At 40.5% G+C, this 63,565-nt stretch overlaps 3 protein-coding genes across 3 annotated transcripts in view; 2 read left to right on the forward strand and 1 right to left on the reverse strand.

Annotated features, from left to right (window-relative positions):
• cacna1da (calcium channel, voltage-dependent, L type, alpha 1D subunit, a) overlaps positions 1 to 12,669 on the forward strand; it is a gene marked incomplete at both ends in the record, with an annotated part of 66,152 nt that extends 53,483 nt beyond the window's left edge. Inside the window, 18 exons of the mRNA XM_083938888.1 lie at positions 2,045 to 2,077; positions 3,059 to 3,187; positions 3,284 to 3,349; positions 3,446 to 3,537; positions 3,636 to 3,795; positions 4,480 to 4,607; positions 4,716 to 4,812; positions 4,926 to 5,028; positions 5,582 to 5,683; positions 7,239 to 7,372; positions 8,304 to 8,420; positions 8,855 to 9,240; positions 10,020 to 10,046; positions 10,638 to 10,766; positions 10,859 to 10,998; positions 11,491 to 11,597; positions 11,874 to 12,191; positions 12,364 to 12,669. Of these exons, the coding sequence (XP_083795014.1) occupies positions 2,045 to 2,077; positions 3,059 to 3,187; positions 3,284 to 3,349; positions 3,446 to 3,537; positions 3,636 to 3,795; positions 4,480 to 4,607; positions 4,716 to 4,812; positions 4,926 to 5,028; positions 5,582 to 5,683; positions 7,239 to 7,372; positions 8,304 to 8,420; positions 8,855 to 9,240; positions 10,020 to 10,046; positions 10,638 to 10,766; positions 10,859 to 10,998; positions 11,491 to 11,597; positions 11,874 to 12,191; positions 12,364 to 12,669 (2,574 nt within the window). The remainder of the gene's footprint in view (positions 1 to 2,044; positions 2,078 to 3,058; positions 3,188 to 3,283; positions 3,350 to 3,445; positions 3,538 to 3,635; positions 3,796 to 4,479; positions 4,608 to 4,715; positions 4,813 to 4,925; positions 5,029 to 5,581; positions 5,684 to 7,238; positions 7,373 to 8,303; positions 8,421 to 8,854; positions 9,241 to 10,019; positions 10,047 to 10,637; positions 10,767 to 10,858; positions 10,999 to 11,490; positions 11,598 to 11,873; positions 12,192 to 12,363) is intronic.
• A 3,169-nt stretch (positions 12,670 to 15,838) lies between these two features.
• LOC310965817 (parapinopsin-like) lies at positions 15,839 to 18,531 on the reverse strand (the record flags this gene model as incomplete). The annotated part of the gene is made up of 4 exons (XM_083939570.1): positions 15,839 to 15,955; positions 16,610 to 16,852; positions 17,654 to 17,982; positions 18,204 to 18,531. The coding sequence occupies 4 exons, from the start codon at positions 18,529 to 18,531 to the stop codon at positions 15,839 to 15,841; spliced, it is 1,017 nt and encodes a 338-aa protein (XP_083795696.1).
• An 8,795-nt stretch (positions 18,532 to 27,326) lies between these two features.
• Positions 27,327 to 60,693, forward strand: LOC310965278 (voltage-dependent calcium channel subunit alpha-2/delta-3-like; the record flags this gene model as incomplete). The annotated part of the gene is made up of 39 exons (XM_083938783.1): positions 27,327 to 27,442; positions 29,392 to 29,473; positions 30,826 to 31,050; positions 32,461 to 32,577; positions 34,127 to 34,186; positions 38,152 to 38,314; positions 39,035 to 39,166; positions 40,648 to 40,708; positions 40,819 to 40,969; positions 41,173 to 41,247; positions 41,361 to 41,450; positions 44,493 to 44,606; positions 45,591 to 45,669; positions 47,581 to 47,714; positions 48,048 to 48,065; positions 50,534 to 50,605; positions 52,625 to 52,705; positions 52,809 to 52,883; positions 53,743 to 53,826; positions 55,124 to 55,195; positions 55,310 to 55,371; positions 55,470 to 55,537; positions 55,671 to 55,716; positions 55,832 to 55,929; positions 56,072 to 56,165; positions 56,365 to 56,460; positions 56,583 to 56,704; positions 57,352 to 57,429; positions 57,520 to 57,581; positions 57,667 to 57,711; positions 57,800 to 57,862; positions 58,630 to 58,700; positions 58,823 to 58,898; positions 59,182 to 59,222; positions 59,673 to 59,728; positions 59,856 to 59,973; positions 60,098 to 60,208; positions 60,422 to 60,506; positions 60,601 to 60,693. 39 exons carry the CDS (start codon positions 27,327 to 27,329, stop codon positions 60,691 to 60,693), a joined length of 3,486 nt encoding a protein of 1,161 aa, XP_083794909.1.
• Between the last annotated feature and the right edge of the window lie 2,872 nt (positions 60,694 to 63,565).

Genomic DNA, 63,565 nt, shown 5'->3' on the forward strand with positions numbered 1-63,565 from the left:
GAGGGATTTGAATGACGCCATATCTGTCTGGAGTATCTCTTTGTTTTCAGTGCTGAGCCTCCTGATATAACTCTTTACTGTGTTGAGTTAATCTCATTCTTTTGCAAAAAAAAAATTACATTATCATTATACAGGTTCATACTACCCGCCACCACTATGATTGATTTTACTTTGCACCTGGATTTTTATTGTGTACAAATGCTCGCTGGATACTGCTGATGTCCTGTAATTGATTGGAAAACGACATGAATTGCAAACAGTAACTGTGTATGGATGGGTGGGCGGATGTGTAGATCACATTATTTTATTATGCTCAATCTTTTTTTGGTCAGCAACCATTTCCATCTTAGCCACTGAAAAATACATATACATAAAATCATTACAACTCAGAGGACTGTTTTACATGTATTCCAGTCCTTTTCATATGTATTACCTACAGTAGAGGTGGTTGAGAAGCAGGAAGGAATCCCGACACAGAAGCAAAATAATCTATAGGGGCCACAAAGAAAAACCTCCTCCTAAAAAGTCTGCATTTTTTATATTTTCACCACTTAACCTTGGCGTCAAACAGTCCTGTCTAAGTTTACACGACAGAAATCGAAGCCGCTCTATCCTCCCATCAAAGCCACCAGAATCCATTGACAAGAAAAATAATTTCACCTCACAGAACACAGGAGTTGCTGGTCTATTGCTGTCTCAATCAGTTTGTTTGTGTTATTGTGTGACTCTGGTGTTTTAAAGGGTTATGAACTAACAAAACTGACAGACTAACTAACCAATCAAGGCAGTGGTAGACCAGCAACTCCTGTGTTCTCCAAGGGTAAAATTACTGTTATTGTCAATGGAGTCTGGTGGCTTTGACTAGTGCATAGATAAAGGCTCCAGTTCCCCGAAACTAAACTTAAACAGGGCTGTTTGACGGCAAGCTAAAATGGTGAAAATATTCTAAATATAGCGTACACTTGAAAACATAATCCGTAAGATTTTCATCTAGTTAATTGTCTTTTAAGTTACTATCTTATCAAAGAGTGAGTTAAACCAACGGTGACTTATTATATGACCCACTAATGAAAAAACTTCTACTTGGAAATCTTGGACTTCCAACTTCTGAGTCAGGCTTGTAGTAGTGCAGAAGTGTAATAGGAACCTGTGTGTGTGGATTTAAGGGGTAACATAATAGAGGACGGACTGGAAGTAGAGAGGTGAGTGTGCGTCAATAAAGTTTACAAAAGAGCAAAACTGCTTACTGTCAAAAAGGCCGCTAGAAATTGAAATGACCTTAAACTTTTAAAATATGTTTAGCTGCTGCTCCCATCCACAGCAGTACATTGCTTAGATTTTGTGCCCAGAATCCTGCCTGCTTCCTCAGACCACCTCTACTGTATAAAATACAATGACTATGGATATATACCTCATGCAACCCCACTTAAAAATCCCAAATATTGTCCAGTTAAGTCATATGTTGATGTGCCTGAATCAGACACCTAAACGCCGACAGGAACAACTAATAATTAGCTATAACTCGAGGCTCTGTGAGAATAGTGCTTTTATCATGACATGAATTCATAACGTTTGTCACGTTAGTCAGTTAACTTCTCATTAACATTGTCTAAAGCCAACCATAAAATCCATTCAATCCCATCAGTAAGGGCCATTACACCGGGGAAGTGATAAAGTTGTGTACCAGTCTTACATGTTACTAAGTAATTAAGTAATATTCATGTTGTTCGTCAGTCTGACATGCAAGTCTTATATAGGAATGTTAAACCTGTTGTGTTGCAGTCCTTTAAAGTGTTAAGAGAATGTGTCATATTAAATGTGCATAGACAGAGATACATGAATGTCCGTCTTTGTCATAGTGAAAAAGACAGTTCTGTTGTGTCAATGAGAAGAGTAGTGACTTTGTTCTGTCTGCGTCTTGATTGACGTGTGCTCGCATTGTGTTTTAAAGACTTTTCCAATGTTATGTTTACTTGTTTGGCCCAATGTGTGTGAGACCTGCGGGCTCTGTACACATCATTAATACAGGTCTTTGATTTTAAAGCCAACGGAGACTCCTCAGGTGGATGAGCAGGGGGTAAGATGCTCCGCCCCCCTTCCCCATTCCCACCCCCCTTCAGGGCCATGCCATGTTTAGATCTGCATTTCTTTGTTTGGTATTTTTTTCTGTTATCCTTCTATGATCTATAGCCCATTGTTTGATTTCATTTATTTTCTCATGGTATGTTACCATTCTCTTTATTGTTTCCATTTTGTTCTCGCATTTGTTTTGTTTGTTAATTTGCCTGTATCTTTTAGCTACTAGCTTTTCTATTTCCTAAATGTTTGGAGTTATTTCTAAGGAGAGTGTGTCACTCAAACGTGACGCTGCGTGTCCTGTTTAGTGGGAGCGGTTTTGTTGCCGCTCTTCACGTTTGTGCTGTTGACACTGCTACATGGGCCACCATTCTTGCGTGTGGTATCGACCCATGGATGACCCCTGGGATCAGGTCACCAAGGTCTGACCTGCGAACCTCCTGACCGACCCATTAGGGTCGGCCCTACTGTGACTCTGCATGCAGTGACACTGGACTGAGGGGGCCATGCTTGTGCAGATGTGTCCTGTCAAGTATGGCAAGGTTTTCTCCAGCATGCTTGCCTCCTTGCTTCCTTCCTCCCCTGTAGGTCTGTACAGTGACAGGGCTCCTGACAGTGCTTTGGACGCAGACTGACAGAAACATATCAGCTGCAGCTGCACTGCTTTAGAGACTCTACTTTATTATGATTTAACCAGATACTGTCTAAAACTTGCAGTCTTGCGCATGCTGTATAGAACAACTGCACTTTAAACATGTCTATCTCCACCACATCAGATGGATGGAATCAATGGAAAGCAAGGTCTGCTGTAAACATGCAGTTTTGCCCGTAAAGATGCAGTGCTGCTTTCTCAGCCCATATGTATCTGACTCTGGGGTCTCAGTTCAGACCTCATCATCCCGTAAAGCGCAGCCAGGTGCTCTGTGTCTGCTATTTGCACTGTTGTTCTTATGTCCTCTGACTCCAAACTGTTTCTCTACAGAACACGGAGGACAGCGCTCGCATCTCCATCACCTTCTTTCGTCTGTTTCGAGTCATGCGACTGGTCAAGCTCCTCAGCAGAGGGGAAGGCATTCGCACCCTGCTTTGGACTTTCATCAAATCCTTCCAGGTGGGGCGCATTACGATCATATCATCGGTGGCTGAAGGAAATGTTTGTCACTCATATTAATCTATTTCTATTTTTCCCCCTCTCTTTTGCCTGAAGGCTCTGCCATATGTTGCTCTTCTGATAGCCATGCTGTTCTTCATCTACGCTGTCATTGGCATGCAGGTTGGTAACTTAATGTGACAGAAAACATTTCTCCTCTGTGTTACCCAACTTGGTAAGCTTGCAGTTGAATTCACATGCCAAATAATTCTGTTTCAGGTGTTCGGAAAGGTTGCCATGGTGGACGGCACACACATCAACAGAAACAACAACTTCCAGACCTTCCCCCAGGCTGTGCTCCTTCTCTTCAGGTGTGTAGGGTTTTCTGGGGGTCAGGGGGGTTCTTAGTTCTCTGGGTTGCTTAATTGAGTTATTGATCTGTGTCCATTATGGCTGTCTGTTCCACAAGGTGTGCCACTGGTGAGGCGTGGCAAGAGATCATGTTGGCCTGTATGCCAGGGAAACTGTGTGACCCAGAGTCCGACTACAACCCCGGGGAGGAGATGACATGTGGCAGTGGATTTGCAATAATTTACTTCATCACCTTCTACATGCTCTGCGCCTTCTTGGTATACACGAACATTAAACAGTGTTTGGCTTAGAATAGAATAGTCTTAATTGTCATTGTACGTGTACAAATAAATGAAATGCAGTTATTTCAGTTCAAAACATAATTAAAAGTGCAAAAGCAAAATAAATAAAGAGGAGCCTCTCAAAGTCACTTTAAAAATATATAAAAGAGGTAAAAACAAAAAACCCACGCATAACACACAAACAAGTACAAGTTATTTTACTACTGTAATTCCTACAGTTTAAGTATTATAATATGTAAAACCTTACTCTACACATTTGCTCATGTACAGGCCGATGCGACTCTACAAAAATTCCATAAATAACCCGATTCCCACTGATTAGAGAAAGTTTTAATATAAAACTGGCCATAACTCACAAATAATCTGTGCAATCTTTATAAAATCCTGTTAAGAGACAGAATCATAGTAGTTCCTTTCCAAAAAAAGTCATCAGTAATGGCTCAACAATGTACGTCAGTAGATTTAATTTTGTGGAATAGCATCTAACATTCACAATTCACAGCCCTTTCTAAACAGACTGATAGCCAGTATTCACGCTTTTATTTTGAAGTTTAGATTTATTTATTTTTTGTCTGAGTTGATATGATTTGTAGAAACATGTTAAAAATGCCCCACAATGCTAAGCAAATGTATGTAAAACATTTTTTTGTGCCCCTCTAGATTATCAATTTGTTTGTTGCTGTCATCATGGACAACTTTGACTATCTAACACGTGATTGGTCCATTCTTGGTCCACACCACCTCGATGAATTCAAGAGAATTTGGTCAGAATACGACCCAGAGGCTAAGTATGTGCTTTATACATCAGAAAGTGTTTCACGTACATCTTTTGGTGAAGTCATTGGTTTCTGTCAGTAAGTACACTGATGTCTTATATCTATTTCTTTCTCATACAGGGGAAGAATTAAACATCTTGATGTTGTGACACTTCTTCGTCGTATCCAGCCTCCTCTTGGCTTCGGCAAACTGTGCCCTCACAGAGTCGCTTGCAAGGTCTCTTCTCCTCCCTATTTCGTCATTTCATTAACAAAATGTGCACAGAAACACTGATCATTAAGCTGACCTGTTCTACCATTTTAAGGCCTTTATGTGTTCTGTTCTTTCAGAGGCTGGTAGCCATGAACATGCCTCTGAACAGTGACGGGACCGTCATGTTTAATGCCACTTTGTTTGCACTGGTGCGCACTGCCCTGAAGATCAAAACAGAAGGTATGAGCCAGATATGAATCCCTTTACACTGGTCTGAGAAAAAGACAACTGCAGTGCTAAGAGAATGTGAATCTTGACTCCATAGTTTTTGACGCGGGTCTGCTGCGATGAAACTACTTTGCGTAGAAGATTAACTAGCCAACTAAAAGCGCAACATTGGATACATTGTCCCATGCATTCTTACTGTGTGTACCATGTTTCATGCAAGCTATATAACCGTGACAGCACGTTGAAAAATATTACTCATTACCACGGTTGGAATCGAAATAAAAAAGGAACATTGGCTACCAGCTACGGCATTAAATCGAAATTGAATGTTGCTGCTGCAAGGAATTGTGGGACGGTATTCCTTTCCTTTCGTAAAGTATGTTCCAGTGTATTCTAAACTAAAGGAGATAAGAAAGGAAACATTGAAGCACCTTTCATTAGCATTTAGAGAATACGATCTCTCTCATGTCTGCCACTTGGATACTTACAAATTATTTCACTCAGTTAAGAATCTTCCTGAGCACAGCCTAGGTTTCTCAGAGATGTTTGTTTCCCTGTGGTGCAGGTAATCTGGAGCAGGCCAATGAAGAGCTGCGAGCTGTCATCAAGAAAATCTGGAAGAGAACCAGCATGAAGCTGCTTGATCAAGTGGTGCCCCCTGCTGGTGGTTAGTGGAATCTGCGTCTGTTTGTCAATGAAATCCCACACACACACTCCGCCAGGTCCTTCTGTTATACTTTGATGCACAAACCAAGCTAAAGAAGCTCACACAAACATATCATATGCTGCCTACATGCTGTTTGCGTAAACTTACAGGAATCTCCAAACCGCTCTTTCATAGAGTCCTCAAATAAAAACTTTCTCACATGCATTAATTGTCACTGACAAGTAAAGCTGTGTTGTGGCATTTCTGCTCTGCTCATATTCTCCTGTTTGCCCCCTCAGCAGGGTGTTTCTTATCCATGTTTGTGTGTTTGAGCCACATTCCTGCCCCCAGATGCTGATGGAGGCCACTGTCTGCTGGTCTTCGGGCTTGCATGGCCTTATAGATTCCTGTGCGAGTGCATGTTCTGTCCTCCTCACTGATATCTCTCTTTCTTTTCTTGTTTATCTGTGTCTCTCTCTCCTTTCTCAATTTCTCTGACTCATTTAGTTGTTTTATTCTCTGTCCTTTTTCTCACCGCTTGAGCTTCCACAGCTTGATCTTCTCACACTTTTATATCTCTGTATGCAAAAAACTCTGAAGCACTTCAGAATATTCTGAAGCAGTTCTGTTTTAGGGTGGTGGCATGGAACTAGTGTTGCCTCTCTCCGATCTCTGTCCCCAGCGTGCTTGTTAAAAGTGATTCAGACCCCTGCTTCAGAATGATTCTCACACACTCTTCAAATAAATAAAATGGGACAAATGGACAAAATTACATGCAACAATATGCCCATACGCAGTTTTAAGTACAGTATTCATTAATTAGCGCAACAAAAAGGCATACATGAGCGCAAACAGATGAATTTATGAAATATACGGACATGTATGATGCATACTGTAGAGCCGCTTGCTTGCATGTGCTAAAGTAGTAAATTAAATAGCATTCTCTGACAGTTAAAAAAAAATATGAAAAAAATGTAAAGGGTAAATGAATGGCAGTTGTTTCAGATAAATGGTATTTAATTATTCAAAAGTCTCTATTTTGCAGCATGTATTTAACTGCTAAGTGACAATTAATTAGTATTTATTTTTATTATTATTATGATTATGCTGATTCAGTCTTCTTCATCTGTAACACATTAAGGAAGAAGCAACAAAGAATAGTTATAACCCACATCTTTAGTGGGTCATATTAATACAACTGAATCCATCTAATTTAAAATTAACCATGCATATAATGATCTCTTTTTTAAATAAAATATATCACCGAAAGCTGTTCAGATACACAAACACAGGCTTTGTGGGAAATATTTGCATTTCTGTTCTTTTTTGAACACAGAGAAGGATGTCATGTGCTGCACATTGAGGTACAGTATATACACCATTAAGATGGATGTATTTAATTGGGATATAAATCATTTTTAGTTAATTGGGAGTTGTGTGCACCCCAAAGGTGATGGACCCACAATTTTTTGAGGAGAATGGACGAGAGAGGAGAATAGTCTCTCCCTCTTCTCTCTCCCGGGTGCTGTGTGTGACCTGCTGACACAGGAAGCATTTGTGTGGTCTGTTCACTCAGATGATGAGGTAACCGTGGGGAAGTTCTATGCCACCTTCCTGATACAGGACTACTTTAGGAAATTCAAGAAACGTAAAGAGGAAGGCCTGGTGGGCGCTCACCCGACGCAGAACAACACGGCCATTGCTTTACAGGTGAGCTTCAAATCATTTGTGTATTACTTATGAGAGAGAGGAGAGAGATTGTTTGAAATTATGTGGATTTATGAGCATTGCAATTCTGTCGTGTCAAGTCTGTAAAATGTGTCTTTGTGCATTTCATTTGAATATCATCAAGTGTGCTAATGTTATGGTTTATGATCCAGCAGGACTTCATGATCTTGGTGTACAGTATGAATCTGTTACTGTGTTTCCAATGTGTGAATTTGTTATTTGCGTCTTTAAAATTCATAGAAGTTGATGTTAAGCGTGTGTCATCGTCTCCATCCATCATATCACGTGTTTTCCGTGCATCACAAGTCACTCCATCCACTCATGGAATTCACATTCAAAGCTTGTCTGCATTTCTGTTACCTTTTATAGTGTGATATATGGCTATAATACTACTCCCATATATCGTTGCCAGATGTTTGTGTGTATTGTGCTAATTTGGTTAAGTGCACCTACAAAGTAAAGGAAAAGGTAGAAAAGTAATTATTCACTCACTCCAGCATATGTGAGCCAAAGCACAGCTGGATGCTACACAAGACATTTAAACAGAGTAATCCTCACCGCAGGTTGCATTCAGGAGAGCACATTTGTCTGTCTGTGTGTTCTCATCTCTCACAGTCTGTCAGTACTGTAAATGTCAGGTGTTGCATATTCCAGCACAGGTGTGTGTGTGTGTGTGTGTGTGTGTGTGTGTGTGTGTGTGTGTGTGTGTGTGTGTGTGTGTGTGTGTGTGTGTGTGTGTGTGTGTGTGTGTGTGTGTGTGTGTGTGTGTGTGTGTGTGTGTGTGTGTGTGTGTGTATGTGTGTGTGTGTGTGTGTGTGTGCTCAGTATGTGTGATGTCAGATTTCTTACTGTGAGTTGCAAGATGAAGGTCCCCCCGCTGTAGCGTTTAGCCCTCTTATTGTCATGGTTACAGGCTGGCCTTCGCACGCTGCATGATATTGGGCCCGAAATTCGCCGAGCGATATCATGTGATCTGCAAGATGACGAGCTAGTAGACTTTATTCCAGAGGAAGACGAGGAAATTTATAGGGTAAACTGATTTAATTTTACATGACAGGAGAAATGTTTGTGGCAACATTTGGATATTTTGCTTGTTAAGTTGCTTATTGGTGTTTTCCATGGTAATGTACAAATAAAACAACGCTATTTAGAAATATAAATCAGCTAAATATGTATTAGATGTATTGTCTATAGATTACAGTGCTACAATATTTAGCTTTTTCTTTATTTGGTTTATTTAGGCCTCTTGTTTTTCCTCCATTTCAATTCCAACAATCTATAAACAGTGCATTCATTTTGCTCACGCCATGTGCCATGAAACCAGCTTCTGAAATTCTTTTTGCTCATACAACTTCTGAAAAGAAAAATCAGCCCTGAGACTTAACATCAATAGCATATTTTTGTTCTGCTGCTTTTGTAAGAAGTAGAAGCTCTGTTGGTTTTACTTTGAGCGTTCCTTCACAGCGTAACGGTGGACTCTTCGGTAACCACCTCATGAACGGTGGTCATCGACGATCCAACGGCCACCAGACCAACGCCACGCAGCGACCCCTGCAGGTACAGCCTCCGCCTCACTACGCCCACATGGAGCAGCCGGTGGGACGTCTCTCTCGAGCCAATGCCATGTCCCACCCCAACCACCATCACCACCACCGCCACCACCACCGCCACCACAACTCCTACGGCAAGTCTCCCAAATCAACCAACATCAACCTCAACAACGCCAACGTGTCCAGTCTTCCCAACGGCGGACACCATCGTTACTACGAACATGCACCTCCCAATGGCTACCCAGGTCTTCACAGCTCTTACTATGACTACGACAAGCCCCGGACACCCCAGGGTCAAAGGTATCCGCACACTGATCATCAGCCTTTGATCTGCTGCAGAATGAATTCACACAATAGATGTAGAGTCAGATCAGTCAGCTGCGTCTGTCTCTGGTCACATTTTGTTTGGTGGTGTGTCCTTATTCCTGAACTTGCCAAATGTCGAAATTCTAAAGATTTAAAAAAAAGTTTTTGAAATCTAGTTCCACTGTTCACCTAAGACGCTTTCATGTAGCTATCTGACTGAAGGAATTTTAAAAGCGCTCGCTGCAAACGAGAAGGACTTTATTTGTTGCATAAGTATTTTTTTTTCCCACAGGCTTCTTATCAATCCCTCCCTTTTCACAAACCTTTATTGTACTGTAAACCCTTCATTCCATAATGGATCACAACCTACTCTCAGACTGACAGTTAATTCCAGAAGTGATCAATAGTGTACTTATCTCCTGATTTCCCATGCTCTGTTTAGTCAGCCTCTCCAGTATTGGGCCTGTTTTTTCTTTAGTACCCAATACGTTTGGGGGACAATTTCATTGCTGCCCATTTACGAAAGAGAAATGATTTTTAGTTTCTTTCTTATCTAAAGAATAGCAAATGGAATTGTCAACCAAAACTGGAGTCTACATCCGCCATCACGCTCTCTCCTCCTCATACATATATATAAGGATGCTGTATATGTTTCATATACTGTATGATATATATGGCATGCTTTCTCTGCCCTTTTCGCTGTGTTCTCTCCTCCCTTTCTCCTTCCTAACCAAAATGCTTTCTCTCAACCATCCCTCTGCTGTCTCGGACAGAAGGCGCTACTATGAGACCTATGTTAGGTATGTTGCTTTTCTAGGTTTGGCTCCAGCAGTATGTCTCGACAGCAAAAGAAGGACTAGGTTTTTTTTGTTTATTTGTTTCATTTTGACTTGGTTTTGGATCGGAGAATGGTTGCATCCTTGCTAACCCAGTGTGATGTGCTATATGCTGGCTGGTCATGTGTCTGGTTGTCATCTGCCTCTGTTATGACGCCGTTGTGTCCATGCTTTAAATAACATCAATAATGTTGGTCATCATAGAGCAGCCCTGGTGTATGCATGTGTTAAAAGTGACATGCTTGCTTTGAAGAAGGACCCAGATGCAGAAAACCAGGAGGTGTATGAGAATGCTGCTGTTTTGTTTTAAAAAAGAGAAGAAATCCGTATTTTAATTGGTCTAACAAAGGACCTTAAAGTGGATGGGATGATTAGATGACAGAACTTCTGCCTATTGTCCTGGTTTGGCTGTGGTTATTATATTTGGGGTGGTCAGTTGCATTGCTGCCTCCTGGAGGCTTGCGTCTGCATGGCAGTGCATGGCCATATTCCAGTTACTTCCATGAACAGCAGCAGTACGCACACTCTGACCCTTGTGCACTGACCTCTCATCAGGTCCCACGGAGTTGATGGACACCACCCCACCATCCGCAGGGAGGAGGAGTTTGATGAAGACAGATTCTCTGGGGAGTATTACAGCGGGGAGGAGTTTTATGAAGACGACAGCATGCTGTCAGGGGACAGGTATTAACTCTCTCTGACAAATGTAGCGTGCATGTACCCTGCTCAGAATAGGACACTGCTGTTCAACATGCTCTTTATTCTTTGTTTTTTAGGTATCAGAACAGCGACACAGAGTATGAGACTCCCAAAGGTTACCATCACCCTGACAGTTACTATGACGATGACGAGCAGCCTCTCTACCACGACTCACGGAGGTCACCAAAGAGACGGTTGCTTCCTGCCACACCTCAAGGTATCTTAACCTATTGTAGCCTGCTTACTTTATACATGTCTACATACGTTTTTCTCAATTAATACATTCTATACATTTTAAATAAACTAAAACACAAACCTATCTTGCCGCAGAATGAAGTATAAACCTCATGTATACAGATGATGATTAAAAATATTCAAATGTAAAATGTGAATTTAGCTTTGCTGGTATCTGTGTGTCATCCTCAGTATAACTTCTGCGATGTTGTCAAGATGGCTGATGGTGCATTAATTTCCCATACGAAGACAATTAGGCTGTAGGCTAGCTATAAAACTGTAGACCGTTACATATGCAGCTCTGGATAAGTCATAAAACAGCTTTCTGTCACTCTGCTTCATGCACTCATACCAATACATTTAACACTCACTGTATGATTTACCCACTCACCCAGTTTCATATTCCTTGAGTGTTTGCATGCTGTCAAAGCTTCCTGCATGAGGTCACTCACTGGTCCACTCCTGACTTGTTCAGGTCACAGGAGGCCATCCTTCAACTTTGAGTGTCTGCGCAGACAAAGTAGCCAGGACGAGCTTCCACATCAGCGTACTGCTCTACCACTGCACCTTATGCAGCACCAGGTAACACAGGCACATGTCTCACATGCACTGTTTGCAATACTCACTCACATTGTTTTGAATGCTGCGTGATCTTATGGATGTTTGGAATAAATTATTTTCATCAGTCTCTAAATTAAATTATCTAAAAAAAAAATTACTAGAACAAGGTACATTTTGCACGCATGCTGCTGGAGCAGCAGTGGTAGTACAACTTGATTGTGCTATTCCTGCCTGTTTTGTGGCTGAATATGAAGTATGAAGATGGCTGAGTATCAAATGCCTCTCCTGAACCATCAGGTTATGGCTGTAGCAGGCCTGGACTCCAGCAGAGCCCACCGCCTCTCTCCGACCCGCTCCACTCGCTCCTGGGCCACTCCCCCTGCCACACCAGCCAGCAAAGACCAGTCACCATACTATACCCCTCTCATCCGTGTGGACCACCCACACAGGGAGAGTGCTGCTAGCAGCCAAGTGTCTGTGCGCAAGAGCTCCTGGTACACAGATGACCCAGAGTTCTCCCAGAGGATGTACTCACCTGTCCACCTGCAGGTGCCACCTGAGTACCACAACCAGTACCACCAGAAGAGAGGCAGCGCCACCAGCCTTGTGGAAGCGGTGAGTTTTAGGCTTGGAAGGGATGTAGGAAGAGGAGAGGTCTGCACGACAAAATAATTTGATCTCACATGCACATGTATAGATTTATGTTTTTTTGAATGTTTTTTTCAAGTAAAACGAGATTACAAAAAGTACACAGTAACATATTTCTCTCTCTCATTCTGTCGAGCAGGTTTTGATATCAGAAGGGCTTGGGAGATACGCTAAGGATCCCAAGTTTGTCGCCGCCACAAAGCACGAGATAGCAGATGCATGTGAGATGACAATAGATGAGATGGAAAGCGCAGCCAGCCACCTGCTGAACGGAGGGATGGCCCCGAGCATCAACGGGGTCAACGTGTTCCCCATTCTGACTCCAAGGGACTATGAACTACAGGACACTGCAGCCAGCTACAGTGACGAGGAGCCTGAGACAGAACCGAGAGCTCCTTATGAGGAGGACCTGGCAGACGAGATGATCTGCATCACAACCTTATAGCAGTGGCTGGAGAAATCTGCAGCTTAGGACATTGTTGGACTACAATCAGTGAAAATTTAAAAAAGGAAAATGCATCTGTTGGCTCTGACCAAAAGAAGTGCCTTTTACATTGAAGAGATAAGGCATATAGAAGAGAGACACATTAGTCCCTTTCATTTAATTGTTCTCCACCTGCCGGCAAAGGAGACAGAGCCAGATACCATCCCTGCTGAGCAGAGGGACTGACTGCACCCTCTTGTCAAAGGCCTTGAACTGGAAGTGACGTACAAGTTCAGCCTGCAGCCAATTAGAGATGAGGACGTTGAGGCAAGTGAAAGACCAGTTGGCAAAGGTGTGAGATACTCTAGGGTGGGTTCTCTAAGGGTGATGACAATCAGATGTACGATGTCATTACCTCGGTCACTTTATTAAGGTTTGGCATATCATGCAAGTTTTCAATGCAAGCATAGAAAGGCATATCTCCTCCCGTAGTTGTTAGTATGACTTGATCCCTTTTGTTATTAGAGCGGACGGTTTAATGATCGCTACAGCTGAGTCAAAAAGTGAAGTGCACCAGTAGAGTCATACCAGAGTATACAGGAACTAACTGTCCTTCTTATAGCATCATTCAACATGAGATATGTACTTTTGAAGCATTTGTGATAAATGCACTAGCAGGCAGGTTATTTTAAAATTTTAGAATATCCTGATTAATATTTCATAGTTGATATGCTGTAAATTGTATTATATACAAAAGAAACTTTGTAAAGAGATATTCTATATTTTGTAATTATGTATCATTTAGAAGATCAGCAATATGGACCCTTGTGACTCCTGTTATGCTATAAAAGCAGACATGCATTATTTTATTAGGTACAAGATTCTAATATTTAGTTGCCTTTTTTTGTTTTGTTGCTAATATGCACCTGTTATTTTGCCTATGAAGACAGCATTTTTAAGAAGTTCTGCTTGTGTGACAATACTGCTGCACAAGATATGCAAATGGCTTTGATTTCTTAGCATAGGAGTAAACCTGTTACTACTACATTAAACCAACACCAGTTTCATAAGGTTAAGCCCCCTTTAAAGGAGCATTTTAGGATCCAGCGCTGAAATTTTATACAAATGTGATGAACACGTTTGTTTGCATATTTTGTGCAGGGCATGCACAGTAATTTAAAATGCATAGTGCATTAACAACGCTGCTTTTTTTAGTTGGTTTAAGAGTCAAACTTAGGTTTTGTCGGCCCCTACTGAAATGCCTTTTTTGCTGCTGAAAGAACGAAAAAATGGAAAGATGGTAATAACAGGGATAAATTAAAATTTCTCATAGCTTGTGCTGGGATTTTCCATAACATACTCTTTGTTGATGGTGTGAGTTCATTAAACCTTTGTACTGAATCTTGGCAAACACATCTTAGCCTTCATATGGTGTGTGAGGCCTCGTAGACTGTTTTGGCAGGAGACACATACACACATCCAAAGGTCAGAAACAGTCAAACGTGTGTGTGTCGGTGGAAGGACAGAGGGTGTTCTGGTGTCAGGATGCTGGAGAGAGGCTAAGCAATATTACCCCCCCCCCCCCCCCGCCCCCCCATTTCTCTCTCAGCCGGCCTGGTTCCTGCATACAGTATACCTCGTTAGGCAAGGGTGACTACATATCATTGTCTGAACTTCACTGTGCGTCACAGTGTCCCACAGTCTTTGAAAGAGATTAAGCAGGATTGAACCTGGACTTTGTTTTTTTTTCCTAAATATTTTTCTTAATGAGACTAAGAGGGAAAACTCACCCTGGATGCATAAAAAGGAGCAACTGAAATCCACAAGTTGGAACACAGGACAACAAAATATCTTCTAGTTTTTACCAATTCAATTCAGTACGGATACTGGATAAAATAAACTGAAGTGGGCTTTTTCAGGCATTATCATGGAAAGTTTGAATTAGCACCAAGGATATTTAATGTGTCGTTCATGAGTGTTTGATTTGTAGACGAGTGCGTACTGTACTCTAATTCAACCGAATACTGTCATGAAAATGTAGGTTTTCCATTTTGTGTGCACATTGAAAGGGCTCTTTGAATTGTTTGTGAGTTAAAAAAAAATAAATAAATGTGTTCTAGTCCTTTTGTTGATGACTTTCATATAAAAGGACCAATGCACATAACAGGCACATTGTACTATTCGTAGCAATTACAGTACTGATGAACTGAAGATATGCATTATTTTGTAAACTCTTTTAAAAGTTGTGTTAAACTAAAGATGAAAAAAAACTTACTTTTACCTCATGTCAGGGATTCCTGAGAAAAGAAAAATAATGATTTGGTTCAGTCTATACCAATGGTATTTAAATATTAGCACATAGCTGTTTGTCTTTGCACAAGTAACTGTATAGTGCTTTTGTTTCTCCCTTTTCTAAACAGATTTGTGTATTAAGGTGAGACAATTTTGTACTTTTTGTGACTGTGTGTATGGTTTAGTGGAATCTATATTTGTCATTTACACCTCACCTTACAATGCTGGGAATGAAAGAGTATTAAAAAATATTTTCAAGGTGCACCGTTTCTCTGTTTGCAGGTAGGGGGGGAAAAATGGTACCACTTGACAGAGAAACATATATTGATTTGAACATTTCTATTAGTTTTCTTCATATTGTTATGATTATAATTACTATTACAACTATTAATGTTCTGAAAGCTGTATTAAAATAGAAGATAATGTAAAATATGTACAAAAGTATGGAAAGACCCATGGTAATGTTCTCTACTTGAAAGTCTTGATATTTGCTCCTTAATGTTTTTATTCAGTAAACATCATTTCTCTTAGTAGCAAATGCTTTACTATAACCTTCTAGGTTTTTTTATCAATACATTTTTTTGTATTTTTCATTTTATTTTGGCCTTGACTTTATTTGAATCGATACTTATATTTTATTTTCTATTGATCATCATTGAATAAACTTATGCTGAATTACTGTTCTCATTTATTTGTATTCTGCATAATTTTTAGAGAACAAACACTGGACAATGTTTCCATCACCACTAAGCCTGCACCCATGTCATTAAAGAAATCTCCATCTCTGCTATAAAACTGATCACAGTTTAAAAAACACAAACATTCAAACACATAGTTGAATTGGACACATTTCAGGTAAAAAATCTTTTTAATGGATAGGTGAAGGTGTGTGTACATTTCAGGCAGGAGACACTTTTCCAGTTGTATTCTCTATAGCCGTCGTCACCTCTGACGCCTCATCGTCCACAGAGGGATTGCTCCCACACAGCAGGAACGGCACTGCGTATTTACGAAACTATAGGAAACAAAATGACCCAGAGCATGAAGAAGTTAAGGGGAAGCATTTTTTAAACAAACATTAAGACATCATACAGCAGCTATAGCACAAGGTGCATGATTGCGTAAATACATACATCAATATTGTATAAATTATAGATGCTGTATAATATTTATATTACTCATATCAAACAATGGTAAACATATTACTAAAAAATACAATAACTTAATAAAAATGGCACGTAACACACTATAATGTAGTTGTGAGCAGAAATAATTGTTTAATAATGTAGTTGTAATGCTGTTGTTGTAATAATAATAAAATGTGTCTTTATATGAGAAGTTGTTATTGTTGACAAATACCAGATGTTAATTAACACTTAAAATAAAACTACATTATAGTGTGTCAAAGACCGTTAATTAAATGTTCATAAAATTCTGAATAGGCGAGTTAGTGTTACAATGGTTCAGGTTTTAATTAGTCTTGAAAAAAATTAGGAATAATATGTGGAATTTATGAAACACACCCATTAAAATGATAATATGTACAATAATACAGGAAGTGTTATTATTATGTTAAAATTTAGTTATATCCTGACAAATTTTAAAATATATCAATACCACTAGATGGTGCTGACAATTCCATTAATATCTGAATGAAGTGTTACATTACCTGTTTGTTGAGGTAGATGTAGATGATAGGATTGTACACTGTGCTGCTTTTGGCCAGGTAAACAGGGACTGTGCCTACCAGCGGGTGAATCTCCATATCAGGGTGGTAGACCTCCAGCATGGCCAGGCTGGCGTAAGGCAACCAACTGATCAGAAATGTCAGGACCATCAGAACCACCATGGACGCCACCTTCATCTCTCCTTTAGCTACTGCACCACCTTCCAGACAGGCCATCTTTGACACCTGAATCACAGAATAATGTTTAAAATAGTTAGGGGTCCATTGGCCTAAGACTTGACTTTATCCCAGCAATGTACATCAGGTGAGCCAGACTACGATACGCCTTATGATTAACCGTGGAAGAAGACTTCTCTACTTAAGTAACAACAATGAAAAAATATTGCATTATCAGTAAAGTGTACTTAAAGTATAGAAAATAAATGTACTCGTTCTGGAGAAAATAATATATAAGTATGTTTGATAAGATTGTTATGTATACTGTTGTAGCTGGTCGCACACTGTTTGTGTAAAATCTTATTTTGAAAAGTAACTATAGATTTCAAATACATGTAGTGGATACAAAAGTCCGATATTTTCCTCTTGGGTTGAGACTCAGGAAAAAAGGCTCAATTACAAATCCGTCTACTAGTTCAGCACCACAGACAGCACTACAGATTTATCAATAAACAGCACAGGCTTCCGATATTTCAGAGCCATGGATCGGGGCCATAGACTCTAACTTGCACAACCCTCAATCAGAAATAGATTCAATGAGTCAGGCAGCCTAGACTAATATATCCAACCGAACTACCCCTCTAACCTGCACGCTCTCTGCTGTGGGGGAGAGGCAGGTTAACAAGGGGTATGCATACTGGTCATTTTGATAACAAGGGAGATGGCATCCCCCCTAAAATCACCTACTGAGTGCAGTTTTGAAATACTCAAATAAAGTACCTCAAAAATGTACAGTCCTTGAGTAAATGTACTTACAGTAGTTACTTCCCAGTATTGTCTGTGATGAAGCCAAACGTAGTAAATGCTCACCTGGTGTAATGTCCACATTAGCTTTGTGTAGGATGCCAAGATAATGGCAAAGGGAACTGCAAAGCACACTGCAAAGTAAGCCAGGATGTAGGAGACGTTTACAGGGTCTCGGCTGTGCCAGTCTGGTGCACAGGACGTCCCAACACCCTCCAGCTCATACCTGCCCCAGCCAAACAGGGGGGGTAAATTCCAAGAGAGGGACCACAGCCAGGATAAGGCAATACCTCCAACCGCATGTTTTTTTTGAAATGTCATCTGCCCCAACGGCTTGCATATGACAAACATCCTCTCCATTGCTATCAGAGCAACTGTGCAAAGAGATGTGATGCCTGTGGACAAGTGAGGGAACGCAAAGTCAGGGGGACACATGCAGGGAAGTGTCTGTTTATTGAAAAATGTGAATTAATATTGAGAAATGAAAATGATGTAAACACACCATAAAAATAACTCAAATGTAAGTGAGAGGATCAGAGGGGGTATGCATGTAGCACTATAATTTTGTAATCATATGAGCAGTTAAAAAAATTTTAACTGCACTTTTTTCACTCACCAAACAAGGACACTGCAAAGCCTTCCATCACGCAGCCTGTTCTTCCCAGGGAGAAGTACCCCTGGGCATTGTTGACCACAGACAGCACCCCTCCCGTCATGGCTGTGCCCAGGTCAGCCACAGCCATGTTCACCAGAGCGTAGTTGAGCGGCTGCCTCAGCTGCTTGTGCATGAGGGACACAATGATCACTGTAGCGTTGAGTATGATGGCCGGGCCGGTAAAAATGGCCATAATGATGGAGAGAATGATGAAGCCAGTGCGTGACAGAGGGGGTTCTCCTTGTGGACCCACATAGGAAGCATTTTGGAAAAAAACAGATGGCTGCATGGATGCAAAGCGTTAAAAAAGTGGTGAGGTGGATTCGTCTTGCTCTGGAGATGTTCAATATCTCACTACTGGAGTGTAACAGCTGAGAATAGATGTCCACAGTCTAAGCATAAGTCCTCCAGATCTGGATTTAACAAAGAGTAATTCCTTCAAATGATGATCCTTGATCCCTTCCTCACCTTTTGCGTAATTGTAAAGGCACTTTAACAGGATGCTCCTCACCAGGATCAGTCGTCTAAGCAAGTGCAAAAAAAGAAAAATGCTCAGGGGAGGTATGTAACAACATTAGTTAGTAGTTAGTAGTAACCACAGTAAGTATTGATGAGGGCTGATGGTCTCTTTCTCTCACTAAGACTTTCACTCCCTCTCTCGCCCTCATGCTTTCCTTACACAAACCAGGGTTTAGAGAAATGTTAATCGGCATCAAGTCAGGTCAACTTATTTATAGAGCACATATAAGAACAAAATATGTTGACAAAGGTGTTTACGTCATCCTTCATGTCGCCTACAATTACACTATTTAAATAATTAATTAATAGTAAGTGTTGCCAACAAAATAAAAGGGATCATATCGTGGTCTCTCTTCTTGGTAACAATAATGAGTCTTGCTGGTGCATTGTGGACAAACTGCAAGTAAGACAAGGATGACTTACTGACTCCCACATAAAGAGAGTGAGAGCCGCCAGGTCACAAAGATGACAGAGCATGTAAAATGTGTTAAAAAGCATGTAAAATAGATTTTGTAAGCATGATGTCTCTCCCCAACAAATTAAATTATTTAAACCTGCTGTAGAAAATATTAACTGTACAAATCAATTACAAGTATAAGACAGATTGGATAAACTTAGTTGACTGATGATTCATTTTTGTTCAAAGATTATATACAGAGCACAAAAGCAATCAAAAGGATGACATGTTCAAGTGAAAAGCACTTATTTCCAACACAGTCCTATTGACACAGGGGCAGTGTTAAACTGATCAACACTAAGTGACATACAGTACCAAATAATAATGTTTTTTTAACATTTGCAAACATACATATCAAGGCTTGAAAGCTTCATAGATACTTGAGTCTCTACAATACATGAGTAAAAACAACATATGCTACACTGAGATACAGTTCAATGAATGGCAATAAGTTGACAGTCTGGCTGTGAGGGCACAAGGTGAGGTTAAGCTCCTGGACTTAACATGACAACAGGTGTCTGATGTTTAACCCTCTAAGAGGTTTATGTCCAATCAAGTCAAGACAGAGATTACAACTGTTTGGTCTGAGAGTTCAACAGCAGTCCAGCTCCAAAAATAAAGTGTTATGTCTAAAAGGACATCTTTAATTTTGATTCATTTGGAATCACACATAGAACAAGGGCTGGCTCACCTGTATGTTTTCAAATGAGTGATCTTTATATGTTTACAAACAAACTACATGATAACCATGGAAGTCGAGTCTAGCAGTTCAACTTCACACTCCAACTTAGGGGCCCAATAATTGCCTTTTAGAAATTTATATATTTTTCCTGAGTTTTTTTGTTGAGAGCTCTGCAAAAAATCTGTAAGCTGACCTTGAATTAAAATCGTTATGTCAAACTACTGTTCCCATGGTGATACATAAACTTACACCCAGCTAATATGGACAAGTGCTACAAATGACATAGAAATAAATTGGATAGAAAAGAGATACCCATTCAGGTTGGCACGGTGGTGGCACAACAAGAGGGTTCCTGGTTCGAACCCGGGATTGTGCCCTTCTGGGTGGAGTTTGCATGTTCTCCCTGTGTCTGTGTGGGTTCCGTCCAGGTTCTCCAGTTTCCTCACACAGTCCACATGCAGCGGTAGGTTACATGATTACTCTAGATTGCCCCTATGTGTGGATGTGAGTCTATCTATCTAGACTAGCCTCCTGTCCAGGGTGTACCCCGCCTCACACCGGATGACCGCTAGGATTGGCTCCAGCCTCCCGTGACCTCATTGGGGACAAGAAGATGATGTACGGGTGGACATTCCCATTGTATGTTAAATGAGCTTGCATGACAACAGACCATATGACATGACATTGTGTGCGGTATGTCTGAAAGCCCCAGAAAATCTTGTAAGTTGATCTTAAATTGTGATGTTTTTTTTCTTTAAATAACAGCTTTATATGTGCCGAACACAGATGGAGATACTGCACTGCGAACAAATTCCAGCAACATGGAGAGCACCTAAAGGCCTGAGACTTTATAGTTAGGTGGAAGGCATCTTGTTTCCAGTAGTTCCACTTTAAAATTAAAAAGATTTGCACCTTCATCAATTCTGTGTTTTTCAATGAGGGGAGAAAAACGAATTCTTTTTGTACTTATTTCAAAGCAGAGGTCTCATAATTATCGTTAAGATCATTAAAATTGTGTTAGAGGCTGCCGGATCCAATTTAAATGTACCAAAAGAAATGTTTCAATGCATCCAATCACTGGTCATGCAGATACACCATATACAATCGACTTCTGCTGAATGCAAACAGGCTTGCTAATGTGTTCATTTGTCCTACTGCACTGTGTAGGTGGAGGTCATGACATTGTTTTAGAAAAACAATCAAACTGAGAATGTTGTTTGTATCCTCATGCGTAAAGAAAGTGGTGAGACTAGTGCGATGACAAAGCAAGTAACACATTCTTGACTCAAGAAGCAGGACTTGAGTCTCAGTCGTGTTTTTAACCGGACAAGAGGACTTTGTTAAGTATTGTGACAGAGAACTGGTTTTATTGTCCGTCGATAGTTAATTAAAGCATTCAGGGAGGCGTTGTTGTAGAGGAGAGACTGGATGATACTGTCCGTCATCCAACATGCAGGCACCTTATCGGCACGTCCCAGACAGTACAGGCTCCTCACAACTTTGATGTACGATGCAATTACTAAACTAATAAAAGCTTCAAGTGGGGACACGGTTCTTGTGATGGTGGTGGTGGAGCGGTGGTGCATCAACCCGCCTGCTGCCTTGACATCATTATCGCTTTCTAATCATCATTTAGAAAAGAGGAAGGAAACATCTTCTGGTCTTATTTTATACAGTAAGCAGTGTGCCCTGACTAAACTTTATGTATTCACCAGGCAGTAGAGGTGCAAACTCACTACACCAAAATGCCTGAAATAATCTCTGCTGAGTCACTTTGTTGGCCAAAGGAATGAATTATCAGACTTCAGCCAATCACAAAAAAATATATAGAGTCAACAGGAGATATTGCTAAAATATGTATTGACTTACTTGTATCTCTCTGCAGTGGCATAAAGTTACTAAGCAGTAGGCTACTTAAAGGCACTGCTATTCACAACATTATAGTAGCAAAGAACCATTTTCTATAAAACATAGTGGAGGAATGGCATCCTGAGCAGATGAATTCACTGAGCAGATGAAGTCACTCTCCCTCTGTGTGAAATGTAAGTTTCTCTGAAGAGGTTTGTGAGTGTGGCCATGAAAAAAGCATGTGGCTATTTCACATATTGGGATAAGAACTGTGTGGAGGCAATCCCAGCCCACTTTTTTTCTAGATTTGGAATAGAGCACCTTTAAAGTAAAGTCATGAGAGATCACTTTTCTGTTTTAACTTATCATTATGTAGTTGATTGCAAAGTGTTATAGCTATAGGAAAAATCTATAAGCCTCGATTTCACTATGCATCCTGTCTGCCGGTGGGTCAATACTCACATGAAATCGCTTTACAGCACAAACAAAGAGTTGTGCCTTGAATTATGAAGAAGTAGAAGAAGAAGAAGGTAATACACGTTAAATGCGGAGTGTTCGTAGTCTGAAAAAAAAACGACAAACTATTTTGCCTTCTACATTGTCAGCAGTAGCGCTTAACAACTTCACCTCTGCCCTCTTAACTTTCACAATATACTGCTTACCAGAGAGCATTTCACTGAGAGGCACCTCAACAAAACATCTTACACAAGCTATCATCAGGTAACGTTAGCGTAAATGACATACGGTGGGTCAACCGGAGTAACTATGGCAACTCTAACCTGCTTTTATCAGAGCACTGAGATTGGGATTCTTACAGTTGTGGGTAGGTAAGGCTTCACAGAGCGACCACGTCGGTGGCAGCCCTATTGTGAGAACTGTGGTGCAGGAGGGCCCGGGCCAAGAGAAGCTGGCATTGGCGGATGAGTTGACTGAACTCATCCGTGCTGTGTCACTGCAATCATAGTGCAGCAACACCCGTCCTCGCCGAGGCCCTCCTGTGTGTTGGACATACATGTGGACAGCCTGGCCATATCAGCATGCGGTGCCCCAAGCAGGCTGGTGTTCAGGGAAATGCCCCGGGGTCTGTGTAAAGGGGACGACGCAGACCCTTGCCCCTGTGTCTCACCATGCCTCGCCTCCTCTGGAGGGAGCCCAGCTGTACAGACGGGGGAGAGAGGCTCCACTCCCCCCAGAAGCCGATGCCACCGCTGGGTCTGCAAGAGTGGTGGGCTGGACCCACGTGGGAGTTTTTTGCCATGTACCCATCACCCTGGCAAGCGCTCCATGCATAGCGCTTGTCAACACCGGCTCCACAGCAACGCTGATGAGACCTGACGTGTTCCCAGCAGGGATAGAGTTGGAACCTACTGTGGTAAAGCTGCGGAGAGTGACTGGTGAGTTAGCCCCTATGCTTGGAAGAGGGGTGGTGGCTGTACAAGTTGGCGGGCTGTCAGTGAACTTTAGGGTGTGGGTTGCAGCAGTACAGGACCCCTGCATATTAGGACTGGACTTTCTGCAAGCTGCCTTCTGTGTGTTAGACCTGGGAAAGAACATACTGATCTCTCCACGGGGACCAACAGTTGAAATGGTGCACCCCACAGAGGCCCAATGACCACACCCACCTACCTCACGAGCAGCAGAAGCCCGTCATGGGCCAGACCCCATTCCAAGCTTCCCCCTCTACAACCTTTCCCCCCACACGCCATACCCCAGTTGATGTGCAGCCCCCTGCCCTCGACCAGCAACCCACGGCTGGTGGGGTCGACAGACTGCCAGCAGTACGAGAGGTATGGAAATGCAGCTGTGATAACTTGGAATCAGGACAGCAGGAGGAGCTATGGTGGTTGTTGCCGGCGATGCACGGCCCATCAAGACGCGCCCCTGCCGCCTTCCCCTGGCACACTAGGCAGCTGCAGACAGCGCTATTGACGAGATGCAGAAGGCTGGCATCATTGAGCCATCTGACAGCCCATGGGCCTCGGGGGTTGTGATGGTCAATGAGAAAAAGAGATCAAAGATGAGGTTCTGTGTCGACTACAGGCCTCTAAACAGTGTGACCAAGAAAGACTCGTACCCACTGCCCCGCAACGACAAGTCTCTGGACTTGGTGTCCGGCTCATCCTAGTTCTCCTGATTAGACCTGCACAGTGGGTAGTGGCAGGTGCCCCTCAGCCCCTTAGCCAGACTAAAGACAGTTTTCTGTACCGGCAGAGGATTCTGGCAGTTTTGAGTCCTCAGTTTCGGCCTATTCAACACCCCAACCACGTTTGAACGACTGATGGAGAAGGTGCTGGGTGACATCCCCGACAGGAATGTCTGGTCTACTTAGATGACATACTGGTCCATGAGGACTCCTTCCATGCAGCCTTTGGGGCCCTGCGACGTGTTCTACAGAGGATATCAGCAGCTGGTCTGAATCTTCACCCAGACCCAAGAGCTGGAGTTTCTGGGGCACAGGGTTGGGGGAGAGGGCATTAGCACGTTGAAGGAGAAAGTGCAGGCAGTGAGGGTCTGGCCGGCCAGTCCCTACCAACTTGTGACAGCTGAAGAGCCTCATTGGATTGGCATCCTACTACAGGCGGTTTGTGTGTGGCTTCTCATGCATAGCTGCGCCCCTCTTCTGCCTGCAGTAGAGAGACAGGGCTTTTTCCTGGACATCTGAGTGCGGGCAGCTCTTCGAAGAAAGCCTTGATAGAGTCTCCCATCCTTATCCCCCCGGACCCCAACCTGGCGTTCGTCTCGGACACGGAAGCCAGCGATGTTCGGATGGGAGCGGTGTTGAGCCAGGTGGGGGCGGAGGGGGAGGAAATGGTGGCGTACTTCAGTAAAACCTTCAACAAAGCTGAGCAGCGCTATTGTGTGACACACAGAGAACTTCTGGCTATTGTGTGGTCTGCCCTTTACTGTCCGAACTGACCACTCTGCCCTCCAGTCGTTAATGTCCTTCAAAGAGCGAGAAGCGCAGATTGCATGCTGGCTGGAAGAACTGGCGCCGTACATCTTCAAAGTGGAGTAAATGGCTGGAACTCGCCATGCCAATGTTGACGCCATGTCCCGGCGACCCTGTGCACTCAACAGCTGCCGATACTGTGAAAAGAGGGAGGTCCGTGAGAAAGAGCTCTAAGACAAACTCAGCCCTGTTGTTATTTTAGCGTAGTTACGGCAAACAGTAACTGTTGCGTTTCTAATAATAAAGAAAGGTGAGACCAACTCCTCGTCATTCTTCTGACGTCCGGTCGGATGCTACAATATGTATTTTTTTCCAATCCTAACCAAGTGGTTTTCATGCCTAACCCTAACGGTCACTAGCCTGGGTATACCCATGCTGCCTTACACGTGATTTCATCTGCTCGGCAGCCTGGATTCCATGGATCCAAATTATGCCTCCGCAAAGGGATCAATCACAGAACAGGGAGGGACGGCAAGACGATGACGACATCTATGTGACACACTGACGCTTGTACTTTGTTTACATCTACGGATAACATCTCTGTGTTTTCCATGTCTGCAGAGTTTACACATATAGTGTTACCTTTTTATCTCATGTTTGACTTGCACAAACAACAATAGTCGCTCAACGCCATTGTGAACACAATAATCTCTGACCCATCGCCTTCTTCCTTGTCGAATTCCTGTCGCTCTACATACGTCATTTGGTATGATTGATATGATTGGCTATCAGCTATATAAAGACGCATTTGATAGACATTCGTAGCGCCCAATAAACAGCTCTGGGCAATCGTAAACCACGCCTCAAATACGAGAAAATGAATGGGTGGTTACCAGACTTCTTCTTGAGATTTGGTCCCATTAGCCAGGCTAAACCATCACCTTATGAAGGCTAAAACTGCTCATGTAACGGTAGTTTTGGTGTCGATGTCCACTAGTCCGTCACCATCTCGAGGTCAATTTTCGTTCAGCGTTCTGTTAGATAATCAAATTTGTGTGCAGAACTTTTTGTACTATATTGTTTGAACCTGTTCATGAGAACTTGTTGTTCTACTTCACTACATTTATTTACAATATTAAATATTTTTCAAACAAAAAGTTTACGGGGCATCTGATAGGCTTGCTCACTTGGTAGAGCACTGTATGCCTCTTATCGCCCTTTAGCTATAATAAAAATAAAAGCATAAAAAGCATTTTTATTTATTTATTTAGTTCAGATACAAAGTGTCAGTTTATAAAACATGCTCTATCACGGATTAAACTAAAAGTAAGTGAAATAGTTAAAATTAGCTCCACCTTGATATAAATTACAGACAACCAATGTGGAAGTTTTAGGAGTGATATCGATTTTAGCGGAGGAATTAACTGATTGACGATACAGCGGCCAATGTAGCAAATTTGCAATCTGCTAAATCTGTTATAGGTAATACATTGATAACAATGATCCCATTATATAATACAACACAAACAAACACTCTGTATTATGAATAGCTAGCCTACTTTTTTGATACTTCAAGAACATTTTGTTGCTAATAGAGGCTACTTATGTACTTAGCCTAAGTGAAATTTTGGGTGCAAGACTAATTGAGTATTTTTATACTTTGGTCTTTCTCAAGTAAATGATTTGAACACTTCTTCCACTGCTGTCTTTGTCATTTTTGGTTGTTTTGTAGCATTATTTATCTGAGCTTAGTGTGAACATCGTTTTCTGTTACTGTGCTGCTGGCAGTGCGGAAGTCTTCATCAAACAATCAAATATCTGCAGCCTCATTATCCCCCACAGAGCCCTTTTATGTCTTAAATGTTTTAAAGAGTATATATATATATATAAATATATATTTTTTTATATAAATACATATATATATATTGTGTTATTCACTATATAATCACACTGCAGTTATAGCAAAAACACGCTTATGCAGCGTTTTGTGTGTACAGCGTGGAGATTGGAGACGATTGCTTCAGTGGCCTCCATCGAGTGTACAGTAGCCTATAATGCAGCATCAGCGTTAAATGCAACAATTTCTGTACACTCGACATGAGAGAGACTAAAGTTTGATTTTTCAGCATTTTTCAGATAAATTCAACATTTCTCGGTGTAGCTCTATGGCCGGTAACACCTGTCCGTGCAGCTCTCGTCAGCTGGAAAATTGAACAGAGGAACTCCCCATCGTCTACAGGAATCAGATTCTGCAGATTTCACCTCATTGCAAACACGCAGACGACACGTTCCCATGAATAAAAGCTCCGTGATTGTTGCAGCAGAGAGCCGACTGGGATCTCTGTCTCTCTCTCTCTCTCTCTCTCTCTCTCTCTCTCTCTCTCTCTCTCTCTATCTCTCTCTCTCGCTCTCTCTCTCTCTCTCTCTCTCTCTCTCGCTCTCTCTATCTATCTCTCTCGCTCTCTCTCTCTCTCTCTCTCTCGCTCTCTCGCTCTCTCTCCCTCCCTCTCTCTCTCTCTCTCTCTCTCTCTCTCTCTCTCTCTCTCTCGCTTTCATACAGTATGTAGCCTACGCGCTGAAAGAATACCACGACTGAGACTGCACCGGGGTCCAGCATTTCGGTGCTGCCTGGGACGGGATTTTTTTATTTTATTTTACTGTACAGATATTTTAGAAGCAGAGCTGAAGATGCTGGGGAACTGGAGGATCCACATGTGCAGCAGCAGCTTCCTTTTCCTCTGGATCCTCGTAGGCTTGAATGCGGTGGAGGTGTCGGGGTCCCAGCAAGGGATCCCTCTGTCAGTGTGAGTGAGAAGCAGCTCTGCAACTTTGTTTCACATGAATGAACTCATATGTCGATCATTTACAGGCAGGAAATGTAGCATTTAGTAGTGCAGCATTTTTTTAACTGAAATAATGTATTTAAGGAGGTTTGAACAGGTTAGATAGAGAGAGAATGCTTATTTTGTGAAAATCTCTAAATGCATCTTGAATCTTGTCTGTCTTATAAGGAACACCATGTGGAGTTTAATTTAACCACAGACCTCTGTATTCACTCACATAGGCCGTACTACAGGTTTAATTACAATCAATGACAGATGTTATTTTGACAAATAACCAGTATGATTAATAAAACAGAGAACGTTGAGAAATTCATCATGGCATGTTGATTAAACCACAGCAGGGGGTTAAGACTACACTGTACTTATTTGCCTTATTTTGCTATATGGATGCATTTTATACAATCAATTAATTGACAACAATAATTAGATGTGTTATTAATAAGTCAGACATAATAAGAAATGAATCAAATAATGTTTAATTTCTTACACTGCACAAACTTCCATTCTTATTTTTATCTGTCTAACTCTGTTTTTGCATGTTTTTTCTAATCCTCTTGTTAATTGTTTTAATTTCTCTTTAATTTTGTTTTAAATTCTCTTTGTTTTATGTACAATTCTTTGAATGGCCCTGTTTCTGAAGTGTGTTACATAAATTAACTTGCCTATAGGCTCCACTGTAAGGTTCTTCTTTAGGTGTTTATTATATAGGAACATTTTATTTCAATAGTTTTTTCTAAATATATACTAATTCAAATTTATAAAGAGCAGGTCACTGTTTTTATTAGTTTTATAAACTTGTATTACAACTTTATATAGTTACAGCTTATATCACAATTCTGCAGGCCTTTACAGTGTAATCAAATTATTTCCAGTTGTCCACATACAGTATAAATGTAATACTTAATTAATTAAAATAATTGCAATATTATTCAACAATAATGAACGGATATGGAATCACAGTTTTCTTTTTAAATCAGATTCTATCCGCAGCAGATTGGGAGACTTGTTAAACTGCAAAACCTTTAACTTGGGAAACCTATTTTTGCAGGATTTTGTTTCATATTTCTTTCTAAAATCATTTAAATACAAGGCAATCAAGAGTCTAAAATGTTAAAGCATATGTAAAACCTTATTCTAATGCCAGAGTTACATACTTTTAAAACTCAAAAAGGAGATTGTGTGCCTTTAAAAGGTAAAATATCCCGCAGGAACATTTTCCTGAAAGGTCTTTAATTGATTACTTAAGTTTAAAAACCACAATAGTCACAACAGTAGAAAACAGAACAACAACTAGGATAAATTATTATTAAAGAAACTGTTTATGAAAAGGTTGTTCTTAGGAAATACCTCTGAGCTGTTGTTTTTTTGTGAAAAGTTGGTTCTACACAAAACTACAAATCCTTACTTTTATAATTGTAGTTGTACTTATTTCTGAATTCTTGAAACAGGCCACATTCTTACAGCAGCATCTGAGTCTCCAGTAGGTTACATTCAACTTTGTTCTACATTTTAGCTTCAGTATTTTGCTGCCACGCTTAGCCAGTCATTTACAGTTTAATAGAAGAAGCTACAATAAGTACAGAATAGATCATCAAAATTACAAGCAATCATCTGTCAGGAGAGTGAAGGTCAGGGACACCGGGCCATGACGATAATCTTTTGACTGATGGTGTCAGGGGGAAAAAAGTATAAGAAAGTGACAGCTGAGGAGAGATTAGAGGCATTAAAAGCAGAGGAGAGGGAGTATTCAGCGGGGAGAGGGTGTTAAAGCTTCCATCCGTGACTGCTGCTCAAACTTGAATCTGAAACCTGAAACCTCTTCTTGTGATGTCATATTTAGACCTGAACAATAAGTTGTGTATATATTTATTTATTTGGCTAAACTGTTATTTATTTGTTTTTCATTATAGCGTAAAGCTCTGGGCTTCAGCGTTTGGTGGAGAAATCAAATCCATCTCTGCAAAATATTCTGGATCCCAACTGCTGCAAAAGGTATTCTTTTGATTTCTCCCAGTCTTGTATGAACACAAATGCATTTTTCCCTTCTGTATGATGGTCATGTAGTTACACACATTGTACGATGTAATGATGTATTCCTATAATGGCTGCAGAGACATTTTGGTGTCTCAGCTGAATGCTGATGCGTTGTTTTAGAGGAGACTCAGGTGTGTTTGGCAGAAACAGAGCTCTGAGTGTGTGTTTGTGCGTGTGTGTGTGTGTGTGTGTGTGTGTGTGTGTGTGTGTGTGTGTGTGTGTGTGTGTGTGTGTGTGTGTGTGTGTGTGTGTGTGTGTGTGTGTGTGTATGTGTGTGTGTGTGTGTGTGTGTGTGTGTGTGAGCATTTGTACTTGACACGGCCCATTAACCACGGCTCTGATTCCTCTTTCATCTCACCTCTCCAGTTAACTCTCTGGAGTCAAGAGTTTCAACCTCTGGATATGAATGCGACAGGGAGACAAATTGAATAAGTGTGCGGTTGAGTTTGATGATGGGTGAGGGGGGTATAGATACAATGAATGAAATCAGCAGAGAATGAGAGATGACCCAGTGCAGTATAGAGTTAACTTTCAGACCACTTGATAGCAAAGGTGGGCTCTGTGTTCACCGGTGGTCCGGAAGACGAATGTAGAACTGTTCCTCCACATGCTTATGATGCGTTTAAGTCCCCTTTATTCATGTCAGATTGATAAGCATGATAGGTTACACGTTGTTTACACTACATTCATGTCTTATTGCATTTAAAAAGGCATTACATCCGGTATATATCTGTTGTACCTCAAGCATACAGTAAATAATGGGTTTTTAAAAAGAAAGTTATACTGAAATGCCTCAGGTCTGTTTTGTGTCTAATCAGCAGTTAAAACTCATTTCTTAGTCTTTTAGTTTTATCTATTTCAGCTGTTGTTGCATGTCGACTCAGCTCTTCAGTATGTGGTGAGTTATTTCTGGTGGTGTATGAAAGGGGATTTCAGTGCTGTGTCAGTCACATTTTACGTATACAGGACTTCAAGGAACAAAAATGTTTTAAATGATGCATTTCAATTTAAAAACACCACAAACTTCAGGCTCAAAAACGACAGCAGAATTGAATCAACACCTCTCTGACAACTGAGTTCAATTGTAGGAGTTGTATTTTCTGCATCCCAACAGACGTGGTTGCTCTTTTCTGGTCACTCAGTAACTCTTTAGTCTATACAGCATAAATCCTGTATGGACCATTTTCAACTGGGACACTGATCCCTGTGTCTATAACAGCTGTTTACTTTCATCCTTTAGGTAAAATTACAACATGAGTCCCTGTCACACGTGGTAATCCTCTGCGTTTGACCCATCCTCACTATTTTAGGACCTGTTTGCCATCACAGCGCCGCGTCCGGGGACCAACTCCAGTACTGAAGCCAGTTCCTCGTTTAAGGGCAACAGCAGAATTAACGCCAAAAATGCTGCATGTCTCGGAGCGTGGGAGGAAAGCGGAGGAACCAGAGGAAGTCCACGCAAACATGGGGAAAGTGTTCAAACTGCGTATAGAAAGCGGCTCCTGGCTCCAAACCCAGGACCTGTTTGCTCTGAGGTGACAGTTCCTTAATATTAAATAAGTATTTCAAAGTTCAAACATGTGACGTTGAAGCTAAAGCACTGTCCACTGCCATTTCTTACCAAATATGCATTTCATCTTTGTACAAAAACATTTTTTCAATACGCCCTACAGATTTGTTCCCCCTATTTTTTGTGTGTATGTAAGCACTTTGTTCATGTTCCTGTTCATGGAGGCATGTCTGGAGAGAGCTGTGCCGAGCCAGTCAGCACAAAGCAGTGAGCTGTGAGGAAACTGACGGGTTGTTAGAAGCTGGTCATTAAGGCTGATCATTAGATGCTTTTATGGAGAATTGTCCCATTTCCCTAAGATTTCTGCAAAAAGGGGGGAAACACTGGCAGCTCTTCTTCCTGACTCCTGCATTGGTCATTACTCTAATCAATAATCATGATCAGTGCATTTGATGGATGGGGCTTAACCTCCTCTTCATGACTGGAGGAGTGTGAGGGAGGATGGAGGGGGGGGGGGTGACTCGGGGTGGTGAGGCGAGGAGGACAGGCGTGAAATGAACTGTTCTGCTCCAGCGCAAGCCCACACTTTTCCTTTCAGTAGGTAATTTGTCGCCTCATGTACTGGTGTGTGAGTGTGTTTTTGTGTGCACACAATGTGTAATGTGTTTGAACGTGTATCGTGGCCGTGTTTATTTTTAGATAATAACAATGGAAGTGTGTGTGTGTTATGTAGCTGGGATAGCGTAAGAGGATCAGGTTTTGTTTTTATTTGGCTTGTGTTTGTGTTTGTCAGGCATGTGGTAGATTATGTAATGTTATATTCCTCCTGGCTGGGGTGGGCTTTGTTCTGTATCACTGGAGGTCCTGTGCATCCGGAAGAATCAGCATTATGTGAAGTGTAGTTCATTACAAAGAATCGTCCAAGCTTGACACGTTATTATCTTTCTCCTGTGCTTTGACTCCATTTCAATTACCCTCTTGCCATGCATAGCCTTCAGATCCAGCCCCGGCACCCACCCCCCTTCCCGGCCACCCAACATAGCCATCTCCAGCCAATCAGAGAGAAAGAAGCAGCATGTGCAGCCAATGACTGAGATGGGATAAAGACTATCAATCATTCTGTGTTGCAGGGAGGGTTTTATCAACCGTTCATCTGAGACTGGCTGCAGCTTGTCAGCCAACTTGTGAAGCCTTATAAGCCTTGTTTAACAATTCCCCACCTCTCCGGAGTGATGCAGGGAAACAACAATACCCTAAAACATTGCAGAACACACAGAAAAATAGATGATGATCTTAGTGTTTAGTTCTTGACTTATTTAGTGAACATTTAAGACTCTCTCAGTTAATCTACCATGTGAGCTCAGTGATTTTTGTGTCGAGTTTACAGTCTTCCACACTCTGCCAATACCACATTGTTGTTTCTGGTTATTTTCAGAAATATAAAGAACCTGAAAAGTCAGTCAGAGTAGAAGAAATTGATGGTGTGAAACTGGTCAAAAACCTGGCTGTGAGGATGGAAGAAGTGTTCCGGAAAAAAGCAGAAGCCACCAGGGTAGGTACATTATTAAACATGTTATATGTTTTTATATAATTATGGTTCTGGAATATTCTGCAGCATTTTGTTGAGTCAGCCTTTTTTTTTAACCCTTCTTATGTATGATTTGGTGTGAAAAGAATTGCTTTGTATACTAAGGTTTAAACCAATATTGTTTTTGAGATAGTGGGGAGAAGGGTGCAATGTTTCTTAAAGAGTCTAAAGAAAATATAAATAAATATGTTTTTTTAATTCAAACATACAGTAGCCATCTTCCCACCACAATATGCCTTCTTTTCATACAGTCCCTTTATTGAGCAGACTGCTCAAAAAAAATAAATCTGTATTGAATGTTGATGTAAAAGGTCCGCGTGGAATATGTACATGTAAGTTATTACAGACCAGGCCCGAGCTGTTGTCAGCCTCACAGGAGCAGCCTGTGTGCGACCTCAGCGCAGAGGAGCTTGTAACCGTTTTAATACTGCGCCTCGCAGGGACTGCTGGGAAATGATAACGTTTATCTCCCTGCGCCTGATCCCATGTGTGCCACAATACATGACAGTTCAACCTGTAAATTACAAAGCGCTTAATTTAATAAACGTGATTTTATTCTCAGAGATGCATCACCATATGAGAGTGGGTTTTCCTTTTTTTGTAAATGTTGTAAAAACAAGGTGCGCGTTTGGCGTTTGTAAAAAGAAAAACAAAGCAGTTGTGACAAATGCGACTTTAAAAATGAGGCCGTGACCTCAATAAAGCTGTGGAGGTCGGCTGGCTGCAACTGCATTTCATAAGAAGGGGAATTATGCAAACGCCTACGATGAATATTCTCTATTAATATTTATTTCATGATCTTTTTTTCTTTTTGCCAACTGCTGACGACATGAGATCTCAACATGAGGTCAATTGGATCTGGTCACCACTGCCTCAGTTGTGTTTATAGGGCAGTTATTTTGACACATGGGGACATATGTTAATTACCTGCTTGGCTCCTGAAGGCGAGAGTGACTGTAACGTTTAGGTGGCGTTTCCCTCGGAAACACAGAGCCAAGCACATTTTCTGGAATCGAGTTATTACAGAAACTGTATTGGCACAGTATGGGATCCTGCTCCAGCCTGCCTCCATCAATCATTTCACAGCTGCACTCCACAGTAGTGCCCTACATTTTATGTATATTTTTGTCCTTTAAAAAAATATCACATGGATTGCCAAGGAGGAAGAGACTAACATTTCTGTCCATTATTGAGTTCAATTTAAAACAAACGCTGGACATGGATTTCATCCAAGGATTAATCTAAAGATTGGCAACGGTCCTCGATCATGTTCCTCTTCGGTGGAATGACATTTGTTGAGGTTTGGGAACATAATAGCGTGGTAGGGCAATGTGCAAAGAGCAAGTTTGAGAGATACAGAGAGAGCAGCGGAGTGTAGAAAACTTCTGGGAATGAATGGACTTACCGGAAGCCTTTTTGGGGAAGTCTTAAAGGACAGTGTAAATGTTTTGTACATGAGTTTACATTTAAACATGTAATGTGTAATAACTTTACGTTTTTCTCCTCTTCTCAGCGGCTGGTGGAGGCGGCAGAAGAAGCCCATCATCAGCATGAGGATAACCCCGACCTGCAGGTGAGGTTTGCCCCGGACCAAAGAAAATAAAAGAGGAACACGATTATTAAAAAAAAAACATTTGTCGCGTCATAGCGTTAGACTACGCTGAATCATTTTTAGTTTGGGCTAGAGAGGGGTGGCTGCATGGTGAGAGAAGGGCAAAGGGCCCTAAAAGTCTTTAATTGCGTCGGCATCGTCCTTCACACTGATGTCCTGTCAGCGCTTTGATACATAATACTTCTTTGATAAGCAATGCCGCACACACTGAAGGCTGCGGCGCCATGCTGTCATAACTCTCACTGACTGTTTTTAAGTGTAATCGTAACTCAAACGCAGGTGTGTGCTGCTGCAGCGCCGTTAGGTTCAGTGTGTGTGTGTGTGTGTGTGTGTGTGTGTGTGTGTGTGTGTGTGTGTGTGTCCTGATGTCTAATGCGGAATTAAAGGCTGTGCTGCAGGTGTAGTGCATGGTTGAATGTTTCGATTAAAGTTGTAACATTTCCTATACTGGACTCAACGTGTGACCAAAACAGAGAGAGGGAGGCAGAAGTTGGCCTGCACTGCTCCTGATTTTAATCGTGTTCAGACTCTGTTCAGGACATTATTTAGCGGTTCTTATTGCGGAGCTTTCTTCTGTCTGCAGAGGGAATGCAGTATTTCTGTCGTCTGTTAGTGCTCTCTCTCTCTCTCTCTCTCTCTCTCTCTCTCTCTCTCTCTCTCTCTCTCTCTCTCTCTCTCTCTCTCTCTCTCTCTCTCTGTGTCCAGTGAACAAAGATAAATGAAACTCCTTTGCACGGCGCGTTGTTTCACTTTCATGACTCTAGATTGGAAACCCACTCGAGCAACAAAACACTGAAATAACGGCAGCACTTTACAGTTAATAGTTGCATTTACAACATACGAACACATTTCAGTCTCTGCACGTTTCTCTGCTGCTGTTCACACAACCAGATCAAGACAGGTAGATTTAAACATTTCCAACATAAAAACAGTGCTATTTCTAACTAATTATAAAGGGGAAATTATTTGCTTTCACCATTATTATTTTACTTATGCTTTAATACATTTACAGTCTCTCTAAATCAGATTGCTTACACAAACACACTTTGTTGAGTTATATTTGGGCTGCTAGTTCTGTAAGAAAACAAGTTTTTTTCATAGACAGTTTGTTATATCACTTGTGATATAACAAAACCAGTGATCCACAAAACCAACAATATATAAATGGACTCCACAAATATATAAAAACACCAGTATTAATTCATTTAATTGCAATGTGCTTGCTGCTATTTCTAAATAACATGTCTGCAAACTTCAATAAAGAACATTGCATTGACTTTCTTTATATATTTCGCTATAGATAAATATATATATATATATATATATATATATATATATATATATATATATATAAATATAATATAATATAAATTATTTGAAAACAAACAAATACCTTATATACTTCATCTTTTGATAAGTTCAAGCCATGTGGATATTTGTATTCAAGCAGCACAGGCCTATCACAGATATTTCATCTTAAAGGCCATAAAAATAATAAGGAAAATTCAATATCCACCTAGGATAATGATGTGATGTCATGATATGACTTCTCGTGGCATCATTTAGCCAGCCTCGCCTCCCCTGACACTACACATTTTTCACGCACCATTTCACTGACCACAGTGAGATAAGCCTGCTCCTCTTATCTCAGCTGCTTCGTGTCAGGACAGTCGGGTGTTTTGCATTGACCTGAGCATAGTCTGCAGTTCAAGGGTGTGCAGATCAGGTCTGATGATGGAGAAACAGAAACGTGGCTCTTACTCCAGAATATGTATTTACTGTAATGCTTCTCTGGTTTAGTGTTTGCTAACGGAGCTCTTTGCTTTCAACATTCATATGGGCCTGGGAAAAGCCTCCAATAGATTTTTAAAATCAGGGACATTTCAAAAATAGACAAACGGTTGAACTATTTTCATTAAACTTTCTTAAATCTTTCTGCCAAAATCTTATCAAGTTAAAGGCCTAAATGTCTTCTTTTGTTGCCCCTTAACTATTTGAAGGATGAGGGAAATTAAAACATATTGTGGAGGCTAATTTAGGGATCCTTGTTTACTGTGTATATTTAAAAAAAAAAAAAAAACGGATGGGAGAGAAGAATGTTTAAAAATGTTAAAATCCAGATGGTTTTGTTTTTGAATTGGCAGCTGTTATCATGGTAGTTTCTAAGAATCATGAAACATTGATTTGACCCAATAACAAAAACTTTATGCTCCAGAATACTCTAAATTATTTGAATAGTAAAGTGTATTTTGCTCATATTAATTAAAACAACCAGGCCCTCCACACCCTCAGTGTACAGAATAAAGCGTATTGAGACCCGCTGTCTCCAGATTTTGGGGTGTGTGTTTGGCTCAGCAGCCTGTAATGGAGGGCAGATCTCTGCAGTAGGGCTTACAGCTAACCGCAGCACTGTAAGAGTCAGTGGGGTGTCTCGGAGAGCTGCAGTGTCCCATGTCCTGCCCTACAGTAATAACCCTGGTGGTTAACGTGCCTCTCTACAGCACTATCAGTTCTGCTGAGGGTGCATGTTTCTCTCCCCTGCTGCTCCCCCTCTGCAGCAACACCCCACCACCACCACCACCGCCAACACCGCAGCCGCAGCTCGTCAGAGAGCTGCTCAGGCGTGGTATGAGCTGTCAGGGGCTGCTTGATGGTGATGCTCGTGCGGCCTCCCCCGAGTGTGATGCTGTAGAGTCCATCACCCATCTCTCCCTCCCTCCATCTCTCTCCCTCTCTCCCTCCATCTCTCTCTCTCCCTCCATCTCTCTCTCTCTCTTCCTCCCTCTCTCTCTCTCTCTCTCTCTCTCTCTCTCTCTATCTATCTCTCTCTCTCTCTCTTGCTCAGTGCAGACAATAAGGACTACAGGCCACAGAGAGGCCGCTCAAACAGGATGAGGTAGTCTTTCTTCTGCAGCAGCAGTCAGTGAAGGACAGGACAGACAAACGGTTTCACTTAATGGAGGCCAGAATTTTCACTGGCACTCATGAAGTCCGTCTTGTACCTCACTGACTAGTGGCAGTTACAACTGCTGTTAGTCAATGCACATTTTGACAAACTGGGAACATATTTAAAACTGCACTAACTAAGCACGAACTTAACGACAATCTGTGCATGGTCATAGCCTCATACTTACTTACATACTACAATGTTTCATTAAAATACTGTTTATTAATTATGAGTGGCTTGTAGCAGATTGATTTATCCCTGCTTCTTCCTATCTAGACCCCAAATTTCTCTAAAATAGTATGTGCATTTGCAAGATATAATGTCGATCATCAGACAAAAGCCTCTGCCACATCAATGCAATGTTAAAAAATCTAAGGTTATATTTCTATATTGTGAGCAGCCATGCTATCATGTAGTTTTTAACTGTTTTACAACTGTCAGGGGAACACAAAGACAGAATTTATACTCAAAAGTTTGTGAGATTGTTAGATCAAGTTGTATAAAAATTGACCATAAGTAAGCGTAATGAGGAGGTCAAAGTGGGTGAATGGGTAAAACAAACACAGGACTCTCACCACCCAGGAGACCACTGTTTGTGTCCCACATGAAACCAAAAGTCGACTTATTTTAAATTAACTTATGAACATTACCTGAGTTAAGTTACGTACGGAAGTTGAGTTACACATGTAACATGCTTAACTAACGCCAGACACATAAATTACGTGACAAACCTACTTATTTTAACTCAAATCATAATCTTTTGCTAAACCTAATCAAGTCGTTTTGTAACCTAATTTTTTCAACGTGCAGGGAATAGTTAGGATTAGGTTACAACACCATACCCTGCATGTTGAAAAATGACGCTGAAGGTTTACGCAGAGCATTAAAAACGTGACACCGAGGGGTCTGGGAATGAGAATGTGTGGCGTAGTTTTATTACTATTTTATTTACTTTTCCTGTATTCACTCTTTTCCCCAGTATGAGTACTTCAACGCCGTGCTGATCAACGAAGTGGACGAGGAGGGCAATAATGTGGAGCTGGGAGGAGAGTTTCTTCTGGAGCCCAACGACCATTTCAATAACCTGTCGGTCAACCTGAGCCTCAGCGTGGTGCAGGTGCCCACCAACATGTACAACAAAGGTTAGAGCTCAGCCTTCGAGCCTGCAAATAGTCAGTCGTATTTACCTACCAAAAGTTGATTCAATTCAATTCAATTTTATTTATAGTGCCAAATCATAACAAAAGTTATCTCAGGACACTTTACAGAGTAGGTAAAGACCACACTTTATGACTTATTTATGATTTACATAGACCCAACAATTCCCCCGTAGAGTACGGTGGCAACGAAAACCTTCCCTATAACAGGGAGGAGAGTAAGAGGTGAAGGTGAGAAATGGTAGCTGAAGCTGTATCGGTGTCGCCAGCTGGGAGAAGTGGAGTTGGGGGATCGATAACAGTTCGGACAGTTCGGAAAGCAACTGCAGACCTTTCGAAGAGACTAGAAAGAGTTCATAGAGGGGCTGGGAAAGATGTTTGTCATACGGTAGTGTTCAGTTGCTTCTTGTTTTTTAACAGTGTGTGTCTCCTCTCCCTGTGTATTGCCAGGGCTCCTTTTGTTGGGGTATAATGGGCTCTCCATAATGCTGTTCACAGCACAAAGGGAGGCTCGTCTAGCAGGAGGAGGGGAGGGGATGATTTAGTCACGGGCATTGTGTCTCCTTCAGGGGGGTCAATAAGGGACAAAGGTCAACTTTGCACTCTGTAATGGTGACCAGGATTGTTACTATTAGCACCATTTAATTGACTTATTTCTCTCCTTCTCTTCCACCTTTGTGTCTTTATCCATATCCTCCTCCTCAGACCCCGATATAGTGAATGGAGTTTACTGGTCCGAGGCTCTCAATAAAGTATTTGTAGATAATTTTGAAAGAGACCCAACGCTAATCTGGCAGTATTTTGGGAGCGCTAAGGGATTCTTCAGGCAGTACCCTGGTGAGTGTGTGTGTGTGTGTGTGTGTGTGTGTGTGTGTGTGTGTGTGTGTGTGTGTGTGTGTGTGTGTGTGTGTGTGTGTTTGTGCGTGCGTGCGTGCGTGTGTGTGTGTGTGTGCGTGCATGCATGCATGTGCGTGTTGGAAAAAAAATGCTTGTCTCAAGGGAGCCATCAGTCGTCAGCGCGAGAGAAAAAAACAGATCAGAACAAATGATTTAGAATTACTAAAAGGGTAATTTGGCTAATGTTGTAATTTTACAGACCATCAGAGGGGATGCATATATACAGACTGTAATTAATCAGAATTTGCCGGTTTGGGTCTACCGTTGTACTGAGGAACAGTGTGGGGCTGCCGGATCCAACTTAACTTATCAGACCGTTACAATGCGAAACAGGCAGTGAGTTTTGCTGCAGTGATGATATTCTAATACAGAAATGGACCATGTATGTTTAATGTGTCAGGAGCAATTCATAAAATAAGAGATTTCTTTACAATGTAATTATCGTTTACACATTATTTGAAAATCACTTTTCACTGAAGTCTCCTTGGTTTCTGTTTTGGTCATGAAATATCCAAAGAGTGAAAAGATACATGAAGCCTTCAATATGTAGGTAATGGTGGGAAGTAAATATGTACATTGACTCAAGCACCTTACTTAAGTGCTATTTTAACAAACTGTACAATCATTTATTTAATGCTGCCAAGTATTGCACTTTATGCTTTTTACAGTAACTTTCAGACCAAGACATAAAAAACATTAGTTTATGATAAATATGTTAAAATTAGCTCTGTCTTAAATACTGATGGAAGCTGATGAAAAGGCGAAAGATCAAAGAACAAATACAGAAATCTCTCAGGGTAAAATAAACAAAACTGTTCATCTCTATGTAGGAACACGTTTCTTATGTCAAAAGGGGGAATTCATTTAATGCAGCTAACTGCATATGCATCATGACCCAATAATATAATAATAAAGCGCTGACAGAGGCTATTCTGCATGAGTGATAATTTTGTACTTTCACTTGGGTAAACGTTTTGAATGCAGGACACATTTTTAATGAATGAATGTTGTGTGTGTGTCTAAAGTATTTATCCTGATTGTTTTTATATATGTTGTGGTGGTGCTAATTTTCCTCCTGGGGGGATCAATAAAGTCTATTCACTTCAATTCAATTCAATTTATTTAAACCGTACTGTATTTATGTAATCTGGTTACATTTTCCACCACTGACTATAGGTTTCAATACTCCCAAAACAAAATTATTGGTCACCAATTTGCATACATTAACCATTGTTGTTAACCTCCCTGTGAATGCGTAAATTGTTTGTGTTCATTCTAATGCTAGATAGCATTCAACGCACAACATGGTGCAGAACACCAACATATACATCCTGTTGCAGCTTTCTTGTGTTTCTCAACTGCAAAATGTTATTATTTTCTCTCTTACTTTCTCCTAATTGATTTCCTGATCTATTTCACAGGTGTAAAGTGGCATCCAGACGAACACGGTGTTATCGGCTTTGACTGTAGAAACAGGAAGTGGTAAGCCTTGACATACCAGACAATATGTATCGCTCTCATTGCTGCTTCTAAATGAAGTATTTATTTTATTTTTGAGGTATCAAAATGTGTAATTTAACTCCATATTTTAGGTACATTCAGGCAGCAACGTCTCCTAAAGATGTTGTTATTTTAGTCGATGTCAGTGGGAGCATGAAAGGACTGAGGCTGACCATCGCCAGGCAGACTGTCTCTTCCATATTAGACACGCTTGGAGATGACGACTTCTTCAACATCATTGCAGTAAGTTTAAGCTAAACCTTTTTTTCAGTTTGTGTCTTCATTGACATGTTTGTGCATCTCTCTGTCCTCTTTATTCTCAGTCTATTGCTGTCAATTATCTTAACAAAATGGCTTTTACCAAAGACATTTCTGTTCCGATAACTGGAACTCAGTCTTCCATAAAAAAATACAAAACTATCTCAATGATATTTTCCTGTCCGCAGTATAATCAGGAGATCCACTATGTGGAGCCTTGTTTGAATGGCACGCTGGTCCGAGCCGACAGAACCAATAAAGACGTGAGTCCTGATCAAACTGACATATGATAAATATTTGTGTGGATCGTATCAAGTTGAATTTATGTCATTTGTGTTTAAAATCTTTCTTTTCTGCTTTAACCATTATCTTTTAGCATTTCCGTGAACACCTAGACAAGCTGTTTGCCAAAGGGATCGGGCTGCTGGGTGACGCTCTCGCCGAAGCATTCACCATCCTCAGCGAAGTAAGCTCCAGGACAGTAAACCTCTCTCTGTCTCTGACCATCAGTTTAACTGGGTTGCTGTGCAAACAAATATATCTTCCCAGTCATTATTTAGTTAAGTTTAGTTGATTTTATTTGACAAAATTCAAATACAGCAAAAATACAAGTGTATAAGACGTTGTCAGGGATAAAACAACAAAGCCCAGGACTGATTTCCCTCAGTCCATCCTTGCTGCAACGAGATGGAGAAAGCGGTTCAGTGTCTTAACCTGGAGATATACGACCACAACATGTTACATCAAGAAAGCTAAGGCTAACTAACTTAACTGTAACTAAAAACAGATTTCAATGTATTAACATGACCTGATTTTTTTTTTAAAGGCTTGTGGATTCTGCACCACCTTAATAGAGGCCATTTATTCTGCTCCATAATGCCAGCATATATAAAAGAAACCCTCCCCATCATGGCTTTAGATCTATAAAGGTTCAGGTTGACTACCCTGGGACTGGCATTTGTGGTTATGAAGTTTTTCTAACTTCTTAGTTAGGTAATTAGGGGTTCTGCTAGTTTCCATATTCAACTGAAATAATGTTTCCCAAAGCAGATCGATCATTCTTTACTGTTTACTGATTACAGTTTGTGACAATGGTGTTGAGTTTTCACAAAATGATCGATTCATTCATTGATTCATTCAACATAAAAAGAATAATGAATTTGTGCCTAGCTACCACACATGCACTTTGTTTTCATTTAACTGAAGGACTCCATTTGACCAGAACATGAGGAAAACTTTCATTTTACAAGCCACATTTGTTTTCAGTGACAGGAAGTGCTGGAGTACAACCCTCTGCATGTTCTCAGCAAATCATAAAAAGTAGCACACTTATATCAAATATATTGGAGCGTTTGGGAGGTGTGTCACCTGTCGACGTTCCAGCGCTATCCCCTGTTCCGCCCTCCAAACACAGACGCATCCATTCTGAATCATGATGAATGGCTCTAATTAACATTGATGATTAATAACGTGGCTGATTGGAACACAAAGCAGATAAGGCCAGGAGCCACGCCGCTCTCCTTTTTATCTCCCTGCGTCCAGGCTGCGCCGCTGAAGCTGAGGGACTGCAGCTTTTACCTCTGCATTTGTCAGATTAATTAAAGCCCTGCAATGAATATGGTAATCAGGTAGACTACTACTGAAATTCATTGTTACAACACTGCCCAGTGAATGAAGTCAGAATATCGCAGACAAAGTGTTGAGATACACAAAGGCACAGTCTCCCCTCCCTCACAGGCGGATAATATGAAAGATTCACTAAACAACGAGCATTTAATAACATATTTTAACAAATTTTAACATATTTTACAACAAAATATATTACACATCCCTTTACTAAGTAGATTATTTTAGAACAAGTTCATTTGCAAACAATAGGGCTTGGGATTGATTAGATTTTATCACTATTGATTACTTAACTATCCCTGTTATTGATTATGTCTTTTGTCATTAACATTTAGATTTACTAATTCTTATTTATTTACAATACTGAAACAAATGGCATAATGTATATCCACACAAAGGCTTAGCTAAAGGACAGATGCCCACCCGGAGAGAGTGCAGACTGTCAGATTATCTTCAATAATGGATTAAACTACACAACACAGAACTTTAGGATGTTGAAATCAGTAACATCCACAATTAAAGCGTGCATTTTTGTGTAGGGTATGTGCAACATAATGTTATGGGAAGGTGTTTATTTCAACTCGTCAGTTTTAAACATGATTAAAATTGTGAATTTAAATTCCACAAATTGAAATAGCCTTACTCCAAACCTTGTTTCCCTCGATTTATTATTGAATTCAAGCAATACGGCCTTACTCTAAAATATGAAGAATCAAAAAGCTTCAAAGACTTTTCATATTTTAAATGAGCTGCATGTTTCTTGAATTCTGAAAGGAATTTTAGGTTTGCTCAAAGTTCTGTATTTTTGTATGACAATGATTGCACCTCTTCGTTGTAAAGAAATAAAGTTGGGAAGGAAAACAAACATTGTGAATTCAAACAAAACTACTAAGGTTAAGGAAAACATCATGGCTTGGGTTTAAATAAGAACGTTTGTAACATAAATTAAGTAAGTTGAGTAGTCAACATAAAAATAGTCAACGCTGACTTTTGGTTTCACACGGGACACAGACAGCAGCCTCCTGTGTTTGTCCGACCCATCCTTCTTTTTCACAGAAGCCATTTTGACATGTGAAAGCACAGATAGTAAAGAATCAAATTAATTGTGGCTGAAGTCCATTTAGCTGCTTCAATATCAGGGTCCTGGTGCCTGATGGGTGCACGTTGGCTCACTGTCACCGCGTACTGTCTATATGCTGTCTTACTACTGTCTCCTACTGTGACAAGTCAAAATGTTTCCTGTGGAAAAAAAGAATATTATGAGCAAAAATGATGAACATTTCTTTACATTAAAGTCTTGTGTATAAACATCTTACTTTAGAGTTGATTTCCCGTTATTGAACATGAAAATTATAGATTAAAATCAAACATTTTCTAATATTAGACAGTTTTTTATGTATTGTGTCATTGTGTCATTTACAAACAAATGCCCAATATGACTTTTTCAGACACCAATAAAACATAGATACTGTTGCATGGGTGAAACAGTTGTCAGCTATGAACGTAACATGATTTTCCTAAGAATAAGAGAGATGTGGAGGCCCTCTGATTCTCGGCCTGTATGATCTGAGAGTGGTGCTCACCAGGCTTCATCCTGTGATCGTTCACTACATCCTCCTCTTTCTCTCCACATTTACTCTGTTACAGGTCGATTAACCTCTAAATTACTATGATGCATCTTCTGGCATCAGAATAAAGTGCACCACACTCTTCAGGTTTATTTTATTGACTGATGTGCTGCACAGCTGCCATATCAGACATCATCATCATACACAGAGGAAACAGACCGCTCCAGTTGTTTAATGTCTAAATAATAACACATATTTTACTTGGGTTTTTAATTTATATCTTCACATGTTTCCTCTATTTCTGCTTTCTGCAGTTTAATCAAACTGGACATGGCAGTTTGTGCAGCCAGGCCATAATGCTTGTGACTGACGGGGCGACTCAGATGTATGACGACGTTTTTGAGAAATATAACTGGCCAGAAAGAAAGGTGAGTCTCTCTCTCTCTCTCTCTCTCTCTCTCCCTCCCTCCCTCTCTCTCCTCTGTTCCTAATGGTGCCTAATGTTCAGTGTTATCCATGTCTTTTTTCAGAATTTTCTGCTTTCTCTGCACTTTTCTTCCAGCGGGGATATATATACATTTTAATACTTTATGCCAGCTGGAGCTCCTGTCTTGCCATTCCGAGGAATTGGTTTCTTATGTCATCACCCCTCATAACTCTGTAATGTACAATCCATGTCAGTCTGATGTTTTTCAACATGTTGACGCATTACAGCGCAATATTTCCCCCTGCGAGGAATAAAACATGGGAAATTAACTGCTTTCAAGGGCAGAGTATGTACAATACAATCAGCTCAGTCGCAGAGGCTCTGTTTCCCCCCGCTGTTGTGCTAAACCCATATTTCATTCTGGACTCAACGATTTGTTGAAAATCTTTTGTTAGCCTCCCCTTGTAAAACCTAAATGCAATTGAAATGAAATTGACTGCTGTGCCACTCACAAAGCAATAAAACAACAGCTCAGGGGCTTTTGTTCAAGCATATGTGTGTTGGCAGTGTTGCAGGGTACAGGGCAGTATTTGCCCCCCTGAAACACCCTCAGGGCCATTATATGGCAGCCATTCTGTGTTTTCTATATGCTTCATGCAAAGCATCTGGCGCCAATGAGCCGTGCAGGTTTGGCAAAGTGTCACAGCGTTCTTTAAAAGGACAGTGGAGCGTGCCCTTGTGCCAAACCACCAACAAAAGAAAATTAACTGACTTAAAATGCAGAGTGAAAACTGAGAAAAAAAACCACAACCTATAGTTAAAAAAAGGTGGGTTGAAAAAAAAAATGAAGAGAAAAGGCTGGAAAAGCAGCTGAATGCAGCTACTTCTTGCTCCGACGCCTGATAAAGTAAGGAGGCACATCACTTTGCTTTTTTTTAATCCTTTAATCTTTGAAACTGTCGACATCTGTGTGTTCTCTGCACAGGTGCGAATATTCCCGTACCTGATTGGACGAGAGTCTGCGTTCGCTGATAACCTCAAATGGATGGCTTGTGCCAACAAAGGTTTGGGACTTTTTGATAAACATTTCTCAAGACAGCTGTCACACAGGCTGATGTGGTGCTTCTGTGAAGAAATATGATTACTGTTGAGGTTGTGTGGGTATCCGCACGGTTTGGCTGTGTATGTGTATATTATGTGTGTTTTCATGTGTGCATGTGTGTGCACGCGTGTGCATGCTTGTGCATGCGTGTGTATGCGTTGGCTTGGGCTCTTTCTGCCAAGAGGCAATGAAGTGGCACTTGAGGGGGGTCAGAGGTCAATCCGCTCTAATCCCTCTTTCTGTCAGAGTGTCTCCCCCTCGGCTGCTCGCTGCTGATGGCTCCCATGTGCCAATGCTCTGGATGAGTGCCCTCTAGAAGGGAAAGTCACAACCAGGAAAAACAGATCACATAGGGATTGTGGGGAGACAAGTCCCAAAAATCCTTAACCTTACATGTCATATATGAAGTATTGTCAGCAGCAGCAGGAGCTGACACAGGTCAAATTGTTCCAGTGTCACTGTGAGCTTGGCCAGTGGAAACCTGTTCAGAATGGTTCAGATAACAGTGCAGTGGGGGGAAAGGGGTGAATTGGAAGCACTGAGTAAGAAAAGTGTGAAAACAAGTTTTGCCAGGATCATTTTCTACGTTTTTTTTTGTTAAAATTTTTGGCAGGTGAGTTTTATTTTCATTTGTTAAAACAGGTGAAACTTTCTGATGAAGACACAGTAGTGTTTGTGTGCACAATTAAAGGCACGTTAATGAGTGGGTTCCTGTCCTTTCTTTTCCATTAAAAGTTAACCTGATTTAGCCAGCTCACTTTATTATATTTCCTATATTTACACCCGGATGAAAATAGCCTCTGCCATGCGATCCGGTTATTTACACCTGACCCCCATCTACCTTCTCAAAGAGTGACGAAGTGTAGTATTGTGGTAGCTCATTGTGAAAAAAATGGGTGAAAATAGCCTTTGCTACTGACATCCTGGTACAAATAGTATGCATTGATATTTGTACCAGCGTGTAAATAGTCTTTGCCTTATAAGGTACACCAGGGTTTAAATAGCATATATTGATACCTTCACCAGGGTTTGAATAGCATCCACTTCTAATTATTACTTCTCCAGGTGTAAGTAGCCTTTGCCTAAAAATAATGGCATTGTACATATCTGTAAAACACAGATCTGTTGAATCTCAGAATTTCCTATCCACTATAAACCGTTCAACTTCTAACGCTTCAAATAATGATACTTTTTGACACTCCTCAGTTGAAGTTTAAACACATAGTAAACATTGTGAATTCAATTTCTACAGCCTCTATTTAGGCAACAGAACTGCAACAAAAATAAATGGTTCAATTTGGGATAGGATTGTGGTGTCTGTAATGTAATTAAGTTCTCCTTTCACTTCGGACGCGACACAAACCGTAGTCTCTGTTTGAAAGTCTTGTGTGTGTAAGTAAGTGGCGTTTGAGGCTTGTTAAACTACGTCACATGTCTTTCAGAGCACTTGCTCTCGACGTGTAATATTGATGTGGATGGTTGTAAAAGAGTTAAAAAGCCTGGTAAGTCTAATACAGATGTAAAAGGGTGATATACATTTCATATCAATGTTTTTGTGGTTTGCTGAAACATAGATTGCCAACCTTTTTTTCTGACGACGAAGCTGGATGAGGATGGTGGAAACTTGTTTGCTGACAGAACTTTTAGAGTTTAAGTTTAAGTTTCAGATGCACGACTAAACTCAACCATTGAATATCAGTTTTAATATGTATTGTGTAGTCTTAAATAGTCCAAATATATCTGTAACTTCACATTGTGGAAGACATGTATACTGTGTGTGTGTGTGTGTGTGTGTGTGTGTGCGTGTGTGCGTGTGTGCGTGTGTGCGTGTGTGCGTGTGTGTGTGTGTGGGTGTGTGTGTGTTTAATTGCAGGATATTTCAGTCAGATCTCAACCTTAGCAGACGTTCAGGAGAACGTGATGAGGTATCTTCACGTCATGAGCCGCCCGAAGGTTATCGACCACGAGCATGACACCGTGTGGACTGAAGCTTACGTGGACAGTGCTGTAAGTGTGTTGTGGTGTTTTACCTCTTAGACTGATGCAGTGTGATTTCCAAATCACATGTGTGTATTAGACTGCATGCTTGTGGTAGGATTCATGTTATTTTGTCCACCCTCGTACTGTACAGTAAGTGTGCACATGTGTGTGTTTGCTTTCTAATCATTACTCTTAATGCTGCTTGAAGGATTCCTCATTATGAGCTTCATTAATCTGCATGGATCCCACCCCCACCCCCCACACACACACCTCGTGCATCTGCGTCCATAAATTCAATGCACATTGTGAAGGCTTTAATCCACTCGACGATTCAATCTTTATGTGTCTCTGTCATTGCAGCTTTCCCAGGCTCATAAGGTAAATATCAACATGTGATTTGATGTTTATGTGTTTAATGGTCTAATCATATTTGCAAGAAACATAATGTATTTGTTGTCTTATTATAAAAGAATCAATCAGGTGCTGTAGGAAGTAGTTGTGAACAAGTATCAGAAAGGAGATTGTGAGCAAGTAATAAAGGTTTTCCACTGAGACGCCGCAAATTTGAGTCATGTTGTTTAAAGTAGAAGTGACTTGAAAGGTTAAATAGCTGCTTATGGTCCCTACTTTTCCAAATTATGCTTTAATATTTCCTTGGACATCTAAAATGAGTAGAGACTCTTCGCTCTGAGGGGCTGGAGCAGTAGAGGAGCATTTATTGTATGGAGACAGACACACACACACACACACACACACACACACACACACACACACACACACACACACACACACACACACACACACACACACACACACACACACACACACACACACACACACACACACACACACATACACACACACACACACACACACACACAAACACACACACAGAAGGGTTGGGAGATTGTCCTCTGGAGTGTATGCTCTTGTATCTCAGCCTCTGACACACCATTCATCATTCTGTGGATCATTGCATTTTATCTCCTAAAGCCCATATTAAAACTGACATTGGAGAGGAGACCAAGAAAGAGAAAGAGGGAAGGGGGAGGTGGAGGTTAGGCATCCGTGGCTTTACCTGTGTGTGTGTGTGTGTGTGTGTGTGTGTGCGCGTGTGTGTGTGTGTGTGTGTGTGTGTGTGTGTGTGTGTGTGTGTGTGTGTGTGTGTGTGTGTGTGTGTGTGTGTGTGTGTGTGTGTGTGTGTGTGTGAACTAAAGCAGTTCAGCTTCCTCTTCCATAGTGTGTTGTGATGAATTTAAGGACCCACCATTCTTCATTTTGTCAAGCTAGATAGTACACACTGCAGTTCAGACTTTGCTTCACATGTATGCACGCACACAAATGAACATCGAACACACTGACACACACACACACACACACACACACACACCCAAACGGGGACCTATGCGCACTCAGCTGTGAGGTGAGGAAATAGCAGACCCACTTTAACAGCGCTCAGGTGCTTAATTATGTCAGGCTTCATCCTATGAGCCCTACGTGAGACTCACACAGTTCAGAGCAGAAAGACTGCAACCAGGATCCTCCTCGATGAATCTGCAGGAATTCATTCGGATGCTGCTTTTTAATTAAATTCTGAGTCAAGTAGTACTCTGAGTTTGTGAGACCTTTTTCTGTTTTCCTTACTGCTCTATGTCGATGTAACTTTTGAATTAATTACTGTCAAGTCCTGAAATTGGAGGAGAATTTTTTTCTATCTGGAAATTTTAATTGAATTTCATATTGATTAGGCTGCCTCTTCATTGGTAATTAACTACCGCACCATGTGAAAAGAGTGCAACAAAAATGCTTTTCCACCCATTAACAATGATTATCATTTGATAGTTAAGAAGTCTTTTTAGGAATACATTTATTGTTTTAACAGCATTAATAGCATCTTCCTTTTGTAGCATTTCAGTTTGTCAAGTGCATGCACTAGTGCAGTGCCCGTTCAAAACGTTAGTAACAGGCCGATTGCTTGGCCTCCGGTATTGCAGCTCCCTCGAGAACTGCTCATCCAAACAACTTCACATTTGACACTGCGCTTTCTGAGCAATATGCCTGACATAGTTGCATCCCCTAGCAATGCTTTAGTATATGTGTCATCTTCCACATTAGCCGATTTCCTTCTTTGCTCTGGATGTAATTTCTACTGTAATAAATACGTGGATTACACACATTACAGTACACTACTTTCCGTTGTTATATGTACGAACAGTGAATGAGAACAGTGTGTTTGCTAACAGCTGGCTATTTGGGATCAGGCTTTTCCTGGCGCAAAAAGTGTTCTTACCGAAAGTTAGATCGCTGATGCTTGAAATGTTTGAGTCTGGTCTCTCGTTCTTCATCTTTTCTTGATGGAGAGCAAGCTGTACCCAGCAGGCTGTTCGGCGGTGTAACCGTTAATAGGGGTTCCCTCACAATACAAAACAGTAAACAGATAGTACATAATGCATTACACTAATAAATATGTCCAAGAGATCAAGAGCTTGCAATCACCACTGCACTTTTCTCAGCAATACACCCACCAAGTGTGAAGTCGATTGGAACAGTTACTGAGACAATCGAAGGACAGACAAACAGAGACTCCTTCCATCTGAATTAGATATGCAGTAAAATATATGTGTAACTCTTGTCAGAATGTATAAGATGTACTGATTAGAAAATGCTGAGTGAAATGTTCTGTAGGCATGATAATACACTTTAAATGTGTGTCTTTCTCTGTGTAGTTCTTGGTTTTGACGGATACATACAAACTTGATCAGAGTTCTGCTGCTGACAATCACCTCAGTGGGATTACTCAGATAAAACACAGCATCCAACAGTTTGATATTCTTTCTTTATTTCAGTTGAAAGACAAAAAAGGGCCAAGTCTGATGACTACAGTCGCCATGCCTGTTTTCAGCACAAAGAATGAAACGGTGAGTGAGTGAGTGAGTCAGTGACATGATGTTCTGTTCAAGTACTTTTATAGTCTAGCCTTCTCAAATCCATCTATCTTACTTCCCACTAGTGTTGTTTTTGGCGGCCTGTTTTACTTTTAGTTTTAGTCTAGTCTTTGTGTCAAGCTATAATTTTATTTTTTGTTAGATTTAGTCACGGTTATATTCTTTTTAGTTTAGTCAAGTTTTAGTCTTATTTTAGTCAGAATTGTCCATGACTATTTTTGTCTAGTTTAAGTCGTCGAAAACTGATGACATTTAAGTCTAGTTTTATTCAAAGAAAATTGTATATTAGTGTGTCTTTTTAGAAATGCAATTATATTTAATCAATATAATAAAAGTACCTAGTAGTATAGACGAAACCAACATTTTCTTTTAGCCATCCCACTTTACACTCACGTTAACACACGTTACACTCTCTCACAAACAAATATACATACACACGCTAGTCACACAGATTTGTCTTGTTTTCAGCTCCAGTGGCTAACATCTAAAGCTAACGTTAAAATGTGACACATTAACCGTAGCCTCATGAGTTGACATGTCGCATATGCTTTCTAAAACAGAAAGTATCGTTACTTTAATGTCTTGAATTACCTAAATTTCATTATGGGATGCCCTGAGATGTCTCTTAAGATTCGTGGTGTTTTTTCCTGTGATTTTGTGGTCACATTTCTCCCTTTCTTTTTACACATCTGTGTAACGAAAGTGTGTCCAAATGTTGTTTCTTCTTTTTCTCCCAAAGACAATCCCCGGCTGGCCGGCCATAGGTCCCTTTCTCGATGTCAGACTTTGTTCTCATTTTTTCTTTTTTCGTTGTTGTTAACGCTAACCCACAGCAGCTGCATCTTCTGAATCTAAATAATGCCGCGTGAGGGGATTGAGGAAGTGACCTCACCCAGACATGAGACACAGGAAACAGAAAAACTGCAAAGTAATAATAATATTAATAATAACGTGACTAAACAAGACGAAACGACGTTATTTCGCCTCGTTTTGGTCAACGAAAATGAAGAGAATTTTAGCATATTTTTTATATTGTAAACCGCATCTCGTCTCTTTTTTATTCGTCAACGACATTGCTTTATATAATGAATTATAGTTATCGTCACATGACCAGCATTCACGTTGCGTCTCGTCTAGTTTTCCTCACGTGGTAAAGGTTCGTTGGCGACAATATTTCGTAAAAATCTTCGTTGACGAAAGCAACACTACTTCCCACATGTTTTATTTCAGAGCCACCAGAACTGAAAGATAATATTTTTTATCGTTTATACAATTTAATTATCTTTTGCGCACAAGTGAAACATGAAATCACTTTTATTTGACAGCTATATTAACTATTTTCCATTTTCAGATTAAGATTTTACACAAACAAAAAAAGATACGATAAGTTTATTCAATTCAATGCATTGTTCAAGAATAAATGGTTTGTTATCCCTTATAAATACATCCCGCTGGGACTTCTTTCACATTTCAGGTGTCTATGAGTTGTTAGCAACTCCACCAAAGAGACATTTACTCTAAACTTTTCCAATGGTTGTATTTTAGTGTCATTTCAATCAACTGTTCAATGCACAAAGAGGTAAAATTCCTTACATCGCAGAACAAAGAGATTGGAGAAAATCCCCAAAAGAATTGTAAATGTTGTATTTTGATTTATCTTGAGACCCTATGGAGGGGATCGACAGGTTGGAACCCTCTGGATTAAATTACCTGTGTATAAAGTATTTAAAAATAGCTCCACCTTAAGCAGCAGTAAAACCCTGCTTACTCACTGATAAATCAGTATTATCTAACAATGTCGTATATTATAACATATCAGTCAGAGGGGACACGTATTTAAATACCAAAGTCCTTTTACATTTAATACATTAAGTACATTTTATGTCTCTATACTTTTACCAGGATCTTCTTTCACCAGTGTTACAGTCAGTGAATATTCGTGCAGATTTCATCTAAAGTTGTTTTCTGTCTGTTTTGAATCTCTTCATGCAGAAGAACCAGGGTATTCTGTTGGGGGTCGTAGGAACAGACATCCCTCTGCAGGAGCTGATGAAGCTCATCCCTAAACATATGGTGCAATCCGCTGTTCTTGTACTTTTGTGTAGAATAATTGAGTTCAATAATATTCTTTTTTTCCTTTCATTTCTTACTCATGTTTCTCACTTTGTGTCTCTAGTTAGGAATCCATGGGTATGCGTTTGCCATCACAAACAATGGCTACATCCTGACACATCCAGACCTCAGGCCTTTGGTAACTCAGTCTCTTTAACTTGGCTTTTACACCAAAACAGTCTCACAGCATTCCCTGACTTTACCCTGTTTTTCCTTTTGGTTTTGTCCATGCAATTGTATACGTAACGGAAATGATGAACTGAAAGCCTCCGTTAACAAGGGCACACGGAGACAAATGTGTTAAATGGGCTCGTATAGTCTGTAATCCCAACCTTTTCCTTTGATGTATGCATGCAGGGATAAAGGCCACTCATAGGGCTGGCTGGCCTGAGATTTCCCAGAGGTAACTTAACACTCGCTGGCAGAGACCACAGCCGCTCGCCCTGAGACCGCTGGTTCCTCAGGAGCTATGGCTGTGCTAGTGGATCTGTGTGTGCCAGTGTTAGTGCTATTCCTCTCTGTGCAACTGTGTGTTTGTGTGTGTTGGTGTTGTTTTTTTGTGTCTCTTTGTGGCTAAAACTGTGCTGTGGTTGTAGTCATTGACTTGCTGTTTCTTGTGGACCAGACAACATACAGTAGTCTGACAGAGTTTGACATGTACAGTTTAATACATCGATGTAGACCTGTGTGAGCAAGGATTTCCCATCAATCATACTAATCACTTTTAATTTACCTGACAGAGTTAATTTCACAGACGATTTGTTAAATAATCACACAGCAAAACCGCCAAAACAAGACTTGATGAATAAGACCATACAGCAAGTTTTCATGTTAGCACAAAAGATAGATTAAAGTGAAGCTTTTCTAAATAGTTTTATTTTTAATTATGTGTCACATGCAGAGTTAACACATGGCTAGAGTAGCGGACATGTTCAAGCCGTAAACGTCACTACACAAAATGGATCTTTAAATTGTGTGTATTGTGTTTCTCTGTGCAGTATCAGGACGGTAAGAAGAGGAGGAAGCCCAACTACAGCAGTGTGGATCTCTCTGAGGTGGAATGGGAAGACAAGTATGATAGCGTATGTATGAATTGTGTACTGTATGTTTGTGGCTGTGTGGTAATAAAATAATTGTGAACTTGAAGATAGAAAAAAAAAGGTATTGTCATTGTACAGTATGAAACTAGATGTACTGTATATTGGTCCACATGCAACATTGTGTGACTGCAACTGCCGTGATTTCCCATTGTTACTGTACTGCATGTGCACTAGTGTGTCCAGTAAATTATCTAGTATTTCAAATTATTCCTCAAGGTATGACTCTGTTTTCAGTATTGTAGTAAAATGGCATTCACATCGGATCTGTATTGCCTACCAACCTCACGGTATGATGCGATGAGATACGATATGATATGATGCAATGTGACGCGACCCGATACCATGCGATACCATGGGATAACATGCGACACTATGCGACACTGCAATACCATGGGGTATGATCCGATACGATGCAACATGGTGCAATACGATGCGATGCCATGCATTACCGTGCGATACGATGCGATATGATACCATGCGATATGATATAATGCGATACGATACGATGTGATACAATGCAATACGATGCAATGCGATACGATGCAATGCAATACGATGCGATACAATGTGATGTGATACAATGCAATGCAATACAATGAAATAAGATACAATGCAATGCAATGCAATACAATGAGATGCAATACAATGCGACGCGATACCATGTGATACCATGTGATACCATACGATACCATGCGATACCATGTGATACAACGCGATGCAGTTCGATGCGATTCGATACGATGCAATAAGATGCAACGCGATGCGATACGATGCCATGTGATGTGAGGGGATGCGATGCGATACTATACTATGCGATATGATACGATACGATGCAATGCGATGTGATGCGATAACAATATCTCAGAGAACTAATGCTATAAATTTTACAACGAACCCTCTAACCAGGTGTATTATTAAAATATTAATTAATTAATGTACATTAAGAATTGACCCCGAAGCAGTTGCATTATATAATTTATATAACATGACCCAACTACAGCAGTTAAAACAATAAAGAGCAACTCCACAGACCCTACAGTCAGTGAGTGACATTTTCATTCAGTTTTCTTGAGGTCATCAGTCGAAGGACCCCGTTAAAAAGTGCCATGCCCGTTTCTTTCTTGAAAAAATCTAGTCTAACTTGGAGCGTTATTGATCCCTCCGTTACTCTTCTAGTTTAATATCTATCTATTATTTTTCTTAAATCCAGCCCTAATCCACATACAGGCTGCTCGATCAGTGACCCAGTCTCAACTTCTTTGTGTGCTCTATCTTTCAGTTACGAAATGCTATGGTAAACAGGAGGACGGGGACTTTCTCTATGGAGGTGAAGAAGACGGTGGATACAGGGGTGAGGCTGCAGATAAAGATGTTTTTGTCCCCCTATCAGATGAGGGGTTATTCTCTCTGCTGTCTCTAAACTCAAGGAGTAAATCCATAAATGTGATCCATTCTGCTCTTTTAGAGGCGTGTCCTGAAGATGCACAATGACTATTACTACACTGACATCAAAGGAACACCATTCAGGTGGAGGAAAAGTTTCATCACATTCCTAAAACGACTTTCTGTCAGTTTATGTCTCGGTTACAGTTAAACGTGATTCTCTCCTCTGTTTGTGCCTCCAGTGTCGGAGTTGCTCTCTCCAGAGGTCATGGAAAGTTCTTCTTCAGAGGAAATGTGTCACTTGAAACCGGTATGTCATGTACTCGCTTAACAAAAGTCTGAATTCAATGAGATGCATGTCACTCTGACTTACTTGTTTGGAAGGGCTTATTGTTATCAGCCAGGCTGGCATTGCTGAAGCGTTACTGACTTGTGTTTTTCAGGGCTCCGTGATCTGGAACAGCCAGATGTCGCCCTGGCAAATGAATGGTAAAGCTGGGGTTACGCGAGTGGGCAATCATGCGTTATGTAGGTTATCCCTCTGTGTTCGTCAGGGATGTTGAGCCCTGTGATGTAACAGTGTGAGTCTCTGTTTGGACCACAGGACTTACTGCAACACAGAGGAGCAGCATGAACACCGTCACCTGACCCAGATTCAAGCCATCAAGCTCTTCATGACAGGCCGCAGACCGCACCTCAAATGTAAGTGGCATCTGAGTCAGACCTGACTAAACTACTGGAATACATGGAGCCTGTTTAAGACGTCTAATTATCATATAAAGCGTTATCATATAAAGCGTTATCATATAAAGCGTATAAAGAGATGGATGTTTTGTGTCTGCAGGTGACAGAGAGCTGATCCAGGAGGTGTTATTTGATGCTGTGGTCACTGCTCCACTGGAGGCCTACTGGACCGGTCTAGCCCTCAACAAGTCAGAGTAAGAACCTTTTTGGTTCAGCTTTATATTCTCTTTACATCCATAGTTACAGTGTTAGTAAATCATTTATGAAGCTTGTCTATTATGGTTTTCTAGCCTAAATTAAATGTGGCATGATACAAATGTGTTTTCAGGGAGATATCCAACATGTGATGGACAGATGTGTCTTTTTCTTTATTGTTGTGCGTTTTTCCATCAGGAACTCAGACAAAGGAGTGGAGATCGCCTTCTTGGGGACACGCACCGGCCTATCGAGGACTAACCTGTTTGTACCCACTGATCAGCTCTCCAATAAGTGAGTCTTGCTCCTCCACATCCCCCTAATCATTACTTACAGCATGAGGCGAGGCCCTGATTGTGCTTGATGAATCTAATCCTTTGCTCCTCGCCTCACTCTCATTTTTTTTGCTTCCTCAGAGATTTCTTGACAGCCGAGGACAAGGAGGGCGTGTTTAATGCTGATCACTTCCCTCTGTGGTACAAGAGAGCTGCAGAGCAAGTCCCTGGCACATTTCTCTACTCCATCCCCTTCAGCACAGGTATGCAGAGCAAAACCAGTGAAAGAGAGTTACATTAAGAATTGAGCAAATTAGAAACAGTGTGCAGAACATAATCGAAGTTCCCTGAGCCCGCACAACACTTCATCGCTATTGCTGCTAAATAATCTGCATCTTACAATATATAAGTTCACCTTGATATACTTTCAATTATCGAGTGCAACATTACAGAAATTAATCTGGTTGCTTTAGTCATTTACCATTTTAACAACTTAATCAATCGTTTTCTATATCCCTCTTTCTGTTATGGATTTTGGTTTTTACTGGTTTCCACTGATAAGATGTGCAGCACAGCTCACCTCCCGCACAGCTTTTATGCATTTTATGTGGCCCACGTCTGCTAGCCAGAGGATGGAGAATTCAGCACCACTCTCCAGGACATTTACCACCTTTCCTCTGTTAATGATGACTGCATCCACTCATAACCTGAAATGTTCCTATCACAGCACCCATTTTAGAATTATTAGAGTCATCTGGCTGCAGAAAGAGCTCTGACCGAACATGACTGTAATGTAATGGACTGGTACTGTGGTTTCCTTTTTAGCCTGCCAACTAGGGATGCTGAGTAAAGGGCACCATCTAGTGAGCAGAGAGTGTAATCTGAAAAACTATATTCTCTTCATCTCCAGCTTTAGAAAATAAAAGTGTGGTTTTGGCCAGCACAGCAATTCAGCTTCTCGATGACAGAAAGTCTCCAATTGTTGCAGGTAACAACCTCTAAACCACCTTTCATATCATTATTGTCTTTGTGTTAAGATTTATTTTTACGTATCTTATGTGCTTGGTCTTGTGCTCAGCTGTAGGAATCCAGATGAAGCTTGAGTTCTTTCAGAGGAAGTTCTGGACCGCCTGCAGACAGGTAATCTACAAGGCAACTACTGCAGCATGTTTTAATGAGCTCTTGATGAGGTGTGAAGTTTAACTACTTGTGTTTTTGTGCTCAGTGTACAGCTCTGGATGGAAAATGCAGCATTAGCTGCGATAATGCGGTAAGAACGGTCAGATAACTTTAGCTTTCGAATCTCTTTTTTCAGAATGATTTTGTAAACACAATCTTTTTGTTCACCCTCCTGACAGGACATTAACTGCTATCTCATTGACAACAATGGCTTCATTCTTGTCACAGAGGAACAATCTCAGGTACTGCGTGCATGTTTACATCTACAAGCAAAAGTTTAAACAATGGAAACAGCTGAACACATGCTCCTCTTTACCTTAGCTGCTCCAGTTGTCCTTTATGTTCAAAACACATAATTTTTCCATATTGTCTGTGAATATACCTGTATTCACCCTCTGTTTGAAATGCAGCGTTTTAGCACCCATCTCAGGACCTTTAAATGTTTCCCCACAATGTGCTTGTGGGACCATTCTCCCAAATAGGAAAGTAAAGGATCTCGAGGGAAATAGGATGAAAGATGGAGGAAGGCAATAAAAGTCTACTTTACATTTTTCACTTCAGAACATCCCACAGAGATTCAATAAGATTAGATCAGTAGACGTGATAATATAACACACAGAGTCCTGTGAGATGGTTTCCTACTGGGTAAAGCTTTATATTAAGAGTAAGGGCCTTATAAGTCCTTATAAGATGCTTATTAGCATTACGTGTTAATAAGACTACATAAAACACATTATTATGCACTTATTAAAAGCTAACTCTGCTTTTTGCAGCCAGTCTAAAGTGAGAACAATGCCTAGTTAGGGTTAATAAATTCTTATAATATACAATCTAATAATCAAACAATAAACTAACAATAAAAGTGGACCTTAATTTAAAGTGTTTCCATTTTAAAACTATGGAAAACCTTTAATTACAACTTACTCAGTTACAAGCTGAAGTCCTTTTTCACTTGATGTCCCCATGTCCCCCTATGTGCATGTGTGCTTTGACATAAGTTCTCTCTCAGACAGGACTCTTCTTTGGTGAGGTGGAGGGTGCTGTTATGAACAAACTTCTCCAAATGGGGTCCTTCAAAAGGTCTGATGCTCAGCAAACACTTCTCTTAATCCTGAACTGATACCTGACTTTAAAAGCAAGTTGTTCTAAATGTCATATCCGATGTTTTTTTGACAAACTTTGCTGCTCTGTTTCTGTGGCAGGATCACGCTATACGATTACCAAGCCCTCTGCAGAGAGTATGCTGGCAGCAGCGACAGTGCACGCACTCTATCAGATGTAAGCGAGACAGAACATCAGCTGGGAGATTTAAAAAATGGAGAAGCAATACTTTTATCATCTGTGGTTCACTACTCTGCATCTACATACTTAACTGTCACCCCAAGATAAAATCATCAGCATAGACCTCAAAACTTACCTCAGAGTTTGTGGTGAACGCTGTTTGCACTCTGGTGGAACATCAGTTTAGAGCACAGTCTTAAACTGAACTCATTAAAACATTAAACAATATTTCATTTTAGATTCTAACATCGAAAATAACATGCTTTTCTCTCTCTTTCAGCCCTTCACTGTTGTTAAGTGGCTCCTGACTGAACTTGTCATGTAAGAATAACATAAAAACATGTAAAAAGACTGCATTTCATGGGCCCATAAATTACACAATATGATATACACAATGTGGTAACTCTTTATAATGAGGGTGTTTTGATCAATTATAGTAAGTATTTGATAAGAACAAAGAGTTATAAGTTGAAGGGTGGAGATGTAAGTGGATAATAAACATCAGAAAAAACAGCATTAGTTTTATCATAAAGGCATTTACATATTGCTTTGTAAGTCTGATATATTGCTTCATAACTCAGCATGACCAGTAACAAGATGCATTGGTTAATGGTTGCTTTTATTATTGTGCTTACATGGTAATTAAATAATTTTCTCATTAACAATTTATACCTTTAAGGCACTTTTAATGAATGCTTATCCCTTATACTAATTAAGACTTTCTTGTAACTGCCACTATTTTAATGTGATTTTTGTGTTATTTTTATGAAGTTTTCTGCTAGAGTTTAACCTGTACAGCTGGTGGAACGTGGATCTTTCGGTTAAAGGTAACTGTCAATCATTGCAGGGGTGAATATGTGAGAGCGCGTATGAGAATAAGAACTGGAAATCATTTCTGCTTGTAGGTGGTTTTGTTACCGCAATTCAATTACACTTCCTTTGTCACACGCTCAGCTCAGAGATCTCGGGGTAAAACCACAATGGTGCCTTGTGATACAGAATACCCCGCCTATGTCTCCGAACGCACCATCAAAGAAACAACAGGCAACATTGACTGTGAGGGCTGTACCAGGTAAGCACAGCAAATGATCAAATCATATCCGCCTTTTCTAACAATATCTAACTGTATGAAACAGTAGACTACTAATCATATTATACCAGTTTAATTCCAGTCCCTGTCTGTGTTTGGGCTGCAGATCTTTCGTCATACAGCAGATTCCCAGCAGCAACCTTTTCATGGTTGTTGTGGACAACAAGTGTGACTGCAGCAGTTCTCTGTCAGTAACCATGGATCCCATCGAGATCATGTATATCCTTTGGACGAAACACTGATGTTTGATTTGTGGAAGCAGATACAGAAAGTAGATCACCAAAAATATATGAGTTACTGAGTGACTATTGTTTTATTTCTTCTTTAGGGTTTGACTTCCACCACCAAGTGTTGCATTAGCCTAAATGAGTAGTGTGTATTTTGCTCTGAACATGTTCTGTTAATTGTTTTACATCCTTGACACCTTTGAACACAACGAGTCATTGAAATGTGACAGACTGAAGTTTCAGAAGGACAGAAAGAAACCTGACTCATGTCATCCTTTCCACCCTGAGGTATGAGGACATGTGTTTGCCTGCATACGTGTGTCTACATGTAGTTACACAGTTATATATATATATGTATCCCTCACGACTGTGTTTTGTACAGGAAAATGCCATGGAGTGTGGTTCAGCGACGCGCCTCTCCAGTTCTCTGACAGCAGCTCTGCTTGCTCTGATAGCAGCGACCATCAGCAGGTGACCATCAGCAGCAGAACTGGACAATCATCAAGAAGATGCTTATAAACACATAGAGAACATGGCCAATCAGAAATGAATTTACTCATACCTCTGCAACAGGCAGCGCTCTAAGAAAAAAAAATCTTTATCTGTAGCACTGAGACTCACATCCATTAATGCAGAAAACATAACAGATGTGGTGCAGCAAAAGAAATTGAGAATAATGGAAGATCTTGGGGACTCAGAGAACTGCAGACATTGACAGTCTGCTGTGTTGTCCTGAATGTGTGCTGAAATTAGAGAAAGAAATATGGTATGTCACTAATATAAACAAGGTATTTCTTGTCGAAGTATAAAATAAGTCTTTGTGCAAAGGATGATCGCAAGACATCAAATATGTTTCTTTGTTTTGAGGAGAAAAAAATGGCTAACGTAAATTTTAAAAAGTCTACAGAATGTAAAATGCACTTTTGTCATGTGTGAGAAGAATGCAGAGCAGCCATTTGTTATTGTCTATTATTGGCAGTAAAATGCTAAAAAAAAAAAAAGAAAAAAAAGTTGACAGTGTGTCCGTTTTCTTTTTTTAAATTATTTATTTCATAATTAATTTATTTTTTTGGTGTCTGTAATAACATGAATCATATAAAATAGCTGAGAAAATTAGAACTTGCTTTATTATGCCAGTGTCTCCTTGTTTTAAAGCAGAAGACATTTCAGACGAGCTAAAGATGCATGAAGAAGATCACAGAATGTTACATTGGTATATCCAGCCATCATTTGTCAGTGACCACATACACTTATCCTCATGTTTGAGAAAGCTGATGAATAAATACAAAGAAATATTTTCCTTTCTTTATTCACTTGTGTTATTTTTTCATCTATGTGTGTGCGTGTGCGTGTGCGTGTGCGTGTGCGTGTGCGTGTGCGCGTGTGGGTGTTTGTGTGTGTTTGTATTCGTGAGGAGCAGTTAAATAAGGACAACTTGTCTAAGTGGGGACACAATCTGTATTTTGGGTCAGTGGTTAAGGTTAAGGTAAGTCTCCACGAAAATAATGTAAATCTATGTAATGTTCGTAGATGTGCCCTAGTACTATTTTTTTCAAAGTAAATAAATACAAAGCAATTTAAAGTATACCTATTATGTACAGAAGTAAGTTATTTATAGTGCAGTCTCAGAAAAATAAATCCTGTTAAAAACATGAAATTAAAACAAAAAATATATATTAACATTTTCTAGTTATATATGAGTAAAAAGAAGGACACAGAAAGACATTACAGCAGTCTAACATTTGACTGGATTAGACTCTCCTTTCTGTTTCTCTATATAAAAGAGTTTCAGTGTTCCTGCACGGTGCTGTACACCACACCTTTGAGGGCAGATGGAGCTGGGTCCTCAGAGATGGTGGAGTGCAAATGGTATGTGACAGACTGGGAAAAAAAGAAACCAACTGTAGCATTTATTAATATAGATGGAAAATGTATTTATACCGTCACTCATGTCAGACTCACATTGTCATTTTGAGACTTGCCTTGCCTTCTCACTTCCTCAGAAGCTGCGAGTGAGAAAGACACAAAGTAAGATGACGGTTTTCCACAAAGTTTGCTGTTTTATTGAAAAGTCTGTGCATCAAATAATACAGTTCTCTGAAAAAATCTCTAAAAAATAGTCAAGTTGACTGGATTCAAGAATTTGATGGTCACAATATACTTTGGGATACTTTGTATTTTCCTGGACAGCATTACATTTTCTAGTTAATCTTTTAACCAAAACAAAATAAACCTGCTGTTAAAACAATACTTCTGTATAAGTTCACATGTGGAAATGCTAGATGTATAAGCAAATGAGGTTATTTTTGTCTCAGTGCTCACCAAGACGCATGGTCTACTTTCAGTTTGAAAAGCAGGCCTTGAGTCTGTTTGAGTTACACAATAGTTATTTTAGTAACTGTGAGCTACGAGAACTCTCTTCAACCGAACAAATATGAAGCTGCATTATATTTCCTGGAAACTGCACATGGCTTGGCAATAAAGAAAAGTTTTAGTTCACACAAAACACTGTAGCTGTGCTTGCATTAGCTGAATGACATCTGTTTCATTCATGCTTCATCATATGTAGCTCCTCCACCAGCTGTGTGGCAGCACATTATAACCACTATGTACCATTATGACCTGCGATTTCTCACTTCACACCCTTGTGACATATATTTTTGCCATTGTTGATTCAACTAAAATTGAATCCTGCTGGATTCTTTGAGAGTTTCCTTTCTAGAGTCTTTTTTTTTTCTTTGGTTAAATGTAACTGTATAGTCATTCCCTATGAATGGACAATTCCTTAGGTACTTTTCAGTGCTTGTTTAACCCTCTTTATTAGACATACAAACCAACAGTTCTCACCAGTTATTCTTTTGTTCCAGAGAATTGCAGAAACCAGTAGGATGACACCCACAGTTACTCCACAGCCAGCCACAACTGCTACTAACTTAAATATCCACGTTTCTGTTTTGCAACAGCAGAAGCCATAAACAAGTGTCAGTCTCGATTCTCACAACATTTAAAAAAAGCAGGAAGACTCCGCATGACCAGTCTTTGAACCAACAATACTGTACCAATGCACATCAAATTTATAACATGGGAAGCACAGTATTGCTTTATTGGTGATATAAAGTTCCTGAGTAAATTAGGTTGTAAATATAATGAAATCACTGAATTAAAGTCCTACAGAATTACACAAATTTACCTGAAGTTGCTGTTTGCAGAGGGGTTGCAGGGTCATCTTAAGTGTCAGGCGTACCAACAGTGCATTCACACCAAAAGAGATGGAGGAGATGAAAGCGTCAAGCTGCCATTTAAAATCAATTTAAATGACGCGATGACACGCAATGTCGCTTCGGGCG

The sequence above is a fragment of the Echiichthys vipera genome (assembly GCF_963691815.1).
Source record: "Echiichthys vipera genome assembly, chromosome: X".
In the NCBI taxonomy this organism is placed as follows: Eukaryota; Metazoa; Chordata; class Actinopteri; order Perciformes; family Trachinidae; genus Echiichthys; species Echiichthys vipera.